Here is a 65,986-nt window from a genome sequence, read left to right as displayed (position 1 = left end):
TCAGTGCCCTTGATTCAGAGCCTGTTGTCTGTCCCACAACCCCTTATGTCACATGCCCACCAAGCAGCAAATGAATAGAGTGCTGCAGGAATCAGTCCTAAAACCAGGAAATGAGTCAGCATTTTTGCCCCTCCGGTTCTCTCGTCTCAAAGTCAATGTGTTTTCTGAATGTGTTTTTGGTTAGATGTCTGAAATAAGGTCTGTGGTTAACATAAGCTGAAGAGATTTTAATGTTTTTTTCAACATTATTGAATATGTCAGTAAATACTCTGGTAAATTTAGAAGCTTTTACGTGTCTTAAAAAAGCTAACAAGTGTCTAAATGAGACGAGTAAACGTCATCACGCTGACTAGTCCGTCTTTACAACCTGGTTGTGTATTCATGCTCATGTGACCATTGTGTAGTTCCTTCATAGCCTGACGTTAGCTTTTTACGTCTGGTGATTGTATTCACGCTTTAAAAATCATAAAAGTGGTGTTCATTTGTGAAGATTATCTTGATGAAGAAAACCTGTAAATATCATAAATGTTTGTTTATGATATAAACATAAAAAGAGCCTATTTTCTGCAATAATACAAAATCACATGGAAGAATCGTTTGTGGAGGGAACCAGGGCGATGCTAACTTTCTGTTGGAATACAAAAGTACATCACTCCTGTACCAATCTGTACACATAGGAAAAAACTGAGTGGGCCTGGAGTTTTGTTTTTTGTTATCAAATGCTAAAGTGATATTTGAACAGACGGAGATGAAGATCAAGACATTTTGAATAGCTGCCCACACAGTGCTGAGTCAGGTCACCTGCTGGTGTGGAGGAGAAAAGGACGGGTCTCAACACTTTCTGCTGTGGTCTCTTGGTATAAATGATGCTCATGAATTCAGCTGAATAAAATGTTGCGGCTCATGTAGAATTAAAAATGTTTCATTTGTAATGCCAAGGACAGTTGCTCAGTGCTTGTTGCCATGGTAATATAACTTCCACACCTTCCTCATAAATGGAGCTGACAGAAAAATAAGACAAAATATTATCACTCATATGACTCATGCCAAAAGACAAACATTATAGATGATCATTTTATGATCATCCATGAGTGGGAGGTCAGAGCTCGATGTGACTCTGCTGAATCATGTCTTCGTCTTTTACTAACTGCATTACTACGATCTGCTTTTTAAACAGCTGTCCAGAATATCCTAACATTGTGCTTGAGATAATAGCATCCAAGACGGGGAGAGCTTCCAACGCTTGTCTCATTTCATCTCTGCTCTCAGTGCAGTGTGAGGTGTGGCTCTTAGCTGACACAGCATTTTCCCTTTATTCACTAGTCCTTCCCACATTATTGATAGGTTCCTGATGCCTCTGCAGTTCAGCAGAGAGCAGTGCAGGGAGTTAACACGGCAAAATGACATCAGTTGGAACACCTCTCAGCTGATGAGCTAGACCATAAAGAACATTTTCAACATGAGGTTGGCTAATCAAGGTTTTATTGTGTGTGCTGGTTTCAGCGCTGGGCGACATGACCATCTTCTATCCAGATATAGGTAATTTCATATATTGATACCATTACATTACAGTCATTTAGCAGACGCTTTTATCCAAAGAGACTTACAATTCAGAGTCTATCACTTTTCTACACCGTAGGCACAGCTACGGGAGCAACTTTGGGGTTAAGTGTCTTGCTCAAGGACACATCGACATGCGACTAGCTGAGCCGGAGTTCGAACCGCCGACCCTCTGATTGAAAGACGGCCCTGCTATCCACCTAGCCACAATACCCCCATTATGTATAACGCTATTTAGCATGTTTTCCTGTACAGCAATAAATAAATAGACTTTATGTAATAACCACATGGTTTGCATACTCTGGTGTGAATGAAATACCTGACAAATGAGTATTTTCTTATTAAATTCAAATTTTAAGTGCAAAATTATCAGCTTTCCTGAAAAGATTGAATTACTATGTGCTCGTCTTTATTAATTTAGACGACGTAAGTGTGTATCATGACATCTCAATATAGGATTTCATCACGATGCAATTCTATTGAAACACAATAAATCATCATATTGAATTATCACCCAGCCAAAAATGTCAGATAGGAAATACAGCAGGAAGTGAAGAAGGTTATAGGAGAAGTCAAGGTGGACAGATGTGGGGATCCTCTCTGAACCGTGAGGGCTGGGCAATATGGTATGATATTATATATGTTATAGAATAATATATCGATATTTTAAACGATATCTCAATATTTTCAAATTTCTCTCTAAAATATATCATATGTTGTTTATGATCATCCCAGCTGGATCATTCTCGTAAACTCATCTGAATTCAGTCTGTATTTGATATTTTAGAGGGCTTGCATTTAGAATACCACACAGAATGTCCCGATGTTGTCTGAGTGACTCTGAGGTGGTCTGCTCAGTGAAACTGGTCTGTGGAAACAGGAAGATTCTCAATCACTCTCAGAAGTGGCTTACTGTCATTTTGAAGTCAGATTGGTCTGAAGCGAGTCTCATCTTGGCACCAAAAAAATGACAATATGTGGTTGATGTTTGCGATATAGTCGTTTACTACATCCCAAGTAGAAGAAGCCACGTGTTTACAATGTAACAAGGCACTCTTGGGTTCAGTTTTATGTCCCATCTTTCATTTCATGATAACGTTTTTTAACTTCAAAATGATATGCAAAAGTATGATCTAAATTACAAATTGCTGAAATTCCAAGCTGAACATTCTGATTTTCACCATAAAAACAAACCCTCACATCACAGGTCAACCTGCGTCCATTTTTTAGTTGCACCTAACATGATGTTGAAGTTGGTTAATCTGTGGCTCCTAGTTCATGTTCATTACAGAAAATGTGTGTTGCTTCAGGTACCAGTGAGAAGATGACCAGTGCGGCTGGTTTGAGTAATAAATCCATGAGGTTGGATACTGCAAAGAGGGTTATTATCCTCAGAGACCGGAGTTTACAGCTATTTAAAGTTATCACGGGGACAATCCTTTATTCTTTGTGTTAATTGTCATGATATAAAGCATATACGTCGTTCAGATTAGAAAGTAGTGAACGTGTACTTGCACGTATTTTATTGGCCAACGCAGAGAGCAGTCAACGCGGCATTGTGTTGCAGCAAATGTTGGTCCAGTTTCATTTTAGATGACCCAGTGTATTTTGTCAAGATATTGCAGTAGAAACACTGAATCTTTGTTTCTACCTTTAGATCGTTTCTACTTAGAGATAGAGCAAAATGGGACTGAAAAGAACATTTCCTGTCTGACTTTCTGGGGATGTTGTTGCTCAAAAGTTCTATGGAGACAAGCTGAATTCAGTGGATGTGGACAAGGTCCTGTACTTAGTTGGGTGTTTGCATACTTGGAACAAGTTCCACACCTGCAGTCGGTGTACTTGAAGCACAGTCAGTGTCTAACTTGAGCTCTGGGTTTTATGAGTCAGATAACAGTGCTCACAATTAAAGTGATACTTTTTTTTAACTGAGCAATTTGTGTCTTGACTTCCCAAGTGTATCAGTAAAGAAAATAAGTACTTTTTCTAAGGCTACATCCACACTGAGATGTTTCTGTTTAAAACCGGGGTTTTAAAACAAAAACGATCTCCGTCCACACAGGAGTTTCAGCATCGTCATACATGTCGGCAGTAGTAGCATTATAAAATGCAGAATTTAACTGAAGAAGTAAAGACAACAAGATCAGCAACGTCTCAGTTATCCATGTTGAATTAACCGCTGGTAGTCGAACGATAATCAATGCTGTTTGTTCTCACGTGATAGGAGCGTGACGAATCAGGGAAAGACACGTCATGACTGCTAAGACCCAATCAAGTAGCCAACGTGGATGACGTTTCTAAACTTCTTCGTTTTCGGTGCTCTAAAACTCCGGGGTAGTGTGGACGCTCGGTGTAAACGTAGCAGAAGATACGAGTTTTAAAATGGAAACATAGTGTGGATGTAGCCTCAGTTGCAAATATCTAGATTACTCTCTGCTGCAAATCAAGTTCAGCTGCAACTGAAAGAGTTGAAGCTCAATGAGTTAATGAGTTGAATGGAAAACCAAAAGGTACTTAATTTACATAACCGTTCAGTAAATGAAGTGGCTTCTGCATGTTGTTGACATCTGTCTGTGAATTGTGTGGGGGCAGGGAGGGTGTGAGACGGTTTGGTTGGTGGTGGGTGTTGAGGGGGTTGGGTGGTTTAACACCGCGGCCATTAACTTCTCCAAGATAAGATAAGTTAAGACAAGATCAGCCTTTATTAGTCCCACAGCGGGCAAATATAAGAACAATCAGATCGGATCAGCACCAAAGAAAAATGGGAGAAAATATAACTTTTGAGATCCCTGATCACATTTATTTGCCACCAATACCAATTATTGATCATTGATGATACATATTGGCAGATATAGATCTCTTTGTTGTTTGATTCTAGCAGCTGGTCTACAAGATTTTTTTTGCCACCGTCCCAAAAATACTTTCAACCGTTCTGAAGTCAGTAAACCATCAAAAAGTTATCCTTTTACTTTGTAATAGTCATCTCTAGTGTTTCTCTATAAAAACACATATTCAAATGATAATGAAATATAAGATTGTATTTTTATCATAATGTAACCGAACGGAACCTCCGTTCGGTGGCCGTTAGCGGTGCTGCTAACGTTACTAGCTCTCCTGTCGATTTAAACACAGATTGGTTGTTTACATTGTAACATTATCAGAGATGGGCAACTAGAAAAGCCTAAATTACTTAATATTTGCGGATAACAGTCGGCTGAACCATGAGGGGGGATCCGTACGGATCACAGACCCCAACGGTCCGTTACACCACGAGATTGAATGGTTGAGTTCACATTATTGCACGTATTGAATTGGAAATATGAAATGGTGATATTGCACGCTGGTATACTAGCTCATTCCTCTTCACTCACAAATCCTGTGTGATGCACAGGGAGCTGAACAGTGCAGCCTGTACATATTGTAATGTCATGAGAGGTCAGTATGGCAGGCTAGGGCGGTGCAAGGTAATTAATAAAAACAGGCAAAAATCAAAGGTTGCCAGAAAAAGGTCAAGTTTTATTCTTCTGTTACTGGCAACACCGGTAATTCTCTTTATCAAACTCAGAAAGACCAAAACAAACAAAAAGCGTCCAAGAGGAGATAAAGCTTCGTTCAACTGAACAGTATTAAAAAAACTCAACTTTGTGTGTCCTCGGTTTCACCGGCTACCGGGTCTTCTTCCTTTCAATCCTCCTCAGTCTGGCTCGGTACTTTTCTTTAAAATGGATATGTTTAGAAACGATGAGGCCCACACTCAAGTTCGCTACTTGATTGGTTCTTAGCAGTCATGACGTGTCCTTCCCTGATTCGTCACACTCATATCACCTGACCCTTACCCGGAAGCTCACAAACAACAACATTGATTACCGATCGACTACCAGGTTAATTTAACATGGACAACTGATTACAGGCGTTGCTGACCTTGTTGTCTTTACGAACAGCTGTTGTTCAGTTAAAGTCTGCATTATTACGGAGGAAGCAGCTGTTATTGGAGCGATTAGCGAGCGGCGTTATCAGACCTACGGATGGACCCATAATCTAGTAAACCTTTGATGAAGTAAGGAAGTAAGTGTTGATTTTAAAGTAAATTTGATGTGAGAGAGAGAAAAAGAGCAAGACCTGCAGCGTTGTAACTAAGTCTAAAAAATAAAATTTCTAAAACTTTCCACGAAATGTGTGTTTGAGTTCATAGAGCAATGTTTTAGAGAAGATCTTAAGTATCAAACACGACCTTTCATTATTAAAGACTACTTTATTACTCTCTCGTATTTTGTTTAACTAAGCAACCAATCTACTTCCTGTTTACATCGACACCCACCATCATGCCCAGTGTACGTGAAGAGTCACGTGATATTTGTTTTCAGGCGTGTTAGTATGGACGGAGATCAATTCGAAAACGATGCTGAAACGCCGTGTGGACGGAGATCGTTTTTGTTTGAAAACTCCGTTTTCGTTTAAAAACGTAGTATGGATGTAGCCTCAGACATGAGCCATGTGGAGGAGGAGTTGGTGATCTGAGGAGGGGTGGGAGGGACAGGATGGGGGAGGGGCTACTCACAGGCCATCAGATGTTGGAGCTGGTAAAGAGGAAGGGAGGAAACAGCACTCATTTAGAAAACCAAAACAATGTTCAGAAGTCTACACTGTCACACATGTCTAAATATTCTCTCTGCAGATATTGTGGACACGTCTTTCCTTCTGTGGACACGTTGAAACACTTTCCCAAAAGGTTTTCTTACACTAACAAAGGCAACATTTGGACCTTGCTGGGTCTTCATCATGTCATTAGAATGACAAAGAGTAAGGTACTTGGGATTCATCTTTAAAGGTATATTTGTGATCTCACAGATGTCTGTCTGCCCAGAACGAAAAAAAGAAATTCTTGTCGACTAATGCTGAGTTCGCACTACCTGACTTAAGCCCTGATCAGAAGCAAATCAACGACGGCTCATTGCAGCTGTACTGTGTTCAGATTAATAATGGCATGTCACAATAGGAATTAATCTATTTTCAACAATAATAGACTACTTAATGGAAATGTTGTATCCTGATAAACATTTGGCTACATGGGGCTGAGAGAAATGGGGCCAAAGGCAGCTACACCTGTACAGATCCCCAGTCTATCTCAGAGCTAGAGGCTGACCCATGAATTGATATCACTGGCCAATATTAAATTATCACAGATATATTGGTATCAGCATGCGTGAGGCAAGATAAGATCACACATGTTCTGTTAATGTTTTGGCCAACAGAATCATTCTTTTCTCTCAAATATAGACATTGGTTTGACAATTCAGGGCTCACACTCTTGTAGACAAACACCTACAGCTAATAAAGAATTAGCAGTCCCTCTGACCGACGTGTCTTTGGACTATGGGATGAAATCCATGCACACAGAAAACATGCAGAGTGCAAGAACAAGTGTATCCATTTGCATTCTGAAAAAATGCTAAATGCATCTCTGATTCATTTATACATCTGTGTGAAGCAGACACAGTACAACCGCCCTGTCAGTACAACCCCTCTGCAGAACCTGTGGGTGCTGTCTGTGGATGTATTGTCCACAGCACAGAAAGGGGAACAGCAGCCTCCTGATGAGTTTATTAGTCAATATGAAGCAGAATTAAATGCTTTTTTAGTTTCTTGTACACGAGAGCCCCCTTTAAAGGGGGCTAGAGGGGGGCGTGGTGTACATGTGTACAATTCACTTTTGCGAAAGGAATAAAATAATAAAAAAATAATACCTGTGTAACAAAGAGATTCTGGGCGAAACAACCATGGGAGCCATTTTACACACTGCAAAACACAATTATACATGAACTAAGATCATATCTCGAAGATATCTAGAAGATTTGCCACAATTTTGGCCAAAAATCGACGAACTGTTTGTATGATCTCTCATCACGAAGCACGGATCGCACATGGCGGATGAGCACATCTAGCAGGCTCGTGATTCGACCCGGAAACGAGCAGCGGCGTCGAAATTACTCTCTTTCAAACCGTTCAAAAGTTATGGGTATACATGCCAACATCAGCCACTGGTCACGAGAAAATAAATTGGGTAAAAAAACTTACGTTTTGACGGTTTTGGCGATGTAAAACGGATTTATTCCAACGGATTTCGGCGCTCATGTGTCCTCCATCCTGTGCTGCATGACTGTGACTGGTATCAATGCGCGGGCGGAATGAATGGCAAAATGGCAGCCGATTCTGTGAGGTGGACCAATCCATGTAGAGAGGGGGGGTTGCCCTGCATTTTGCGATTTTTAGTCAGTAAAGAGACAAGGAGATTCTCAAACACCCCCGCATGGCTCCCGTTGGACTATCCCACATCTAAAATGGTCTCACACTTGTAAATCGGCCGATCACAGGCCTTACTAGTGTCACATAGACACACATTATGAGCCATTTATTGTTATGAATGACAGATATGACACATCATAACTGCTCAACATTATTGAAAATGGTGTCAAACTGCTTTATTAGGATTATTGAACACTCTTAAGATAAGACAAGTGAATATATAGTTAATATTTAGTTATATAGTATATAAAATTAGAATACAGCAATGCAACTGCTGCTTCCAAAAATGAGAATTTTGCATGCCTTTGCTTGGTTTATGCTGGCCTGCTTCACTCAATCGAAGTCAAATCAGTTTTAGAGACTGTAAAACCTGTTGTGCTATGACTTTGGCTATTCCATTAACATTTTTAGGCCTTATTTCAAGTAATATTTTAGACACAAGTGCTTTTTTTCAGGCGAACCTGAAACTTTTTCAATTTGAGCTGTGCCATATGTGTATTTGTTATTAACCAGTAACATATACACAATATTTACACATATCAGCACATCTGACTAGTGTTACCTGTATTATACAATCAAAAAATTATTAAAATAGACCTTGTAGTTGCAGAAATACACTCTCTTTAGTATGAGTATGCAATTTTCGAGCAGAGACCTAAAAATAGGGCTAGTGTTCAATTAATTAACTGCAAGCCAGCTTGGACAGATATGTATTCTTAAAATGTGAAGCTGCATTGCTGAGCTCAGAATACTTCCTCACTGTTGAATAATTCATAAGTTCTCAAAATATGCACACACCCCAAGAAAAGCATGGCTGCAGAATCCGATCTGAAACATGACGGTATGTGATACAATGTGAGAACACCGGACACATCAAACACCAGTAATCACTTCATTCATGTGTGTTGGATGCCAGCACGCTTTGTGTTGTCTGGGTGAAGAGGATTGTCTTCAGTAAGCTGGGGCTGTTTGCTATTATCACTTGTTTCCAGGCAGGCAGGAAGGAAAGCCATTGTTCAGCAGAGAGTTTGGAAGCATTTCCTTAGAGAGTGACCGAAACACACTGCCCTCTCCAGGAACTCGCTCTGTCTTTCTGTCAGATGTCTCTGTTCATTGTTTTATATGAAGGTCTTTGTTGTAATGAACAAAGCACCACACCATCTGTTTCTCACTCTGTCTGGCTACTTTGATGTGGAAACGTGGAGGTAGTTGGTACGAGGAAATGAATGGTTTAAAAGTCCAGTAGGCGGTCAGGAATCGAACTCTCGGTCTGCCTAAACAAGTGGCACTTTGGACTCTAAGCTAAGTTGGCTGGCAAAGAAGTTCTGGACAAAAAAGATGAATATGAAGAAGAAATCCGATGTTTGCTGTGTGTTGTCAAGAGATGTATTTATTACGTTTGAACCTCACATGCTACAAAAGGAAAGCTGTCGTAAACATTGGTTTAAGCTATTTGCTTCGGGCCCTGTCCCGGTAGCTACTGAAGGGAGCGGAGGAGAGATAGACAGAACACATCACTTCAGTTCTTTTTCCTTTGTAGCAATTGTGGCCTACAGCACAGGGTTTCTGCCAGTGTATTACAAGCCTGGCAGTGGGAGGTCAGTATGAAGTTAGCAGTAACGGTATATAGCTGTGAACTTAGCAGCTCACTTAAAGTGGCCTTATTTAAGGTGGACAAGTTATTCTATTAACCTTGTGTTTTATTCTATATACTTTCTATTCTATTATTAACTAAAGGACCGGTTCGAATTTTTTTTTATTTTTATTTTTTATTTAACCTTTATTTAACCAGATGAGTCCCATTGAGATTAAAAATCTCTTTTTCAAGGGAGACCTGACCAAGACAGGCAGCAACACAAGAAACACATAGTTACAGACAGGAAACACAGAACAAGACAAGTTAAAAGAAATTAAAAGTTAAGAGACAGTGACTTAACCTAGTTAATTTAAAAAACATTGACGTTTTTGGGAACCTGCCTCTATTTCTTTCATTTTAGATTTAAAAGCAGTAAGTGGTATCAGTTCTTTTAGTTTTAAGTCATTCTGCAACATATTCCAGGATGAGGGTGCAGAGTACACAAAAGCCCTTTTTCATTTTAGAATGAATGTGGAATAGAAGTAATAGAATATAAAAAGAAAGTCTGAGTCCACTGTGGAAGTCAGAAAATCTTAATGAATGTCAGAATATAGAACAAAAGTTTCAGAATAATGTTTGGAAGTCTGAGAATGTGGAAATGAAGTCATAGAACATAGAAAGTAAGTCAGAGGATATGGACCTGGCAGAACTCCACAGACACACATGATAAATGGACTGCATTCGTATCATGCTTTTGTCAGTCTTAGTGACACTCAGAGCGCTTTACAACACCAGCCATCATTCACTCATTCACACACTAGTGGTAGAGGCTGCCATACAAGGTGCCATGGTTCACCCGCACACTGATGGCACAGCCAAGGACACATGCAGACTGGAGGAGCAGGGGACTGCCAGGCTTCCAATTAGTGGACGACCCGCTCCAACTCCTGAGCCACAGCCGCCCCAATAGATAGAATGTTTGCCATTGTCAGCCATTATGAGGATGTCATTTGTCACTCGTGGCAGTGTTTCTGTGAAAAGGAAAAGCTCGGCGTGTGATGTGTGCGCAGTGAGTGTGTGGTCGTGTGATGGTGGATGGCTTAGAGCAGACTGGTGTTTGTGATCGGAGCAGAGGATAAATTAGTAATGAAGGTGTCTAGTAGTAGTAAATGTTCAATGTAACCCTGAATGAGCATCGACGTCTGCCCTGGAGGTAAAACCAATTCATGTCATATAAAAGATATGATCAAATTCAATAAGTAAAAATAGGTTAAAAAGAGGGCGAGCCATCAGAGATTTGGAAATATTTATGATACAATACCACTATAAAAACGCACTATAGTCCCTATAGTCTGTGGTAACGGATGTCCTCCCCTTTCCGCAGTGACTCCATGACTTTAGTGTGGTTTGGTTGTGGAGATGGATGTTGTATCTCAGTTCCAAAGTCTGCAACACAGGTTCTCAATGACTGAGTAGGGGCGCATCCTTGGCAAAAAAAGTTGCAATCCACTCTGTGATTTGCTTCACCCTTTCGGAGTTTGGCGGAAGAAGAAGAAGCGAAATGCTTCCGTGCGTTACTTAGAACGTAAACAAGACGCACGTGTGTTACGTCTGTCAGGGGCAGCGGTAAGGAACAAACAGCTCGGTGTCACAGAAATGTTTCAGGCAATCATAACGTTGAGAAATGAGTTTTCTGCATCGAGTCACAATCCCCCTCATAACAGGTATCTGGCCAGAGAAATCTGAATTATTAAAGCTGCCTCTGCCAGCCCTAAGAGGCTGCTAACCTAATCTAAAACAAATTAATTCGTATGGCACAGTAGTATCAGTTGGAGTTTGAATATCTACGTGTATTTCAGAGGCTTTATCCACCATGACAACGATAAAGTCTAGGGTCAAAATGATTAGATATAAGGTATTGAGAATCTAAAAGCTCTGAGCAGCTTCATTCTAACAATATGTTACATGTGGATGTGTGTGTGTGTGTGTGTGTGTGTGTAGTGGCTGCAGCTGTTGTCAGGCTGTTTCTCTGCACTGTGTGTCTGGGCTGATGGCCAAGTGGATGCAGTCAGCCGGGGAGAGAGGAGTATGGGGGTGTGAATGAATGGGACCTCACATGGGAAGAAGAAACAGCACATTCTCTCCACAAACTCATTTTGCGGTCGCCCCTCATGAATGTGGCTCTTTGATAGTCAGTTTTGTTGTGTTCGTGCCTGTCAGTGTGCTGCAGTGAATTTAATGAGGCTCCTCCTCTGTTAAGGTAGGGAACAATAAACTGTGTTTCATCACAGTCTTAGACACCACTGTCCTCTGAAACAAGACCTCCAGAGATTCTCTGTAGCTTTATTAACATGTTTATGAACATTTGACATATTTAAACTAGATTCAGCTTGAATTGTTGCACTTGTAAGCGGTCAGGCTTTGGGCCAAAATTCAGAGTCAGTACAACAAGTCTTCCACAAAAATGAGTTATACATTCAGGCAAAATAATCCTAATGTACGAGGGATTTTTATAGTTAACGGTTCAACTGTTAACTGACGATACGAATAATGGTGTCAGTTTAAAAAAAATACTTTTTTGAATGTTGAAATTGCAGTCCAGAGTACAAGATGAATGTACTGTATATTACTCAATGCCAGTGGCGGGCCGTGCACTTTATACCTGGGCCTTCAGTGCTGTCCTACTACAGTTGAACCTCCTCACAGCTACGGTTATTATTTGTTTTGTGTAAAAATGAAGCTCAACACCTATAAATACACTAACTGCAGAGTGCAGATAACGTTACATGAATACGAGCTGCGTAATGAACGGACAATGCATTAAGAAACCTGCGGAGCTAAAACACGTATTCATCCGCACACTGAAGAGCACGGGCTATTCAAATATTATTCACTTCAGAGGGAACAATATTAAATAGACAAATCAACACAGTAGTAACGCTACGATCACACCTCCAGAAAATACACGACACCTTAATTCTTGTTTCTGACGGATTTATTCGTCTGTCAACACCAAGAGGGAAAATGAGTCCACCTGAAAACACATGCATCTTCAAAGATGATCACTTAAACACTTTAACTTAAACTTAACTTTAACACTTTAACTTAAACACTTTAACTTAAACTTAACTTTAACACTTTAACTTAAACACTTTAACTTAAACTTAACTTTAACACTTTAACTTAAACACTTTAACTTAAACTTAACTTTAACACTTTAACTTTGAGACTTTGCGCGGAGTATATAGACTTCTGCTGCTTCACGTGTCTTCTTGTTGCTGTGCACCGACTAAATATGTCCCCAGAGCAACATTGGACGTAACAATGGTTCCTATCACATATTAAACCAAACAAAAATCCATCTTCATAAAACCAAGTTGTACAAATAATAATATATAAACAAGCATATTAAAGCTACTGCAGATGTAAGAACAAAAGCATTTAACTTACCAGAGCTGCTGTTCACTATTTAAAGACAAAGTCCTCCTTTCTTTGATAATAAAGAGTTTAATCTCACGGTTGTTCAGTACATCCGTGTGTTTTAGTTCCAGTAAGAAGTCCTTCTCGATTCATGGACTCAAGTGAAGACAGTCGAGCCTCCCCAGTTGTATTTCTTGAATACGTTTTAATGCGTTTAAGGGCTGAAAATGTCCGCTTGGCAGAGGCAGCCGATATTGGGATTGTCACCGCCCAACATGTCAGGCTAGCCCACTGACCAATCACGTACTTGTAGGCATTACTTTACATTACAGTCATTTAGCAGACGCTTTTTATCCAAAGCGACTTACAATTCAGAGTCTATCACATTTCTACACCGTAGGCACAACTACAGGAGCAATTTTGGGGTTAAGTGTCTTGCTCAAGGACACATCGACATGCGACTAGCGGAGCAGGAGCCGGGGATCGAACCGCCGACCCTCTGATTGAAGGACAGCCCTGCTATCCACTTAGCCACAGTCGCCCCAGGCCAGCTAGCAGGCTGTGACACGTCAAAGAATACGCCCAACATGTCAAACTAAAGATCTGATTGGTTGAACACTATGACAATCAACAATATCGTCCCCATTCACTTAAACTGCACATGGATTCGCTTGTGAGTCTGCAGGCCTCTGCCTCTGTTCTTACCTAGAGACACAGAGGTGAAATCTGATTGGATAAAAGCTCTACTTAAAACAAGCTGCACTGGAAGCAGAGCAACTGAGGAAGACAGTAGCTGTGCAATGAGAAAATAAGATAATGGGAAAAATATTTTTATAAATTATAATACATGTAGTGTGTTTAAGAAAAATTATTAGATTATAAAATAGCTATAACTTTGTGATTATGTCTCGGCCAGCAGAGAAGGCCTTGCAGGCCCTGACGGCCCACCACTGCTCAATGCTCTAAATTCAGCTGAAGAAGAACCTTATTTGAAGTCTTATTTTAAGATCAGTTACTTAGTAGGGGTCTCATTTCTAAAACAGTGTGTAGGGTAGGATCCACAAAAGTGTGAGTGAGCTATTTCCTTTAGTCCCAAATCAACCTGTAAATGTGCGCAGCTGGTTCAGCCTCACTTCCCGCCTAAAATTAGTGAATAATCGTAAAATATAATTATAATCTCAATATTGATCAGAATAATCGTGAATATAATTTTGGCCATACTCGTTCACGTCTTCTAACAATTCAACAGGTTGCATTATTTCAGGGATGGTCATGTGACCCTTAAACATACCGTGGATTGACAGTAAAGAACTGTCCATGATTTGAATCAAGGGAAGCCCATTTTGCCTTTCGGATTACTGCACTTTTTTCCTTGAGCTGCATAATTGTACACACAAAATGACAGTATAACAGCATGGCAGGTTTTGAAATTGTAGGTGTTGTCTCCAAATGATCAAACTACAAAACTAAGAACACAGAAGTACGCTGTGAAGTACACCGCGTTTTAACCTCCTCCCCTGCTGGCCAGTGATGGGCTGACAGATAACTCTTATAACTTATATAACTATGACCAGGACGCATATTTTAACTATTGTGACTTTGTGAAAACCCAATGTTTTCACATCACCGACAATGAATAAAGGCATTGAAGCTTCAGTCTTCCCGCTAAAACTGACTCACAGTAGCTGTTGTACCACTTCATGGGCGAAGGAGGGAATCCTATAGTTCCCACAATCACAGGTAAGCTGTACTGAACATTAAACAGTAGTAATATTGAGGCATTACAAAAATGAAAAATGTTTCTAGAGTTAAGAAAAGTAGCAACCTCAACATGACAAAGTGAAATACTGAACCTTTCTACCGGCCACCTAGTGGGAGGCTTTATTGTGAAACAGTTATAGGACATTGAAAAAAATATTCTGCCCAGATTTATTAGCAGTGCTAATTTCAAATATATATTGGTCTACACAGCAAGATGTGGACATATTTCTGACGACACCCGCTGACATTTTGTAAATATATCTTAAAACGTACAGACACTGTAGTCGGATTAGATGTTGAGAGGTGTAGAGTTGGCTTTCTGTCATCAAGTGTAGAATGCTTTTGACCAGACGGCTGTCGGGGGGGGTCATGGTTACTGAAGAGTTGCTGCTGACATACCTTCTCCCTTGAGAGCAGGCTAAAAGCATGTATTGGATTAGCTGCTCTTTTCATCAGGCAGACCCTCGGTGACATTGACCTTAGTCCACAACAACGTCATCAGAAAATTGAAGACTGCCCTTCGTTATTGATGTGAGCCTTTTAAACTCCAAGGAACCTGTTTTCAGTTGTACTTCGACTGATCGATTCTTTTAGTCAAGTGTCTGATCATTTTACTGACATTCTCTCGCGGCTCGGGCCTCTGAGTAGCAGTCGTTTGGGGAATAGATGGAATGGAAGGCCAACAGGAAGCCACCACTCCTACTGAGACGAGAGAAATACGAGTCTTCACATCCTTTATCAGCTGCACAGTCAGTGCTGCAATGACTACGTGAGTTCAGCAGGCATTCAAAGGAATACACCATGTCCTGTTTCATCTGAGTGATGCCTCTCCACTGTTCTTCAGCCCATCAGGACCCTGGATGCCCTCATTGATTATCTGTTTAGGATTAGCCCAGCTATTATATTTAAGACATATTTGGCAGAGACCTGAGAAGAAGCACTGGGAGATAGAATAGTGTTCAATAAAGATCACAGCCTGGAATTGAACCAGGGACCAGTTGTGGTTATTTGGCATCTTGGAACATTACATCTGTCTTGTAATACATTTTTTAAGTTTTTGAGTGACACACACAAGCGGTGGTAGTGCTCTCGGTACTGTACTTGTGTTTGTTTGTGTTATTTTACTCGTTGGACTCACCAGACTCTGTGAACGTGGGACTTCCTGATCCTGCAAGCACTCCTCGCTCCTCGCTTCAGCACGAGGAAATCCAACAGCATGAGCTCCTTCTGCACCGGCACTGCTCTCTGACACGTAGCGCTCACAGAGGCTCCACCTCCTCCAGTCTGTCAAAATGATGGACAGCTTTTAGATTTTTCCGTAGTTGCTTAGTCAGCAAATCAATGGGTGACGTTACGATGACTAGGTGCACTTCTTACTTACAATTCTAATTTTCTTTGAACAAGTGACTACACGCTATTGATTGGTATGTCTTCATCGCTAGTTTTCCACTTTTTTTATTGGATTAAAAGTATAATTGAAACAGCCAAGGTTGCAAATACAGTTGCCATTCACAATACAAAGCTGCCTGTTTAGAAGCTCCTTATTGCATGGAGGGGGACTAACTGAGCTAGCACAATAAAAAGAAGGCCTCAGTCAAACCTTAGTGAAGCAGCACTTGAGATATTAATTACTACAAGAGCAATCGCTTTACTTCTCTAATCATGATTTGATTTTTATGGCAATTGTTGGGAATAAAACCTCAAGGTTGTAAAGGTGGCTTTGAGAGTGGGCTGCTGGGGGCGCCGAGAGACGGGCTGCATGGAGTCTAGCCACAGGTGGTCTGTAATTCTGCACCGTAATTGCCTGGCAAAGTGTATTACGGGTCTTCAGACCACTCATCCACTCCGTAGGGGTGGACTAGAAAAAAGGGTGAACGAGGCGGAAAAATAGGATGGATGACATGATGTCCCGTCGTGAGACAATTCTGCCAGACACTTACAATACATCGAGGGAGTATTATTATTGTGTGCCTTCAAAGAACACTTTCTGTGAAGGCTATTTAGCCAGACTAATGAAAATGATGATAGCAAATGGGGAGACAATCTCCAATTCCATTGAAATGTCATTGTGTTTTAAAGACATTCTGTGCTGTTTGAAGGGAGTTGATGTTGTCAGTCTGCAGCTCTGCACCAGAAAAGGAGCCATCTTTTCACTCGCCGGGCATTTACAGTCTCTGGGCAGAGCTCAGGCTCAGCAGCGGGGCAGAGCCCCCTCAGTTACCAGTAACTCAGTTACCATGACTATTTGATCGTGAAGTCACTCCTGCCAGCTGCAGGGATCAAAACAAGAGCAAAGCCACCGGACCAATCAGCCGATCTAGTAAGGGAGGTTTTAGTATTGTGCTCAAAGTCTTGAGCTGATTTCAATCACTGTTTAGGGCAAAATGTCACTGGTAGGCAGTGCTGCAAGGCAGTATAACACGCACACACACACACGCACACGCACACACACACACTCTCTTGTCCCTGATAACTGAGCAAACTCCATCCACTAATACGCTAATAAATGAACATTTTCTCGAAGGTCGAGACTGAACTTAAGCACTCACATCCCACAAGCTTTTTTACACAGCGTACTTAAATACAGATGTATGGTGTTCACATCTGCCAGCTGGCAGGTCCTCATGTCTTAAAGTTGTGTGATACACACAACACTGTAAAAGATGAGTTACAGTTTTGCATTCATATAAACCAGCTGCACGTGAGTCCATGAGGCCCTGACGGGTGAAATATGAACAAAACCAAATAAAAATACAACTCAGTGACCTCTCAGTTATAGTTAACAATGAAAACACCAAATATGTCTGATATATACGAGGTCTCTGACTTTAGAACAATCATTTCCTCTGACAGTTCCCATCATCACACCATTGTAGGACACCGTTTCACCGTTTGGCAGGTGGTTCAGTCTTCAGTAAAGACCTCGAGAGACACTTTCAGCTCATTTCACTTTTCAGGAAGTGTTTTTGCTCCGCGAGGCATAGTGCTTTAGGGTCGTCCATTCTCATGAACAGCATATCTCAGGAGAGCCTGGGGTCAATCGCTTCAGATTTGGCACAAGGATGAACGGATAAGCATCTAGAGGTCAAAGGTCACGGTGACCTGACAACACACATCTTGGCCATAACTCAAAAATTCCTATGCTAATTATGACAACATTACACAAATGTCTAAAAGGATAAAATGATGAAGTGATGACATTTTGGACAGACTTGGATGTCAACTGTAACTTGACTGGTTGTATGGAGTCATACAATTACCTACTTCTAGTTTCCTTAGCAGCAGCAGAATCTGTCCCACGAGCTGTCAGAGAGCCGCTGACCTCGACACATTCAGGTCCCAAACACTGTAGGAGCTGCTGCTACGCTGGTGCTCTCCATTCACAAAGTACTTTGACTTTGGGAGCACGTTATTGACTAGTCATCAATATAATATGACCCACACTTTTTCAAACATCATTTACAGAAAATGTATTGTCTCATATTCAGGCCAGTATGTAGTTTAGCACAAGTATGTAAATGAAAGGTTCAGTGTGTGACTCTGACATGAATATCTGTGTGTCTTCCTCTACAGATGCGATGGCTAATCCTTCTCCAGCAAAGAGCATGGGTGACCCTGGAATCACCCCACTGTCTCCTTCACATATTCAGGTGGCCCAACTCTCTTCTTCACCTCTTGATACTTTGTACCTGTGATGCTTCCTTTGTATTTCATAAACTATATTACATAACAGTACACATACGTCAGCTGTCGTACCACCAGACTTCCACCTTCCAGTAGTTTTCCTTTTTCTGTAACAAAATGAGACTAAAAACTACATTCCGTTACGCAACCCTGTGTTGTACAATGACAATAAATGAACCTTAGATTTTTACAGTGAAAGAAATAGATTAGCATCTGATTCTTTTCATGTATTTTGAACAGAAAGTAATGCAGCCCTCCTGCTGAGGAGTGAAAGTAAAAGCAGTTTAGGATGCCAACCCACTTTTCAGGGGTATCCAGTAAGATCGAGTGAGCCACAGTGTCAAAGGCAGTGCTCAAATCCAGATATCAAATCCACAATTCAAATTGAGCAATCACCAGCATCAGCTGCAAGTGAAAGGTTGTTTAGGTTCCTTTGATGAGAGCAGATTCAGTGCTATCACGTGCACAAAAACCTGGAATTTGTAAAACATATTCATAAAAGAAATCAACTCCAAGTACGCAGTCTTCTCTAAAAGTTTTGTTGAAAATGGTCATTTAGAAATGAGTCATACAGTTTTAAAAACATACGGGTCGAGGTTTGTTTATGTGCTTAATGCAGGACGGAGCACAGCCAGCAGACAGAGAGCTATATGCAATCGATAACAAAGTGGGACCATCACTGTTAAGGAATCTGGCAGGCGAAAAATCTTTGATGATGTCATTATGTCCCTATGCAGGGCACGGTACAAGGGGCTGAAGGGTATTGAGTAAGGCACAGGGATAGCTGTGGAGAAGAAGGGCCACCGGTGGCATGATGACTCTGGTGTTTTAATTCACCTGTTTTTGTAGGTAAAGGATGAAAATTGCTCACAGATCAAAGGAGTGGCTTCAGTTTGTTGGCTAGGAGGGGGGTTGATTACAGATTTGATAAAGTGATATGAGAGAACTCGCAGGACTTGGCTTGTTTGACAGCTTTGTGATAGGTAGGTGTTCGTCCATCAGGCTTCTTCTACTTCAAGTCTGCATCTTGTTTTTATTTCTCTAGTCTTGTTATTTAGTTTAGAGATAATGTGACTTGACTGGTGCTATGGAGTCAAGTGCTGCTTTACAAGTATTGTTGAAGTTTGTTAGCAATTCGTCTGTAGACATATTTGGTTTATGCTTATTATTATGTGTAGCTGCAGTGTTAAAGGCCTTGTGAAATCTATCAATGGAGTTTACATATAGACGAATAAGTAATCACTGTGGAAGTTGGAGGTGGAAAGAGGAACTGAATTGAGATTGACAATAAAACCAGACGACAGAACAATAAGCAGGGCGTGTCCCTTATTGTGGGCAGGGTAAGAATAAAAGAATGAACAGTGTCATGTAAATGCTTTATAAAGGAGGTAAAAGAGGGGCAGCATATACTGTATGTATGTTAAAGTCACCTAAAATCAAGACTCTGTCGAAACGAGACATTAAGAAAGCAAAAAGATCAGAGAACTCCTGAATAATACCAGAGTTAGATTTTGGGAAGTAAAGCAGCCTTACCATTTACCATAAACTAAGTTTCCAAGTGAGTACAGGGAATATTTCATCTAATGTGACCTCCGTACTTTGACCCCATACCTTGATCCCCGTACCTTAACTCACGTACCTCGACCCTATGACCCCGTACTGTAAAGTGTTGCTGTGGATGGCTGTGAATGTGAATGCATTTATTACAGCCTAAAGTGCTTGTTTGTATGTGTGTTGGTCTCATGTCCTAACCCCATAACTCTGTATATGCTCTCTGTACAGCAGAACGACACAGACCAGGTGCCGTCGGGGCCGTCCTTCGTGGTGGTGGTTGCCATTGATTTTGGCACCACGTCGAGCGGTTATGCTTATGCCTTCGCTAAGGAGCCAGAGTGCATTCACACTATGAGGTAGGCCAGCACTGCAATGCAGTCACTCACAGCTGAAAAGTGTGGGGCGGAGCTACATTAGCATGAACTTTGCTGATCGTGGTCTATCTTCTTCAAACACTGTAAAATATGTAATTTGCAACAGAAATTACTTTTTTACATTGCTATGTTTTGAATGAATTGGTCTATTCAAAAGACCAACGGCTTTGTTTTTGATAGGCCCATAAATGTAATATCTCAATCAGCTTCTTACTGTGAGAGATGCTCCAACATCAACACATTTTCTGCCAAAGTCAGAACAGTCTTTTTTTCACATTGAGAGCTATCTGTATTCTTTTTTTTCTCTGTCATTTTCTAACGGGTTTGAGAAATTTCTCAGGATTTAGCAACATTTGAATCAAAAACTGATGGCAGACAGTTGGTGAGTTTGGTCTCTGTCTGATCAAACCACAACCACACATTCCTGATGAAGCAGACTGTAAATTTATACTGCAAGATGTTTTTTAACATAACTTGTAGCTTATTTAGTCATTAATATAAAGTATTTAATAAGACTTGAGGGAGGAGAAGCTTTAAGTGGGATTCAATAAAAAAAACAAAAAAAAACACAAATGCATGTTTTTTACAAAAACAGTTTTTATACTACTGCCATGGCCCATAATTACCGCAAAATTTGAGCAATAAATTACCTGAAACTCTGTCCCATTGCTCTATACAGAGCGCCCTAGTGACACAGCCTGGTACTACAGGAGGAGGCTTCAAAGCTGTAGCTGTAGTTCAAAGCTGTAAACCAATCAGGGAATACGTCCACTTATTATATACAGTCGATGTACTACACCCAAACCTCAGTATATTTTCTGTGTACACCGCACATTCTCTGTCTTCTACATTTCAAGTTCATTTTTAATCGAGTTACCAAATTATTTATTGCAATTAACTGATAATCAACATACTTTTGACATGTTTACATCATCTGATGTCTGACTGCAGGACTTAAAGCTCAGTTGTGTGACTTTCTTCTATTTCCATTGCATGACATTTTGCCCACAAATGGAGCAATTAATTATTAAATTATTAAAAGCTTTACTTTAGTAGAATGGCGTAGCCGTAGCGGGCGGCTACTTTATGTGATTCCCCATCAAAAAAGCTGATGTAACTCAGCTGGACTTGGTCCCAAACTTCTCATGCTTGATAACACTCATGGCCTGAGGATACCTACAAGCTAATTTTCACTAATACTCACAGCGCCACCTGCTGGCCAAAGGAAATCTGCGTTTTTGTGACAAACAGCATCTGATTTACATGACTTTTATACAATGTGGTTTACGCTTCATATAGAGCAACATAATGTGTTCTGTAGTGCCACACAGTGGATACAGGAAGTGGTGAAGTACAGTCCCTGACAAAAGTCTTGTCACTTATCCATTTTGTAGAAACAACAGCTTATAACCTGACTTTTAATTAATCCATTGGTTTTAGAAATGGCTCATATGAAAGCTAAAACCCTCCCAAATTATGTTTAATATACTAAAATAAATTTGCTTCACTGAAGAAAGATTGATCATTTAATGAACACAGAAAGGTCCGATTTTGGCAAGACAAAAGTTTTGTCGCCTACAGAGAGTAATGTGAAAATTGAACAAATAATTTACTTCAAATACAAAAATATGTTCACATCAGTGAATTAAGTAGTGGTGCTGTGAGATCCATATTTAATATCTTGTATGACTTCCATGAGCTTGAAGGACTGCATCCATGCGGTACGACAATGATTCATACAATTTATTGATGAAGTCATCAGGAATAGCAAAGAAAGCAGTCTTACATGCCTCCCAGAGTTCATCAAGATTCTTTGGTTTCGTCTTCCATGCTTCCTCTTTCATTCTACCCCAGACATGCTCAATGATGTTCATGTCTGGTGACTGGGCTGGCCAGTCCTGGAGCACCTTGATCTTCTTCGCCTTGAGGAACTTTGATGTAGAGATGGAAGTATGCGATGGAGCACCATCCTGCTGCAAAATTTGACCCCTTTTATGGTTGGGAATGTAAGAGGTAGCTAATACTTCTTGATATTTTAGGCTATTGATATTGCCTTCCACCCTGCAAATCTCTCGCACACCCCCATACTGGATGTAACCCCAGACCATGATTTTTCCACCACCAAACTGTTTTCTGGGTGAATCTCGGATCCATGCGGGCTCCAGTAGGTCTCCTGCAATATTTGCGGCGGCTGTGATGTAATTCAACCGAAGATTCATCTGAGAAATCCACCTTCTGCCACTTTTCCAGCGTCCATCCTTTTAGCAGGCTGTGGGCCTTGGCAAATGCCACACGTTTTTTTAATTGCCTTTTGTTTAGTGCTGGTTTCTGGGCACTGATTCGACCATGGAGGCCATTTTGAGACAGAATTCTACAAACTGTCCTGGTTGACACGGGGACTTGAGGTGACCAGGCCTGGTGGAGCTCTGCTGCAGTGGAAAAGGGGCTGGCATTGGATTTTCGAGCCAACAAACGGTCCTCCCTAGCAGTTGTCTTGCGGGGTCTGCCGGAACTGGGCTTGTCAAAAACATCTCCAGTCTCTTCAAATCTTTTTCTTATTCTTTGTACTTGATGCTGAGACACATTGAAGGTGTCAGCCACCTCAGCAGTGGATCTGGTCTTCAGCCTCTTGATAATCAACGCTTTGGTCTCAGGGTGAATCTTAGGCATGTTGTCAGAGGTCAAGTTGCAGTTGATGTGAAGGTCTGGTGTGCTGGGGTTCTTTTTATACACACCCACTAATTGATTGATCAATTATTGATCACAGGTGAGGCTGTAATCTAGGATTGGGTGCATCATATGACAAGGCGACAAGACTTTTGTCTTTGCAAAAACTGACTCAGTGGGCTTTACCAAGCTGTGAACGTTAGAATGCTTTTCAGCAGTTTCATTTGGCACCAAAACATTATTTCAAAAGCTGTTGGGATTGAAATTAGCCATTTCTTGTAAAAAAAAAAATTGATTACAAATATATTTGAGGGGCACTTAAGGTCAACTTGTACCCAAGCGACAAGACTTTTGTCAGGGACTGTATTTGCAAAGCATCATTTCCAGCGCAACGCGGGAAAAAAACATCGGACTCGTGGCCGCGTTGTCCAACGGTCGCAGGCGTTCTCAGCCGCATAAGTCGGAGTCTCGCCAGCACCCTCAACGTGCGGGAGGATGCGAGGGCCCGTTCATCGCTGCCCACAGCTTTAATTATTGATTATATTTTTGCCAATCATAAATTCTTGTACAGTTTCTTATGACTAGACAAAAGTTAACATTGACAACTTTGGCTTTCTCTAATTTAAATTATTAAGAGGTGTGAGACACGTTTTTCATGCCTTAAAATAAGGCTTTGAAAAAAGGTATCAGGTATCGTATGACCAAAAGATAGCCCAGTCATGTATTCCTTCCTATTATTTTGCTGGCTGCAGTCATGGTACTACTTAAAAATAATGTTGTTTATTTTTTAAACTTTTGCCAAGAATGTGTCTTCATCAAACTTGTATTTACTCTGCTACTTGAGTTACAACATCTAAGTCACACATTTGATAGAACCATATGAAATGATTTTAGATTTAGATTTAGTCTTGAAGAAGAGGGTGCAGTGGATCTAAAGTGATAAAAACATCTCTCAGTCTTAAATCACAGGCTTTGGGGTGCATTTTTAGTATGTTACATTGTAATGAAATGAAAGCAGTGAGCTTAGGTCCTCCATCTCTATGTGTCTACAGAGTTGTATGAAGTGAAAGAAGCCAAACACCACTACTAACAGTATTTATGTGGGAGAGTCATTTATGTGTGAATCACAAAATACTTTTTTGAATCCTTCTGTGTGCATTCATTAATATTGAGACTGATCTGACCCCATATGAGAGTCCCATGACCTCTCAGGTCAGCTCTGCTGCCCTCAGTGCCGGGCACCGCAGGGGTGATCAGCTTCCATCCCACCACCGGCTGACAGCTGTTTAGTTGACAGCCTCATGTGCGATTCTTCACATTCTTGCCGTTGCTCTCGAGAAATGCATTGCTGGTATTCGTAGTGTTGCAATCAATGTGTCCCAGCCAGCAAATACAGTCATCAAGGGAAGAACCCAAATGCAGAAAATAGAGGCAGAGTGATAGAGTTCAGGGATTTCCTTTAAAAACTGGAGGTGCATAAGTTTACAGAGTGATGATGCAAGCACAACTTAGAAAGAGCCAGACGAGTCAGACGAGTCAGCGTTTTGTAGTCTCATTTAGCCACTTGTTAAGACACTTAAAAAGATTCAACATTCTTTGGTGGGATGTTCACTGACCTATTTAATGTTTTAAAACAAAACGTCAAAATCATATTTCAGGCATCTTGTCACAATCAGGCTTTGCCTTATGTGTTGTGTGCGTGTGTGTGTGTGTGTGTGTGTGTGTGTATTTCTGTAGCTCCTCACTCTTCTACTCAGCCACTCCCTCAGCACCAGTCTAACTCCCTTCACCTGTCCCTTATCAGTAATCACGCACTCCCTCATCAGCACAACTCTCCTCACCTGTTCTAGTCACTATTTAAACCCCTGTCTCTCACTCACTCACTGCCAGGTCATTGTTTGTTCTACCCGCCCGTTTGTCTCGTCCTGTTCCCGGTTTCCCCGTCTGCCTGCCTCGTTTTCCCTCTGGATTTCCCCCCTCGTCTCTTGTGCTTGGACTCCCTGTTGTGTGTTAATTATTTCCTTTTGGTGTGGAATAAAATGCCTTTTTCACTCATCTACTGTCTGCGCTTGAGTCCTTATCATGCCTCGTGACGCATCTAACCAAAAACACGTTAACATCGAGTCGAGGGAACCATACCTGCACACTTCACACTGACTCACTTCTGGGTTTTAGGACTCATTGCTGCAGCAATTTAATGGCAACTTTGACAAATTGGTAAGGAGTGTGTGAAAAAGGGCCAGTTATTAACTGGAGGGCTAATGAGGAACATGTGTGTGGATGGGTGAAGCAGTGCTGGGGAAAGGAGAGCGCCTGAGGGCTTCTGGTGGATGGATGGAAAATGGGACTTTGGGAAGACTTGTTAAAGCTTCTGCTAGAGAAACCAGATTTTTATTATTTATATAAAACCAGCTTTATAATATTTTTTTCAAAAGTGCATGTGCAACACTTGTAGACAGTGAAAGATTCATATTAATAATTTATTTCAAAGTCCAAATAAAATGAAACTATCCATACATTGGTTTTCACAACTGATCAGTTTACTATTTGTGAACTTCACACACATTACCAGTGTTGGAGCTGTGAACATGCAGGCTTTCAGACCGCCTCTCCCCCTAAAACCCCCAGGAGGCAGCGTCTCAAATTACAATTTGTTGAAATTTTGTGAAAACAATTGTATTATAGTCTCTGGAAAAGCTTTAAGGAGACAGAGATCCAGGTCTCAGATCAGGTCATTACCTGTAGTCAGCAGATACAATGAATCAGCTACTTTTACTCAGCGCTACTAGCTTTAAAGTGAAAACTGCTCCAGAGCCCCCTGCTTATTTAGTTTGGGTGAGTCCCTCCTCTGCTGGAACCCCTCCCCAAACAAAGCCTGGACAGTGTGTGGAGCAGTGAGCAGGGTTTGAGTTTCTAGCACAGCATTCTTGAAGAGCTGTATCAGAGGGGTGGAGAGTGGACTGCTGTGCTAGTACAAACATTAGCATCCATCAGCTGTCCTCATTTTGTTGTGAGGGCAACAAATGGAGCAGGAAGCTGATTGGTGGCACAACAACTCCCCGAAAACAGAAAGCAATCCGGTGTGCTGACAGCTTTTTAGAGATGGAAGCTAGATCCTCATCACTTCAAATCTTCACAAAGAGGCAGCTTCCAAAATATTATTTGCAAGCAATAGATTATTTGAGTATTGTTCCTACCTGGGCTGGCCGTCTCACAGCAGAATCCCTTCATTACGGTTTGTCCAGCACAGCTCAGTGCATGCTTCAGGGTGATGTGAGGCCAGGTGTTAGTGATGCATGCTGCCTGGTCTGTTGTTGGTGTTCTGACTTAAAACCAAAAGCTACAAATCCGTCTCACAGAACATCCAACTGTACACCGCCTGTTGCACAAACTCATTTAATAATCTTCAAAATTAAACACAAATTACTCAAATGCAGGAAAGAAAATCGTGTATTTGTTGTGGACTATTTTCAGCAGCAGATGAATACGCGTGTGCTCTGTGACGTCTGCTGCTCTACCTACCACTTTGTTTCCGGTTTGGTTAATTAATAATGTAGTTTATTGCATTCATGTGTCACTCTGAAAGAGATGTTCAAGCTGCCAACCTGTCACTGTCCACTGTCTCTCACCCACACACTAGCGACACACATTACATAAGCATTACACTGTAACACTGTTAGCTCTGTCTGCACTGTTGCCGTTGTTTGCACTGTTAGAACCGTTATCTGCCTCCATGTTGAGAGCTATGTGGAGGCAATCCCTCAATCTTAGATATGCTCTGAATTTGGAGTTTAGTGCCTTTATTATCATAAATATACTGTATAGTGCAGTGGTTCTCAAACTTTTTCTGTCACGCCCCACTTTGGAGGAAGAAAAATGTTCATGCCCCACCGCCCACAAAAAATAGCTTATTGTGGCTGCAATTCACCTGTTTTGCACTGAATATCTTTCTAAGATAACAATAAACTGCAACCTGTGAAAAACTAAACAAAACAAGTTCAAATATTTGGCAATAAAGAGTTTTACTGAGTTTTACACTGCATATCTTTTCAAAACAATAACGTGCAACCTGTGAAAAACTAAACAAAATGCTCCAGATATGTGTCACACATATCTGGAGCATTTTATTTTAAATATGAGCTTTAAAATGTAGCATTCTAAAAGTAAAATAGCTGTGATTTAACAGCACGTGGGACTGTTGGGACTGTTAGTACACTGGCTGTGGTCATCACAGTGAACAGTGTGTACAGTGTGATGAGAGGACATATGAGCCCTTGTTGCTGTACTTTATCTCCTTGGAGCAGAGGCTGCATTTAGCATACCCTGCCTTATCAATGTATTTAAAATACTGTGACAGCGGGAAGCTGTACTCACGTCTGTTTAGACCTCCACCTTTATCCAGGCCCAGCTCCACCTTTATCCAGGCCCAGCTCCACCTTTATCCAGGCCCAGCTCCACCTTTATCCAGACCCAGCTCCACCTTTATCCAGGCCCAGCTCCATCTCTATCCAGACCCAGCTCCACCTTTATCCAGGCCCACCTCCACCTTTATCCAGGCCCAGCTCCACCTTTATCCAGACCCAGCTCCACCTTTATCCAGGCCCAGCTCCACCTTTATCCAGGCCCAGCTCCACCTTTATCCAGACCCAGCTCCACCTTTATCCAGGCCCAGCTCCATCTCTATCCAGACCCAGCTCCACCTTTATCCAGGCCCACCTCCACCTTTATCCAGGCCCAGCTCCACCTTTATCCAGGCCCAGCTCCACCTTTATCCAGGCCCAGCTCCATCTCTATCCAGACCCAGCTCCACCTTTATCCAGGCCCACCTCCACCTTTATCCAGGCCCAGCTCCACCTTTATCCAGACCCAGCTCCACCTTTATCCAGGCCCAGCTCCATCTCTATCCAGACCCAGCTCCACCTTTATCCAGGCCCACCTCCACCTTTATCCAGGCCCAGCTCCACCTTTATCCAGGCCCAGCTCCACCTTTATCCAGACCCAGCTCCACCTTTATCCAGGCCCAGCTCCACCTTTATCCAGACCCAGCTCCACCTTTATCCAGACCCAGCTCCACCTTTATCCAGGCCCAGCTCCACCTTTATCCAGGCCCAGCTCCACCTTTATCCAGGCCCAGCTCCACCTTTATCCAGACCCAGCTCCACCTTTATCCAGACCCAGCTCCACCTTTATCCAGACCCAGCTCCACCTTTATCCAGGCCCAGCTCCACCTTTATCCAGGCCCAGCTCCACCTTTATCCAGGCCCAGCTCCTTCACAGCTCAGCCCTGCATCAAGCTGCGCTACACAACCAGCCTCCTCTCCCTGAAGCTCTTTGACCTCATCATCTCATCAGTATCTGGGCCTTTCATTCTACTTTGAGTTAAAACAAACAACCTGCAACCAGATGCGCCGGTGTTCTGGTTTAACGTTAACGAGTGACCGCGTGAACTGAACCGGAACACGGGGGGGCTGCATGTTTCATCACGTTACGTTTTTTCCTCCTAAATCGTGATAATGACGAATGTTAACAGTCCACTAAGTTCCGCATGCAGTGGATGTTAACTTAACCCAGCAAGTCTGAACGGTAACGGGACATAACGTAACTTAAACTGTAACGGAGGGAAAGACGGTGTATACATCTTAACGCTGATTAGCCAAGACTCGACACGTCACATCAGAGATGTTTTATTGTGAAGATCATGACATCACCTTTTCTCCTCGTCTCACTCCAATCTGAGAAACGCTGGCTGGCCAGTTGACGCCGAATCTACACGATTCACGTGGATGATATATATAAAAAATTCTGCATTTCCCCCTGCGCCCCACCTGCAATACCGCCGCGCCCCACTAGAGGGGCGCGCCCCACAGTTTGAGAACCACTCCTATAATGTAAAAGACAGTTTGCAGTGATAGTCACATTTACTGATCGGCCTAAAGAACAGTGGGACATGCAGAAACACACACTGCATCAACAGGAAACTGAAGGCAGATTGCTCTCACCAAACAGCACAGTGAAGAACACAACGCTCAGGACAACACCAGCAAAATAATTGTTCAAAATGTAGCGATAGCCCGATTGCAGTTTTCTTGGCTTTCCGATCTTTTTAAGTCTGACCTGCAGTGTTTGTGTCGCTGTGATGTTACTGTCTGCGGCTCATGTGTGTAAATGTGATTGGAAAAATGATACTTATCTGCTGGTCATGGCCGATCAACTGAAAACCATCTGGTTTCGACCGGTGCATTTCTAAATGTAAGAGATATCCTACCAACCTCATATTTCTTTTCAGCTAGAAGCTGTTCCATCCAGTTTTTCCCAGATCTCCCAAATGAGTTCCTCTGCACATCAGGTGCTCTTAGTGAGATGGCCTCCATAATCCCATCACACACCTCCCAAGGAACAGAGATAACACTAATAATATCTGACCTCCATTTGTCCAGAAATACTGTGGTAGCTCAGTTAGCTTACGAGAGAAGTTAACACGGCTTTTCTGACGGAATTTAACGGTTGACTTGAACCTCACACAAACATTACAAGAACTGAACTGAAAGGTGCTGACTTTTCACTATGCATACAGCTTGAAATAGATGCATAACTGTGTGTGCCATTGATGGAAAGTCTGAAAAGTGGAGTGGTTAAACAGTGGCTCCATTAGACTATATTTGATTAATACAAAAGCAGAAATACAGATGCATGTATTGATAACTGACTTCCTTCCAGGCGATGGGAAGGCGGGGACCCTGGGGTGTCCAATCAGAAGACTCCAACCACGATCCTGCTGACTCCAGACAGGAAGTTCCACAGTTTTGGCTACGCGGCACGTGACTTCTACCATGACCTGGACCCCAGCGAGTCCAAACAATGGCTCTATCTGGAAAAATTCAAAATGAAGCTCCACACTACTGCAGTGAGGACACAAACACCCTGTACACACACTGTGAATATATGTATAGCAGTTCTCCAGGTTGTCTCTTCAGCAGTACGAGCACACTCCATCCTCATCACAGAGACTCACCCTGTCCACCGTTCTGTACTGTGATGCAGTTTGGTGAGCCTGAGCTGAGACTGCAGCACACTGCTGACTTTTTCTATTTCTTTACTACCAATAATTCTCTGCAGGTGATAATGATTGTTACCATCAGCAGTGTGCATATGTGTCTGCTGTGGAGTTTTAATAGATACATAGATACTCTATTGATTCCCCTGGGGGGGAATTCACAAGTCACAGCAGCAGTATACGAACGAAGCACACGGTGCAGAGAATCGTCATCAAGTACGAGCATCAGAGTTAAAAAGTAGAGAAAACAGTTTTACACTCATCACAACCCGAATGAATATTAATATTTTACATACAGATTTTTAACTTTAACTTTACAGATATTTTCATTTTCGCCTTGGAAAAGCTTCCCGTGTATGCAAACGTCTAAAGTATTTGTGAGATCCTAAGAGTGACGGGCGGTTGAAGAGCGAGTTGAGGACTGTGGTTGTTGGTGGGGCGGTGGGGCCTCGTGTGTTTAACACGTTGAAAATGATGTTCAGCTCACTTTTTAATCAGACCACAATCAACATTTCATAGTGGTAATACTTGATGTTGTAAATGCTGCTCCATTCTGACAAGAACTGAGCAGTCAGAATATAAGAAAATGACAGCTACTAATCTAAAGCTACATGCTGCCGTGTTTATCACAAACCTAGAATAAAGACATGTTGGAAGGAATCAACTGTTAATGATATTTCATGTTAATAAGAAATAAATAGAACGCGAGACTTAAGCTTACTGATGGAGGTAAAGGAAAAGGTCACTGGGTCACCAGAACCATCAGGAATCATCCTCTGGTGACCATGAATATTTTATGGCAGTCTGGCTGCTGGCTGTTGAGATACAACCAAGGCCCTGCCACTAGGACAGAGAATATATACTGTTATATTAAATATATTATGTTTGATCAACACAGAAGATAGCTGAAAGACTGCAGAGCCCATATCCCCTCTTCATCTGATGATTCTATGTCCTTCATTCAACTCTTTGTTGTCTTCTACTGTCTATCAGAATCTGTCCATCGATACAGACCTCCACGCAGCCAATGGGAAGCGAGTGAAAGCTCTGGATATCTTTGCATATTCATTGGCCTTCTTCAAGGAGCAGGCACTAAAGGTAACATACGTCTGGCAGCACTTGTGTATGTTCTGGTGTATTACACATACAATGCATCGTTCATTTCACATTCTGTAGAATCCCAGCATGAACCCTGAAGCCAATGTTCAGTTTGGTCCAATGACTTATTTTCAATATGCTAGAATCAGAAACTATCTAATGTGAATGGTGCAGGTGCTCTGGTGTGTTTTCGGCATAAGGAATAAACATGACCCAGTACTTCTTGTTTATGAACTTTAAAACATTGTACAGCAATGGTCTGAGCCCACAGTGGGACACTAACCCTGCCATGAGTTAGCTCACCTGTTGGTCGGGTTTCTCTTACTTGTCCTCCTGCAGGAGCTGAGCGATCAGACAGGCGCTGAGTTTGACAACAATGATGTGAGATGGGTGATCACTGTTCCTGCTATCTGGAAAATGCCTGCAAAGCAGTTCATGAGGGAAGCTGCCTATAAGGTAGGCAGAAAGGCCTCATCCACATCTGTTTACTTCCAGACTCCGGTTTGCATCTCTAGTCTGAACACAACTGGTTTGCAAATGACTGATTCCAAATCTTGAATGAGATTGTAACCATAGAAAAACAATATTAAACCCTCCACCAATACTGCAGTTAACCTCATTATCAACAAGGTAACACATCTAACACATTTCACATAATGTGAAAGAGGTCGGCGTGTGAAGGGTAAGTAGAATCTTAAAATGTGTCCTGAATCAAACTGGAGGCCAGTGCAGGAACATAAGAACAGAAAAGAGGAGATATCTCAATGCATTCTATCCAATGAATTCTGTTCTCTAGTTATGTTCCTTCGATTCAGCCTGGGCTATAATGTGCTGAGATAGTCTAATACGTTGTAGGCAGTAGGCATGGGTATCCCCTCAATCAGCAGTAGTCATTGCAGACACATCCGGCGGTATTTAGTTTTCCTCTCTGAGACTGAATACATATGATGATATAAGATTCAAATACATTAGATAACCTTTGTACGTCACTACTGCACATGAATGAATATGAAGACCACCTGTTCATGAGGATGTACTCATTTTCATTGCTGAAACCGGCCATTTCAAACGAGTCGTGGCCTGTGTCCTTCATGAAAAAGGCCTCCAAGAGTGTGACTGAGATTAGTGCTGCAAATAGAAGCGAGATAAACAGGAGAACATCGTATACATGTATAACACCAGTGCTGTCATCATAGTAAAGCTGACTTTTGTTGCTTAAGTTGTAGAATTTTTGGAGTATTTTTATACTTGCACACAGAGATTGACCACATTTCTTTGCTAGTTGTAATGACAAACATGCGTTTCACATATCCAGCTACCTTAGAGTGTCTCCCTCGTTTCAGAGATGTGAGTGGATCATTTATTAACTCAGCCACAAATGACTGAGAGGAAGGCCTAGCGGACCACGTGAAATGTGCTTAAATGACGCTGCTAAATTGTCATAGTTGCCAGACTTTCACATTTGGGTAAGAGACTTAAAGGCAGTAACACAATGCCTGGTTAGGTTTTAACTGCTGGTGGTGGAACGACATAAAAAGCTGTGTAAAGCTATGGGGAGCTGCAGAGCTGGTGATACTTCTCTGTGGGAACCTTTAACATTAAACATTGTTATATGATCCATTGATTATGTCAAAATGCTGATTAGAGATTGATATCAAACCTCCTATCATACTCTCGGAAAGAGAGCAGATAAGTGTATTTTCCAAAATGTTGATCAACATCAAAAATCTTACTGTAGTAAGTTTAAAAAAACGTTTGGCACTTGTTTTGGGCTGATTCAGATTCCCGTCTTCCCCAATGACATCATCCCTTTGTCCTGATTACATCCCTGGTGTCGAGCTAAAAGAGGAGGAAGAGAGGAGGGGGGTGTATGAATGACGAGGGCAGAAACAGGGAAGAGGAGGAGAGCTTCTAACTGTGGGATGGAGGGATGAGCTGACAGAGGGAGGATGTGAGTAAATCACAGAGGTAGAGAGAAAGGGAGTGTCTACAGTGACTCAGCATCAGGCGGTGTGGATTGTTTGATTGGCTGCTCATGGAGGACAGAGGGAGGGAGAAAGCCAGCGAACAGCAGCCCACTGCAACCACGTCTCCTCTGATCTCATCATCCGTTAGTAGTCCGGGAGCCATGATGCAACCCATTCTTTTGATCTGTGCCAACACCAAGCACCGTTTCTCCTCTGGCTCCTCTGTCGCTCTCAAACAGTAAAAGCAGTGCAGCTTCATTGGACGTTAAAATTGAGCCTACCAATGAACTAAGTAAGAGGGAATGCATCAAAACAAAGCAGCCAGCAGTTCTGAAACAAGCCAAGCATAATGCAACTCAATGCACCCTCCATCAACGTTAGCTGTTAGCTCTGTTATTTAGCCAAGCAGGACTGTGCTGCTAACAGCTGCTAACAGCTGGTAACTAGCTCTCCTCCTGCTGATTTAAAAACAGAGTTGTTGTTTACAATGTAGCATTATCAGAGACATTTTCTATTGACGGGACGTCGTTGATCTTAAACCCTGTTCACTACAGTTCCTACGCTTATGTGTAGAAAAACACGTACTGTCATGATTGATATGAATATTGTATATCAGTTCCTAAACAATTTTTTTTGAATTCCAACTGAATGAATTTAACAAGAAATATGCATAGATATGAGACTGATTCCAGATAAGATTACACGTGAAAACAGTCTACAGTAACTATTTCACAGAACTAGTGACACAGACATTTTAAGCACGTCACTATTATGAATCGTTTGTTGGAAAGAAGTTGAAAACAGCAGAAGTTCATGTTGTCTGTATTCTTCTCGTGTGTAGTCTGGTCTGGTGTCCCGTGAAAGCCCAGAGCAGCTGATCATCGCCTTAGAACCAGAGGCAGCATCGATCTACTGCCGCAAGCTCCGCCTCCACCAGATGGTGGACCTGGGCAGCCATACCACCCAGAACGGCTGCAGCCCCACCGACAACGTGGGCAGTGGAATGACCCAAGGTACGCTCCATCGCCACTGACACCACGTGGTGCTTTCATACAGCATTCATCCTCTCTGACTCCACCCCTCGTCATTACTCATGCACCCTGAGGAGATTTTGCTGACTGTGTGTATTTGCAGTTCCTCTGTAGACTGTAGTACTGACATTGTAACATACAGTTGTTTTCTCCTGTTGAATGTCGTTTCTTCCATAGTTCCTCCAGGTCATGGTAAACATGCTTTCTTTTTAAATCCGGACAGAAATGCATGGCTTTTTATTTCTTTCCAACCATCACTTGCTTTTGCTTCTTTTTCAAGATTTTATTGATATTATTAACAAGCTCATGATGGTTTTAAAGTCTTCCCAGCTCACGTTGATGTTTTGAGTTTAAGTTATCGCTTGTAAGCTGGGAGGAAATCAGTTGTCAGCTATCACAACTACATATTATAGTAGTATACACTTGTTTTAATAAATATATATACATATAATATGAAAGAATAATAAGATGTGTAATAAACATCATACAGTTGGCATTTGTTTGATACAAGATGAGTGTTTACAGTTAGAATGAACTGTTTGTAAATTTCAGAAACTGACCTACATTGAAACTTAATAATGCAATAATTACTATTGTATTATTATTATTACGGTATATCAGTGAGGATTTACCAGATTCCCTTTAGTCCAACATCTTATCGTCACATTCATCACAATATATCATCATCATAAGAATTAGCCAGGTTCAATAGGTCCGTTTGGGTTATCCAGAGTAAACATTTCGAATATGAATCTTCTTTAATGTTTGCATTTCTATTCATTTCTATTATTTATCAGTTTTTTTCTATTCCATAGACAAGCAAATGTACACGGTATAATAATAGTCCATTTGAATCCCTCTTACCCTAAATCAGGGGTCTCAAACTCGAGTCTCAACCTCGATTCCGGCCCACCACATCATTGTATGTGGCCCGCGAATCTGCCAGCAAAAAAAAACAAATTAAATAAATAATCAAGTTAGACTTGATGATAAAAATATCCCCGTAGTACCCTTGAAAGGATTTTAAGCTTTGAACAAAGTTATTATAATAACTTGTCTTTGATATTTTCTTTAATAGTTTGATCTTTGATAGAGTAATGTGGGTTTCTTAACCCTAAATTAAAAGGATTTAAGTTGTAACAACAGAAATGTGCTTAAATATCATTTTACATTTATATAACTGCATGTACAATATTTTTACACTTGAATAAACAATAATCAAATGCAGAGAGAGTTATTTAACAATATGTTAGGAGAAGTTACATTTACAACCGGCTCTTTGTGGGCGACCATGATGCTGATGTGGCCCAGAGTGAAAATGAGTTTGAGACCCCTGCCCTAAATACTTCAAAATCATATTTTCAATTGATTTTGTCATTCATCTGATGAATAGAAACTACAGGTCAGGGAACAATGAAGAAACACAGCAAAGAGTTGAATTTAGCCGGGGGGGGGGGGGGGGGGGTGTGAAACGTTGACCACATGTCTGATGGAGAGCAGATCTCTTCACCAAAGAGCAGCTTTATTCTCTGATACTCTGATGCTGGAATAGAACAAACACTTCACTGGGTTTCTCTTCTTCCAACTTCATAGGACCTTCGGTTTTGCAACTCACCGTAGAATTCAGAATGAATCAAATAAATAATGTATTCAACATGTCCCTTTGCGTCTGGAACAACATAATGGAAACATTCAAATTAGTGTCAGAAATATGCTCCCTTCATGACCAAATACTGGTCACTATGGAACTAAATCAGGAACTCAAATTCTCTTTTGCACATTTCTGATTTTATTTCCGCCTCAGCTGAAGAGCCGTGAAAATTAGGCAGAATACTGGAATGAAAAAATGACAGCGATGGTAGATGAGTCTGCATAACTTTAATGTTAATAAACATTACGAGAGATGTAATGTCACAAGAAGATAAGATAAGCAGAACAAATGGGATTGCTAGTAGATTACGAGGCATGTCACACTCTCATCCTAATATTGAGACAAGCTGTGGTTCTGTGAATTAAGCTTTACAGCAGCACCGAGGTTTGACTTTGACCCACCAGAGAGAGTTCGTGGCACATTAGGAAGTACTTCCCCAGAGCAGGGACGTGTTGGCACCTGGAACTATGGCGAAAGGACTTCATTTAAACCCCAGAAGCCTAAAGTTCTTTCACGTTCCAGACATTTCTCTACTGGAGAACCGACATGTGGGTTCTATTGTATGTTACATCTTCTTCTAGTCTCTTCAGACCCATGTTCACTCACAATGGACATCCTCAGGTCTCTCTGCTCTCTGACTTGTGATTCATTAGCTGTTGGTGTCTTCATTGGTCTGACTTTGTTACTGTTGTTTTCTTGGTTGTATTTCAAATGAAAACGTCACCATTTTGGAGAGCAGAGCTTCAGTAAAATCAACGTAACATTTCTGCTGTAATCGCAATTCCCTGTATCGAAGAGAAGTGAACTAAGTCTGTATTCTATATTCAGAAAGAACGCATCAATATCTCCTCCAACATGAGCTTAGAACCAGTTCTCCTCTCAGAACCCTGTGGTTCTTTACTGTAGCGGTATGTTAATGTCACACGGTTAAAATGCACTTATTCACTTTAAAGAACAGCTTCCATTATGCGTTGCAATAGCCTGTTTAAATGCGGATAAAGGAGTCTTTCTTTGAGTCCCTCAGATAAAGGTGTGCTCTAAGCAGACCAACGGCATGCAGCAGATGATACAAGCTCATTACAAGCAGAAGAGACTGGAGACTTGTGAGCTCTTAGATTTCCCCATCACGAGCAATGTCTGACAATGATCTCCTGGCTGATATAGCTTTCTACTGTGTAGCGATACATTTCTAGTGACATACTTTATTATTGGCATATTCTGGCCAGTATCACTGCAGGTCGTCAAATAGTCATGGAACGCAATCTACTGGTTGTGTCACTCAAGAAGAAGACTTACCTTTGAGTCAATTAGGATCATGCATCTGTGGTGGACACTCACATCAAATACATCCATGTGACAATGCAACTGTCCGAGCTGTTGCTGTAGTATTAAATATCAACAAAGACCTCTTCTGGTGGGTTGGGAGGGTCACTGGATGGGCCCAACAAACACAGGCCGCTGTTGGACACCGCGTGTCCCAAAGTGTTGGTGCTTTTGTTGCTTAACCGTACTTTCTTTTGTTAACGTAATGTCGTTCTGAAAAAAAGAACTCCTCCTGAGCAACAAAAAAATACAAAACAAATTCCTTTCCTTGTACAAGAAACCAATAGATTGCATTTCGTGACTATTTTACAAACTGCTCCGAGACAGAGTTGGAATATTACCAAATTCCTCCTGTCCAAAATTGAAAAGGTTTTCTTTTTGTACTCTGTCCAGGGCTCTCTACAAACACTGGAGCCCAGCCCTCTAATTGCTATTTTCAGGGCGCCGAGAGAGTGGGTGGTCTCACAGGGAGGGAGAGAGATAGTATTGCGTTTGCCAAGAAGGAAGCTCTTCCAATGGAACTCCATTTAGTAGTTTGTTAATAAAGATCTCCATGTCATTTTTAGTTTCATGAACTATGATATGGATGATATATGTGTATTTATGGATATGGATATGTCGTCTCTATGAAGGTATGTGTGTGTGTATGGACACTTCTGTGGATGTATTTCTTTATTTTTTATTAGTTTTTCACAATTGCTTTTGCAAGATTTTGAAAACAGGGCTCATTTTGTAATATCACACAACTACACACACAAGTAGCAGAACACCTCAGATCTGTTGAAAATGAAATACTTACTGAACTATGCAATAATCTACTGGTCAGCGTAAACACATGGTTCATACCCTCTGATTCAGATTGATCCGTTACACGCTGCTCTGCTCAATCTAAAACATGTCTACCTTTCTCATGATATAGTCTGGGTTTGATTTTTCAGCAACATTGTTCAAGTGAAGTACATGAATATATTGTCCAAACACACAAACAAGACCAGTACTTACTGCACACTGATGAAATATCCATTTCTGTCCACATTGTTAAATCATTCAATATAATGCATTTCCAAAGGTTCGTTTTAATGAAAATCAGAACAAAGCATATTGTAAATAGAATATAGTACATGAACACAATGAAAACAATTATCGAGCCCAAAAAAACAATATTACAGTTAAATTAAAATGCTAATACAGGTCTTTGTAAACAGGCCTCTAGGTTGGTTTCCTCTGCTGTAAACAGGTCAGCTGGGGTCTTCTTCGTCGTGCTTATTCCTGGTTGATGAGTTGACAATGGAGCAGTCAGCTGTTTGGCCAGGTGACACTTGTATCGGCCAGCTGGTCCATGGGTGTGGCATTTTGAATGACAGCATTTTCAAATGTGAAAAAATAAGTGACTTTATTATTATTATTATTAATTGGGTGTGTGTGTGTGTGTGTGTGTGTGTGTGTGTGTGTGTGTGTGTGTGTGTGTGTGTGGAGGGGGGGAGCAGGCATTATGTGACCGTTGGCAATACAAATGTTATTTAAAACAATGTAAGGAAAATGAATAAATCAACCCCAATCCTAACTAGAATATTACCAAATTCAACAGAACATTTTGTAATAGAGCACCGTCTTTGAGAGGGAGGTTATGGTGTTGTTGTAGTGTGAACTCTAGACCTCTCTCATGCTCTCTGCAGAGCTAATGAGAGTTGGACAGTTGTCCTCCATTCTCTCTGTATTGTTTCCTGTGTGTAAGAGAAAATGTCCCTCTTTACTTCTGCCAGGTCTTCCTGCTCCTCCCACCCAGCCTCAGCTCACATGGCTTTCCTGAGCAGCCTGTGCTCCTCTACTGGGGATGTTGGATATGTGAAAACAAGTTTTGTTGGTTTTAGAAAATGTTCTTTAAATCCAAACGACCTTTGCAGAAACAAGTTGACCTGTTAAACTAAAAACTGATCTACTGCCGAATGCCTTCTTACATTAGATCACCTGCAGAGTAGAATGTTTTATTTAGCTTTTATCTCTTTTTCATGGGCGGGGGGGGGGGGGGGGGTCACGTGTCACTTTTACTGCATGTCAACACTGTGAGCTACATGATTGGTGTGACATACAGGCCATCGCTATACTCTACACATATACAGGCAAATTATCCATATGTCATTTAAATGAAAATATACATCATAGATTGAATAATGTATTATTATTACTATATCATACTATGTATAATTCTTGCTCACAATGTGCATCTCAGCTTGCTGCTTGCTTCACTCACACACCTCTGTATATGAGCCACACAGCATAGCTTCATCACTCTCACCACAACCTCCTCTCTCTGTTAACAACCAGCAAAGGAGCTTGTTCGGCGCAACCGGCAGAGCCGCACCTTTTTGGTGGAAAATGTCGTAGGGGAGCTTTGGTCGGAGCTGGAAGAAGGTAGAGTCTTTCCCTTTTACTCATCTGATGTGATTTCCTTTCCCTCCTCCTTTAGGGTCAATGCTCTTGCTGTTTCTTATGCTACCATATTAGCTACTAGCTTCAGAGGTTAGACTTTGGGAGCATGTTGTTTTTTTTTGGAAACTGCTACTATCTGGAGGTATTCTGTTTCATTGTGGTTGTACCAAAAGTAGTTCCACTCAGCCAAAATTCAATGTACAGAGGCCATGTGTGTCTCTGCTGTACATCCCACTCCTTCAGTTCAGTTTTAAAGTCCTGGAAGCAAAACTACAGTTTATTACAACTTGGCTTATATTTTCTTAGAGCTTGTTATTGGTCGTTGGCAGATGATCAGACAGGTTGAAAACAAACTCCCAGGTTAGTCAAACCTATTTGGTAGAGTAAACAAAGATAAATAGTAAAGTTATAATGCAAACTGTCTGTTAACATCCATCACAGTTTACAGACTTACTGTACTTACTATAGTTGTGCACAAACAGTTTTCACGTGCAGTGGAGGATCTCACATTTACATGATCTGGATAAATGTTGATGTCTGATCATCTGACTGCTTGTCTGTTGCCATGTGGGACTTCATTGTGCTGATCTCAGCAATTACGTTGTACAGCGTACAATGTTATCAATACTCGTAGAAATGATGGCCAGATGACAGAAGCAAGAAATCAAAATGAGCAGTTAGATAAATGAGACTTGGATTATACAGCAGCGCCATTTAATTCACCGTGGAGGCTTGAAAAGAACCAAAGTGTTCTTCAAGACTTTACGGATTTGTGGATGAAGAATACTTCTAACATGTATCGATCATATGTAGTATGACTATAAGTCATTTTTTTTAAAGATTAAATTATATGACATACAGCATTCATATATTTTTAAAGAGCTTTGCAAATCATAGAAAAGAAAATGTTTTCCAGAAGGGAAGAATTTATAGTTTATATTTTGGGATTTCAAGATTGCACTGAGAAAATTCACTGCTAACATCAGTTGGCTGGACCGCTGTAGCTCAGTGAACAGCTTCAATTTTTACCTGCGACAGCTGACGTTAGTCTGCTAGATGGACTTGTAAGCACAGTTACTGTACTGTCTCACTTTGTCTCTCCATGACACAGCCTGTTGGCTCTCAGCTGGCTCTCAGCTGTCAGTCAAACAATCAAACAATGCTTAAAATGTGTGTGAATCATCTAATGTCCAGACTGTCAGCTCCTGTCCACCATCTTCTCTTTGCTAAAGCTACTCCTGAGTCCCACTCTTTCCGTCAGCAGATTTCTCTTCTTTCATCACCTCATCACTGGGCTGCTTACACCGAAGTGTGGCCTAGTTCAAGAAGCTGACGTGTCATAAAGAGTCACGTCCAGCCTCCCCTGAGAATGTTCCTAATAACAGCAAACAGAGTAGTGGTAGATAAGAGGCAGCTACATGTCAGAGCAATGAGTCCTGTCAGGCAGGATGCGGTTAGATAACAAGCATTTTAGATACTGACTGCAGACCGGGTTCCATTATTCTCTGTGCAGGTGACCGTTATGTGGTGGTGGACTGTGGTGGAGGAACAGTGGACCTGACTGTTCATCAGATCCGCCTTCCAGAGGGACATCTAAAAGAGCTCTACAAGGCCTCAGGTAAAGGGGCATAACATACCATCATGTATCTCTGCTTTATGCAGCTATGGTCTTATCTCATTTGATTTGATTCACAATCACAATCCCTTTTCTTCCCAGGTGGTCCCTACGGCTCCCTCGGCATTGACTATGAATTTGAGAAGCTACTGTGTAAGATCTTTGGCCAGGATTTCATTGACCAATTTAAGATCAAGAGGCCGGCCGCCTGGGTGGACCTGATGATTGCCTTTGAGTCTCGGAAGAGGGCAGCAGCCCCTGACAGAACCAACCCCCTCAATATTAACCTTCCCTTCTCCTTTATTGACTACTACAAGAAGTTCCGGGGCCACAGTGTGGAACACGCCCTGCGCAAAAGCAAGTGAGTACATACAGAACAACCAGGGACCAACCCTGACATATTGGAATGAGTGTCTGTATCACCCTGAACAGGAATACATGGTATAAGATAAGATGAAGCCTGAATTATCTTTCAAAGCTGCTTGATTTTTATTGACAACATACAGCTGTTTTGTCTGTGATGTCATAGCTCGACACTCGTAGGTCCCTACCTTTGCCTGCCACCTGGCTCACAATGCACCGGACCCCGAATACCAATCCCTGCTTCTGTTGTGATCCCTGCTGTGCCTGGCCGATGTGCATGGCCTGGCCACAGGACGCTCGCCAACGAGCTCCCCTTTCAGGTCTGGCTTCATAAGGGGGCAATGTTCTCCCTTTTCTGGGCCACGTTGCGACAACTCTTTTCTGGCCGATTTGTATAGGGTCAGTGAATCCCTCTTAGTCTGGCCCATACCCTCGGACCACTTTGCCTTGGGAGACCCAACCAGGAGCTATTGCCCTGACAAAACAGCTCCCAGGGTCACTGGGGCACACAAACCCTTAAGGTTAAGGTGCCCTGCCCTAAACGAGGGCGTTCAAGTATCTCGGCGTCTTGTTCACGAGTGAGTAGAGCAGGTGCTCCTTGCGTCGAAGGGGGCCAGCTCAGGTGGTTTGGGCAGCTATTCAGGATGCCTCCTGGATGCCTCCCTTTATAGGTTTTGTCCAACTGGTAAGAGGCCACGGGGTAGACCCAGAACACGCTGGAGGCACTATATATCTCATCTGGCCTGGGACGCCTCGGATTCCCTAGGAAGAGCTGGAAAGCATTTCTGGGGCAAGGAACGTCTGCGCCTCTGCGACCTGGCCATAAGTGGAAGATGATAGATGGATAGATGGATGTTTTTTCTGGATCATAAAGAGCTTGTATATTAATTAAGCCCTATAAAAGATGGGACGCCATTATCAGCTGTAAGCCTTGAGCTAACCAGTAGGTCACACTCTTAGCAGTAACATAGCAGAGAGAAGCTCTGATAACAACACACACAGAGGGAGAGGCACTTCCTTCTCTGCTCAGGTAGACATTACTCCCCTATATCTTTACATAGATAATAATAGTTTAATCCTGTGAATAGAACATTATCTCAAATATTTTTGAAGAATAACATGTGGTCAATATTCACTGATCTACTCCAGAGGAGTTTAGTGTACATAGTTAGTCGAGTCATTGCTGAGCTTTTTTCACAATGACATCTGTATTTTCACTCAATCTTCCATCAAACACAGTTCCAAAGCATTTGTAGGTCTGGACAACTTCAACACTTGCAAGCAAATGATTGTCGGTTCCATCCCCGGCTCCTCTAGTCCACGTCGATGTGTCCTTGGGCAAGACACTTAACCCCGAAATGCTCCAGCAGGCTGTGTCTGCGGTGCATGAATGGGTGTCTGATGACATGCTAACATATTACTTTCACCCTCCATCCTTTCACCACATTATGGTATCTTATATAGTTGTATTGAATGATGGTAGTAATACAGGTGTGAACAACACTTTGTCTACAAACACGGTTTCTGCTTTAGAAGAATGGGTTGTGCTGATCGGACTTTTCAGAAGCCATTACCAGTGGTTGTCTGATGACAGATGTTTTGTCTACAAGGTGTGGCAACATTATGTTTATGCATATGTACAAAGCAGAGTCGACAGGCAGCTTGTAAAAACTCGCTACTGACTTGATGATAGAAGAGTATCAGAACCCAGTGTTAGACAGAGAAGATACAACTTTTCACTTCCAGCCATTAGAGTACCATCATCTCTGAGACCACCATGGAGTCTAGATTTTAATGGCCGTGTCTCATGTCTGTGTATGTTTTCATAATCCCCCAGTGAGGGACATTAAAAGATACTTATATGGCTGAAACTGGAGCCCTCACTGCCCCCTAGGCTCCTCTGACGCCTAACTGGAAGTACTCAGTCTGTCTCATTGTGAGGGAAAGTCGTGAACACTATCACACACTTACATCTGCACACACTGTGCATGAATCACACACATGGGATCCCAGCAGATGGATCCTATGGATTCTTTCAGGATCAATGGTTCCACAGTCAGACTGCATCAGGCATGGAGACATGCACTCGTAGGCCTCAAGAGACAGGACTGAGGGAAATAGTCCATGAAAGCACCGCGCCGACACACACGACAGGGCTATCCGTCTGAATATAACTCGTAAGAATTTATATTAATGCATAACGAATAATGTGGGATTACTATTCCTTATTTCATGGGCTATTTTTGATTTTTTTGGGGGTAATGCAAATATTTATAAAACAACGACAAAAGAAAAAGAATGCATTTGAATACTGATTGGGAGGGTGGAAGTCAGCTCTAGCTGGTGTCACCTTGTATTGCAGCCTCTGCCATCAGTGTGTTAGCGGGTGAATGACATGACTCGCTTTGAGAGGTCAGCAGATGAGAAAGGAGCTTCACAAATGCAGGTCCATGTATCTCTGGCCCCCGTGAACTACCTGTGCCCATGCAGGACAGACTTCTGTGAGCATGTTAGCATGTTGATGTTAGCATGTAGCTCAAAGCACTGTTGTGCCTACGTACAGCCTCACAAAGCCGCTAGCTGTTATGGCAGTAGACTCTTTGTCTTGTTGTTTGGCTCATGTGGCCAGATCCCATCAGGTGAATGAACAAAGGTCACAATTTAAAATGTTAGATCAAATGTTCCAACATTGTTTGTTGATTCCACTGCACTTCAGTTAGCTCAGGTCATAAGATCTGGATCCCCAGCTGGTTCAGTCTTCGATTTCCATTTCTGAATCAAAAATAATCAATACTTGTTATCCGAGTTAAACGGTTGATTCAGCAGCTCATTATCTCGTTTGTAGAAAACATTGTTGGGCTAGAATACTGTTGCAGATAACACTGAACCACAATTCAACAGTATGGTTTGGTGACTTTCACTGGAACAGTATCACATGACCAGTGCGCTACTTTTGTACAAGATTCTAAGCAGATTTTAACTGAAGACTGTGTGAAGAGAATTGTAAGAGTGTGTGATTTTTTTCTTCTTCTGTAAAATATTGTAGTATTGCTTTTGATCATATCACCCAACTGCAGATGAAGTCATTCATACTCATTCTTATATTCATATCCTCTCACATTCTCTCCTAGTGTGGATTTCGTGAAATGGTCGTCTCAGGGGATGCTGAGGATGAGTCCAGAAGCTATGAATTCCCTCTTCAAGTCCACCATAGACCACATCATCCAGCACCTCAGTAAGCTGCCTTGTAACACCTCGACACACACGCACGCACGCACGTGAGTGATTCATTTACAGCCTAGCATTTCTAGCGTAACCCTGCAGTGAGGACCAACATCCAAGTGTGCTGCAGAAGTGACACACTTTGCTTCATGTAGAGAAAAAGCAGACAAAGCAACGTCTTAAGCCTTAGTCGTCTTCGACAACAAGGGACTGTCAGTGACATTCCAGATGGCAGTCACCAACAAATGAAGTGGTTTAAGTCGTTTACCAACTGTTTAATAATCTCACTGCCTGCATTTCTCGCTGTACTGACAATATGATCCACGCGGGGACAAGTAACTTCACCCAGGCTCATGATCTGAGCCCTGCCAGCTGGTGCTGACAGCATGCCTTTTCTCCTCCTGACACACCATGCTGTGAGGTTGCTGTGTCAGAGGCTCAACAGACTTAGAGGCCCGTGCAGCTACGTTTTACTGCTTCTAAAGTCTGGTGTGGACTTTCAATTGGAGATCTATTCACGAGAATCTGCTAATTCAAACCAAGACAGTATCAACATCCCACAGTGACTGTTACACATGAAATGTGCATCAGGGCACATCCATGGACAACAACAACTGAAATACATCACTAATAGACACTCATATTGCATGTACTCCTTCCTGTAACAGTCCGTTGTTGTCTTCATTGAGATTCTGTTTTTCTCCTGCAGCTGAGCTGTTTGAGAAGCCGGAGGTGAGCAACATCAAGTTCCTGTTCTTAGTGGGAGGTTTTGCTGAGTCTTCCCTACTGCAGCTAGCTGTCCAGGACATGCTCCAGGGCCGCAGCCGCATCATCATTCCCCATGACGTCGGCCTCACCATTCTGAAAGGTGCTGTGCTGTTCGGCCTGGACCCCAGCATCATTAACGTCCGCCGCTCGCCTCTAACATACGGGGTGGGCGTCCTCAATCGCTTCGTGGAGGGCAAGCACCCGCCGGAGAAGCTGCTGGTGAAGGACGGCACTCGCTGGTGCACCGATGTCTTCGACACCTTCATTGCTGCCGACCAGTCTGTGGCGCTGGGTGAGATGGTGAAGCGAAGCTACACCCCGGCCAAGCCCGCTCAGCAGGTCATCGTCATTCACGTCTACTGCTCTGAGAAGGAGAAAGCAGGGTTCATCAGCGAGCCCGGCGTCAGGAAGTGTGGGACACTTCGCCTGGATGTGAGCGGAACGGAAAGCACGGCGCCGCGCCGCGAGATCCAGACGCTCATGCAGTTTGGTGACACAGAGATTCGGGCCATGGCAGTGGACGTGTCCACCGGACGCACCGTTAAAGCTAGCATTGACTTCCTAAGCCATTAAGAAGGGAACGAAAGAGCTAATGTTGTAATTGTTGGAACAAAGGGAGATGGAAAGATAAGGCTTGCAACACACACACACACACGCACACACACACACACACACACACACACACACACACACACACACACACAGGCTCGTGATATTTACTGGAAAGCGGTTATTGATGATGAATCTCAAGGCTCAGTCACTCTCAGTTTAAAGTGTTTTGAACGGCTTGAATGTAGAATCCATGTTAGGACAAGGTAAAGATGAGTTCATTGTGTTCTAGGTCCCACCTTGTAGTCTAGCTGCCGAGGAGCTCCATAGTGTTCACACACTCATATCCAACCCATAGGCTGAGGCTACAGCTACAGGTGGGAGAGCTCCAGACAGGAAAGATAAAGGCTTATTCACGTCTCAGCCATAATGTATTACAGGACAGCTTTCAGATCTTCTCTCTGAGCATTCTCAAAGCCAGAAAAAAAGACATAAAGTCAAATACTAATATGTTGGCTCCACATTCAGAATGCATCTCTATATGCCTCACTTTCTGTCAGATTACAGCCGATCATTGCATATCTGTGCACTACAAAACGTTTTGTGTATAAATAGGTCGTACTAACATGTCATCAGGTTGGGTGGAAGGTGTTAACGCTCTTCATGTGCTTCAAAGATCAGCTCCCCTTCACTAGAGTCCTGAAGGCCATACCAGTGGTTTTGCATGATTCAACCCTTTAAACCGTTGATGCGTCACACTGATGCCAGCCCTTTTCCAAAATGTTATTTCCATAGATTTGCTTTATTCCAGAAAGCCTTTAGTAATACTAGTGATCCACTGCAGTGAACATGTGGTCAGCTTCATTTCTTCAGAGTTATGTTATCATTGCATGGTGGTGCATTAGGGAAGCTGGACATGTATCGGTGGTAGAGGGGGGGTGAGGTCAGTTTGTCTCAGCCTCAAAGCCGACAGCAGTTTACCAAATCCTAAAGATACACGACCAATAACGCTAAAGACTTGTTCGTAATAAGGAACTACTAGCCTAACAAGCTCTGCATGCCTGTGGATGAAGATGGGAACAAGCTGTAAATAACTAAAGTGGACATATGGTTAACGTGTTCACATCCAGGCAGACAATAGCAGAACCGACCGTAACAATGTGGCTTTTTACCCATTTCGAGTCTCCATTCACAGCCAGGTTTAGCTGGGCATCCTTACTTGACCTACTTACAGTCAGATGCGATTACGATATTGATACGTTTCTAAATGACAGTCCAGTTTCACTCTGTGAATAATGTCAAGTACATGTGATTGTTAATAAATAGGCCAAATCATGCAAAACTACCAGTATGTTCCTTAAAGGTCATCCACAGTTAAAGCTGAATCCAAGAATGTGAAACGTCTTGCAAGCTCAAATGCGCTTAATTGTTGCCTTTATTTGTTTATGCTTCTGACTATTAGATTAGTGGACAGAAAGCCACTTGAGTATTTAGAATCCAGGTGTGATTCTGCACAAAGGTGCAGGCCGGTTGATAGACAAACAATGAAGTATGTTTGTTTCTGTAAATACAGTATTTAAATATTGTACAGATTTTTTTAGCATCGTTTCTGCAGCTTTAGAACCAATAGAGTGTGTGTGTGTGTGCGTGTGTCCATCGGGTTGTGTTTGTGTGCTTTCACATGAACATCTCTCGAAAGAATATTTCTTACCAGCCATAGCACGAGAGGCCGAGGCAGGTTTGGATGCTCCGTTCTTTCACAGTGAGACATTGTGTGTCGCCTGTTCATGTCTTTTTCGCAGTCACAAAAGAAACTTGAATACCTCCGTCCTTAAAAGAGCTTTTCAATTTTGACATGACAACAGTATCTAAATGTGTCTGGTCTCCTTTTCCATCCCACCTGCATCGCTGCAGGAGAGTACGTTCTGTCAGAAATTCATAATGATTTATTACATAATCAGTGGATAAATATTAAGACAATATGTTTCCACCCTACTGCGAAGAGACATTTTATTCTGAAATTGTTGCTTTGTTAAAGACTGAGGCATAGTCAGCATTAAAGCCACATTACCATGTGATTATGACGTTTTAAAGACTTAAAAAGAAAGAGTAAAAAGAGTGCCTATATGAATAAAATGTGATGTCGACCCTATCAGAGCTTTATAATGCGTGATGCAAACACTGATGTGAATTCATCAAAGGCCTTTGCCACGTGTACATGTTCAACGTGTTAGCCGAACATCCTCGTGGTAGAATTAAAGGGGCATTGCTGTGTCTGTATCCATCTCTGCTGGCCACCAGCAGAAGCAACAGTAGTGATGATGTACAGAAGTGACCACATCAAGCAGTGGCTACATCTGGTCGTGGCTAGTTTAATCCATGGCTACATGCTCTGGAGGGCTGGGTATCAATGCCCGTACCAAACCCAGTACCCTTAAGGTGATACCGATACCAGTAGAGTACTACATTCTATACCCGTCATGTGACTGGAAGCTGTGGGAGTGTACCTCTGGTCACACTGCACAGTGTGTAATGCTGACAGCGCCGTCCCACGATCGACGGCAGCGGCACCGCGTGGTGATGGAAGACAGTCCCACCCGATCTATCCTGTAAGCAAAACCATGCAAACAGTCCCCTTTCTCTAGATCTGGGAACAAAGAGGATCGAAGTTCCGATACTACTTGGTACTGGGTCATTTCGGTCGATACCGTAGAGGAATCCAGTACTGATACCCAGCCTTAATGCTCATTCCACAGCAGGGAACGTAAGGTAATATGATAGCTTCCTCCATTTTGATCAACACAGTCAAAACAGTTATCTATTGTCAAACGTTCAAATGTATGTGTGAGGGTCAAAGTGTGCTTCAAAGTAACTACAGTCGGCCACATCCTCCTCCAGCTGGCCTCTGTAGTCTCAATGCAGGAGCCAGTGTTGGCTGACTCTCTCCCTAAAGTCCTTTATGGTGGAACTGAAGTAGCAATGCAACTAATTGCTGCATCAAGGTGGCGTTAGGGTCGGATTGTCTGTTCAGGAAAGTGATATAATTGCTTTTTGACTGAATGAAAAGTACTTAGTTTGAAGCATACTAAGACCATCAGAGTTCAGGTTGAACTTGACACGAAAGCGCTGCGCAAATGTTCTTTGCCATGAGTGAACCCACTGATTGGTCCAGTGTGACAGGGGGCTTACACCTGCTACAGCGCGTTAGCGAGCAAAGTTTCATTCACTTGGTACAGAATGCTGCCTGCTGTGGGCACAGTTGAGTGCTTCCAGTTCAATGCTGAAGAGCGTGAGTGTCACCATAGCCAAACACAGTTCAAGGAGGCAGATGTTGTTCACAAGACTCCGAGCTAGCTGATTAGCGTGGAGCTAGACACAAAACATCCCGTAAAGAGGCAACACATCGCTGTGATGAGTACTGGAGAACAATAAACCTGTCGATGGTTTGATCGTTTGGCTCAAGAAAAACGCCACGTCATGTTTTGAGTCACTGGCATCGACCAGCAGCCTCCACGGGTGTATTAATGCTTTTGAGCTATATGTTTCCAGGATGGCGATATCGTGATGATACCATCTAATAGCAAAGTTTTCAAGCCATTTTCTTGGATTCTCTATTTGAACTGTAAATCAAGGCTCGTCTCACTTTTCAGTGTCAATGTACAAAGTCGCACACGATGCTGTCTTCAGCACTCTTTCTGTAATGCATGGTTTGCATGCGTCACATAGGAATGACTAAACTACAACAGACAATTAGTTGATTGCTATTACTAATGCACACACTCAAGGTTAACCACTGATGATGATGGTGATGGTGTTTCTGCCTGTGTGCTGCTCAGCCTCTCACAGTGCTGGAGTCCGCTGGGCTGTGTGTGGTTCCTTGCTGCTTGCTGAGCTGATGTTGATGTTAATGCTCATAACTTCCATAGCAGAGCAGCGCTTCACATACTTTACTGATAACTAACCTAATAATCTTTTATTCCTTCTACACATCTCTGTAGTCACAGAGGATGGATATCAAGAGTTTCATTCTGTGGTCAGATAATTACAATGTAATGCAGCCTTGAGTACTATGTGGTGCACAGGACACTGTTATGTAGCAGCTTTATGCGTATGATAAAATGGTATGAAGACTTGTTGAGCTGACATTAGTCTACTATTCTCAGCGTGTAAGACATTTCGGCTTAGATGTCAAAGTTTGGGTCAATCAGTCAGAAAGGAAGTGGTTGAGTGGTCGAGCCAGCTTGCATCATGTACAAGTATCTGCTTAACACTATATAAAATATACAATCATTCAGAATATGTTACTGCTGGAATGATTGAGCTTATAGTTAGGATCATCTCAGCCACTCTGAAATGCAACACATCTACACGTTGTTCTTTTACTTCTTTATTGATGATGCAAAGGATGTTTTTTCTTTATCTTGAGTTACTTAAATGTCTTGTTCTCTTGCATTTTCACACAGTTATGGGTGTATATCGATCAATTCACTGTCAAGACTGTCAACAATAAAATGTAAGTGTATTTCAAAGAACATTCATCTTGTGTAGCGTCTGCTCATTTAATCTGGGTTCTTTACTGTAATTGCAATGCGGAGGCCCAAACCCAAGTCTACACAAAGTTAGGCAAGGAAGAACATTTAGTGATGCTGTCCTGCCCCGCCATAGCCAGGACTCTACAAATACTGCAGTCATGAATCTCAAATTAACTTCAATAAACTGACAACACACTGAAAGCGGACCACTCCCAGACTAGAAAACACAGTGGTGGAGACCTGTCAATCACCGTGTAGCCCCGCCCTAAAGCATCCCCTGCTTTATGGTCTGTTTGACTCTAAATGGACCATAATGTACTAAATGAACATCATGCTGTATTGAAGAAGACTTGAAACTAGAGATTGAGACCATAAACTCATGTTTACAATGTTTACTGAGGTAATAAATCAAGAGAGAAGTAGAGTCATTTTCTCATAGACTTCTATACAACCAGAGGAGTCGCCCCCTGGTGGACAGTAGAGAGAATGCAGCTTTAAGACACTTCAGCATCTGCCTCACTTTTCAGACCTGGAGGTTGCCGCCCGGAGAGGACATCTAAACGTCAGTCTTTAGGATTTATCTGACAACCCATTGGCAAAATAAAACACACAAGAGAACAGGTCGAACGAGTACAATACAATTGATGCCAGTATTTTCATCAAAGAACACAGAAACAACATGAAAGAAATTGCGTATATGTATATTTCAGTCCGTCCTTACCATATAGACGGCTCTGGAACCAAATTCAGACGGCAGCTAAATTTGGGACTGTAATCTGAAACTTCTTTTGTTTTGTCTTGCAAGAGAGTATTCCATTTTCTCTTGTTTTTTCTCTCAAACATGTAACACTTTAATCTCATAGAATATCAACTCCGATTTTTTTTTCTTGTACATTTAAGACTTTAATCTCTTTTTCTATAAAGATTACCCCCATCCCCCCGGCTCTATCATTTTGTTGTTATTTTAGTTGTTTTTTTACCTACAAAAGCCCTAATTTACCTTTCATAAAATCCTCCCTCCCCAGAAAAATCTGACTTGAAACAATGAAGTTTTAAAATGTATAAATGATTCTATATATATATAATTCATTTATTTGAGTTCAGTTAACTTCTCAGTTAAAACGTATACATTTTATTTGAAGACCGTGCATCTGCAACCATTTTCATGAGCAAAACAGTCCTGACAATCCGTTTAGTTTGTAAACGGTTATTTTGATCCAAGAAAAAGAATTTTCTCGACCAATAAACAAAACAAATCCCCAAATACATGTTTTCATTGGACAGCAACTCTGCACACTGGGGAGGAAATAATGAATGCTTTATTTTGTTTGTTGGCCAAAAGAATTACGCAAATACTGAATGAAAATATACATTTTCATTCAGTATTTGTGTAATTTTTGGATAGAATGTACATCTAATGCTCCCTCTAGGTATCTAAAGCCTGCAACCCCAGAAAAGACATGACCTCAGTTTCATCTGTGGAAGTTACAGAACTTCTTACATGAAGGATTGTAACAAATCTAGAAATGATGGCGGTCCAATTTTGTTGAAATGGTTGGTCATTAACAAATATGCAAAAAAAACAAAGAAAGAATCCTGGATTACACAATAATTCAACTGTGATTTATGGACTGAAGTCATATGAGGCAACACTGACACCAAGTGGATTCAGGGAGGAATGAAATTCAGAGATGAGGTCAATTACTTGTATCAGTCTAAGAGTGGGCCTCAGTGGAGAGAAGTGATAGTCTACCCAATCTTTTATGACTTTTATGAGAAATTAGGCACACCTATATCTAACAAAGGGTCAAAATAATTGATCCATTATGTATTTATCAGAAGTCCTTTTATTGCTCCTTTTTAAAATAGAAGAAGAGATGCGGTAGCCTGTTAGCAAGACATTTTAAATGTTTACATTCTTGCCATTAAAACATTTTTATAGTAGACAATGCCTGTGATTCAATTGTAATGAATTTCCGGAGTCCGTTATCACTTCATTACATTTAAGGAGATCTTCTTTGACGTCCCATTGGCAGCCATATTGGAAACTCTTGGACCCTTTTGGACAACAGCTGCATGAATGAGTGTCTCACTGCTAAACTGTACAACATCTCAACAGAGCTTAATAAAGCAGTTTGCCTCTTTGTTCGTTAGCAAAAAACACTTCCTAAATAACGGCAGTCGTGTTAACAACTCTTTACATAGCCGGCATTAGTAGTGGCTAGCAGCGTGTTAGCATTAGCTACAGTCCATCATGTTACGAGCTAAATTAAACTGGAAACCTACTGTTTGTTGAGATTAATGGTCAAGCTAAATCTGACACTTATTTTGAAATAGAAGAACATTTTCAATGAAGGATTACAGGTACTCTGGTCCTCTGTTTTTCCTACCTGGTAATTAAATTAGACACCATTTACACACAGCCAGTTCTCTATTGGATCAGTTACTAAGGATGGTGCCAGACATGGCTCCAAGTAGAGTTGTGACTTCACTGCAAAGCTTCTAAGTAATTCAAAAAAAAAAGTAACTCCTTTTGTTGTTTTCTACAAAAACTCCCATACAGGAACACTTTTCCATTAAACCCAGTGCTTTTTCTCTTAGGTCCCCTCAAACACCCCACCAGTGATTCAGCCGGTGGAATATGAAACTAAACATAGGCACTTATTCAGCAACCAGAATACATTTACGCAGTGAGTGTATTATTCTTACAGAAGTGGGACTAGAGAGCCACTCAACCCTTTAACAGGGCAAGGTTGTTTTTAGCTTGGATGTGGTGTGTGTGTGTGTGTGTGTGTGTGTGTGTGTGTGAGAGAGTGTGTGTGAGAGAGTGTGTGTGTGTGTGTGTGTGTGTGTGTGTGTGTGTGTGTGTGTGTGTGTGTGTGAGTGAGTGAGTGAGTGAATGAGTGAGTGAGTGAGAGGGTTAGGGGAAGGGGACTGTGAGACAGGGTGAGAGGGTTGAATAGGTGTGGCCGATTTCCCTCAAATAGCTATGAAGTAGTCGTTGCTACGGCAATCTGAAGGGACCCAAACTCTCCAAGTGGCCCTTTAGTCGCCGGCTCGGCTGCCCTCCCACATGCACGCTCTCTTCCAGTTAATGGCAGGGTTCAGAGCTACATGACTAGCCAATGAAATCATGGGACGATAACAGGGGGCTTGACACACTTTGTGCTTGTTAAAGCTTCACTTGGTGGAAAACAGACAGAATGTAAGTTCATTAGAATTTGTTTGTTTGAATTGAATATTTGTGTAACCTTCTTAAGTGTTCAGGTGTAAAGGTACGCCTGAACACTTAACATGCACACACACCCACACCCTCACCCACCCACACACATTGAGGCTGGTGTTGACTAAATGAGGCAGACTGAGGGCAGCAGTACACTCCAAACTAACTTTGGTGTGTTCTCAGACTGAGTATGGTGAAAGCCCACTGCAGCTCCACCTCTATTTAATGGTGTTCACCTTGTCAGAGAAGCTTGCCCGTCACAGGCCTGACTTCCAGGTTCACCAAAACAATAAGTGAACATACATCACTCCACTATGTCTTCACATCGCTAATAGTCGCCTAGTTATTTGATTCTATATCAATGCTCTGAATATCGAATTTAGTACCTTTAAAGGTGTAAGATACAGAATTGGGAGCATTTCAATTGCCTCTCAACATGGCAACGTGGAGCCAGCGGCTCATAGCTAACGGTGCTAACAGCTCTAACAGTGCCAACGAGGGCGAACGTGCTGACAGAGCTACCAGTGGTTACCTGAGGGGGAACTGGAGGGTGGGCGCTACGCTTACGTGGTGACGCAGATGGTCAGGAAGGCGTTATTAGCTGTAACCGCCGTATGAGAGCAGTGCAGAGCTGCAGCCGTGACCTAACCAAGAGAACAAAGAACAAAGAGAAGCTCTACACACACAGACGGAGAGAGACTTCATTCTCTGCTCAGCTAGTCATTACTCCTCTGTATCTAGTTGTGTCTTAGTTGCCCTGACCTCACCCTGTAGTTTCCACAAATAGATATTGTAGAAAAAAACATTTTACTTTAGTTTAGTGTTATTTATTCCTGCTTTTATTTTGTAGGATCACTCACCCCTTTGTTTGTTTTCCTGCCTTTGTCTGCTGCGCCCTGATTAGTTTCACCTGTCTCCCGTCACCAGACCTCCTTGTCCCCTGTTCCCACTTCCCCAGTAGTGACGACATAATCCATCCTAGTTCCTTTGTTCTTTGTGGGTCTGTCTTCCTTTATGTTTGGAGTTCTGTACTCGTTTGCCAATGTTCCGTTTGGGTCCATCCCCTGCTGCCTGCTCTCCAGACCGTGACACAGAGATAGGACCTGGGCAGCCGGAGTGAGCAGCTGTTCTACCTTCCTGTTCACCATAATAAATTCCTTTGTACACTCTCACATTTCTGCTGAATCAATTTATTATGAAGGTCAAACAATATTGTGGTATTCAAAATAGTTTTACTATGGAGATCAAATAGACTTAACCTTTCTTCATGTGGCAGCTTCTGGAAGATGCTGAACAACTGAAATGGCCAAAACTCTTTGGTAGCTTACTGTTTCTCTCTGGTCCTCTCAGCATTGTCTCTCATATTATAATACTGTAACATTCCTGTTACGTCCTTGTTATTGGACATTTATTTATTACTTTTCCTCAATGTAGCAACGTGTATGTGAATTCTTTACCTCCCTGCTCATGCACAATTGTTCTTGGCAACAATACAATGCAGCTAACGGCCAGGGGTTAAGTTTGTTGTGCAAGCTTTCCCCAGGGGAGCTATTTTTCTCTTGCCACCTACATCTATACCTCACTAATTCATGACCTGTCTATAAATGCTTTGTTAGTAACAATGCCACCCCCGAAGCTACTGGCTTAAAGATCAGAGAAAGAAGCGCTGTCATTCGCAAATTTCTTTTGACAAACACACATAATTACAGGAATTAGCCTGCTATTTTGTCATTAGCCTTCACTTTCAATGAGCCAATAATGAAAAGAGAAACAAGAGTCAGAGACAAAGACGGATGTCTTCGGAGGATTTCAAGACACTTTCTCCCCCCACCTCTTAGCCCACACATTCAATTTGCTGTTTTATTAATATTATTAATGTAGTCAATCTTGAAGCTTTGAAGCCGAGAGTTTTTTCTTCTGATTGGTATTGTGTGAGCACTGATGGCTCAGCTCAGGGGAAGTCAGAGCCATTTCAAATGCACTTTGTTAGTGCCGTGATGAAAATGGCAGCTCGTCTTTTTAAAGCCGTATATTTGCGAGCGTGATTACGGGGTGTGTGTTCAAATAAATGAAGCCAAAACAATGAACACAATCAGGACTTCATAAGCCAGCGAAAGGCCATGGACAGATTAATAAGTGCTTTGCAGACACACACACACACACACACACACACACACACACACACACACACACACACACACACACTCCCCAGCACATACACAGGACCATGTAGAGGCCTTTTGGAATTACAGATATATGTGACACATTAGACAAGATTTTGTCCGGGACCATTCTGTATCCAAATGAGCAGGAGAAAGCAGTGATCTCACCATGTAATTTACTGTTGATTTGTGTTTGCACAAATGGAGCCTGATGTCTTTCAACATCAATAAGGGTAATATTTACCCTCTCCTTGTCCTGACAGGCCGCAGCAGTGAGGAACAGTTAGCTTTGTGAGGAGAGAGAAAGACAAGGGACGCTAACAGTTGGACATGTGAAGTATCCCTCGTACTGCGGCTCTTGTTGAGCCTGTTGAAGTGACAGTAATAACACTGCAGTAATGGGGCACTATAAATAGCAATGAAGTTGTCAGTGATGGTTTTTATGTGAATTTATGTGAATTCTCAGTCTACTACAAAGACAGATAAATAATGAATAGAGATTGTGAGCTTACATTTAAAGATGCACTCCCTGATTTAGTCCCAGCTCACAGATCTTTTGAGAATCAACAGTGTTTGCACATCGATAAGAAAACTTAAGTAAATGAGTAGGGTATATTATGCATTACCAGTGTTTGTCTTTATGTCTAATTCCTACTTTGCAGGGACTTGCTGTGTGTTTGTGTGGGCACATGAACGGCTTATGAGACAATGGGCAAAGACATGTAAAAGGTCCCCCACCCCTCCTACACTGGAGCAAGACTCTTGTCTCTTTGTGGTCATTTTGAACCCCTTCCAGGAAGATTTGTATGTCTTTGAGTTTTTCATCTCTTTGTTGGTTTTTCATCTCTGTGGTGGTTTTTGTATCTCCTTCTGGTGTTTTTTCATCTATTTGTGGTACTTTTGCATCTCATAATGGTGGTTATGTATCTATTTGTGGTAGTTTTGTCTCTGTTTGTGGTGGTTTTGCATCTCTTTGTAGTAGTTTTGCATCTGTTTGTGGTAGTTTTGCATCTGTTTGTGGTGGTGTTGTCTTTCTTTGTGGTAGTTTCGCAGTATTCAGTATATTTACCATTTCTGCATTCAGGCCAGAATTTGTGGTTTTAAATATTTCCTTCTGTTAAAGAAGCCCAGTCCGTTGGCTGTAAGCTCCTGAGGTGTTGTTCCCTCTGGAGTAAACTGGTTGACGCGCTCGTTGTAGGCTATGCTAAACTATCTGTGAGGTGTGGTGCATTCAATACATCACAGAGACGTTTGTTTAAATATATATATCCCATTTATTCTCCTGGTTGTGGAACAACGTATAAAAAACCCATTATTTCCACCAACAGTAAATGCACCACACTAGCGTATCGCGGTCAAAACCTTTTGCCCTTCCGGGGTCAAACACCTGACAAACACAGCGATTTCAGGACCTATATACCTGAGCCCAGGACAGGTATACAGCGCCACCCAATGTACACACAAAGAAATACAGTTGTATTTATAATACCATTTTTGGCTCTAACACACCGGCCCCTAATTGTTAACCCAGACAGACATAACAATTCAAACAAAATACAACAAAGGAGCCAAAATGTTAAGTTATGACCAAGTGCATTACAGACAAATCAATTTACACTCCCTGTAGCAAAGAGAGTTTTGTGACTGGCCTTTCAAGAATGTTAGATTTGGTCTGTAATCTCACAGAACGCACTAGTCCCTTTTTGTCCGTAAAAACTTCCAGAACCTTGCCAAGTGGCCATGAACCACGAGGAGCTGAAGGATCCATGATTACCACGATATCTCCAGCGACCAAACTCCTTTTCCTCTGGTTCCATTTTTGTCTTTCTTGGAGCAAGGGTAAGTACTCCCTCACCCATCTCTTCCAGAAAAGATCTGAGAGGTACTGCACCTGCCTCCATCGTCTTCTTCCATATTGGTCATGAGGCTCGAACACTCCAGGTGGCAAAGCTGGTTTACCCTTCAGGAGAAGTAGATGGTTAGGCGTAAGCGGTTCCAGGTCATTGAGATCATCAGAGAGCTTGGTAATTGGACGATCATTCAAAATAGCCTCCGCTTCACAGAACACTGTATGAAGCCCATCATCATCCAAGCTCTGCTGACGTATAACGGAGCTGAGAACCCTTCTCACCAGGCGGATCAACCGTTCCCACACCCCACCATGGTGTGAACCTGCTGGTGGATTAAATGTTATGGGGTAGTGTAGTTGGTGGACCCAAACGCACGCACACACAGCAGTTTTACTCCAGCCAAGACTTTATTTAAAAGTGCAGGAGGAGTCAAAGAAGGAACAAACAAAAAAGAAAGACTAACTGTCCAGCAAATTAAAGTCACTCGTCTTTCTCCACCGGAGTCGGGAGGGAAGCTCAACCGAGGCCGGGACAGATAGGCTCCGGAGTCGGGAGGGAAACTCGACCGCACTCAAATACTGAAGGAACAGAAAAACAAACAGATTACGATCTTCACTGAATCAGTGTTCAGACTTACGTGTCCAGACTGGTAACCGGACGGACTGACGACGCGCCGGTGAAACGCCGAGGTATTTAAGTCAGCCAGCGGCGATCACAGGAATGAGCCACAGCTGAGCCTAAGGAGAGAGGCGTGAAGTGGGCGGAAACTGTAGGCTGACACAAAAACAAAACATAAGCACATGGCCCACAAAAACAAAACAGACAGGGGGAAAAAACAGAGGAGCACAAACTAGGCGCAGACAGGGATCCTAACAGTACCCCCCCCTTAACGGGAGCCTCTTGGCGAACCGCCTGGTTTACCGGGGTTCTGTCGGTGGTAGTCTCGTATGAGCCCCGGGTCAAAGATCCGGGATCGCGGCACCCAGCACCGCTCCTCTGGTCCATAACCCTCCCAGTCCACCAGGTACTGAAACCCCCTACCTCGATGGCGGACATCCAGGAGGCGATTGACTGTGTAGACGGGGCCCCCCTCGAAGAGTCGGGGGGGTGGAGGGGGTTCTGGCGGAGGATTTAGGGGACTGGAGACAACAGGCTTGAGGAGGGAGACATGGAAGACCGGGTGAATCCTCATGGAGCGAGGCAACTGCAGTTTGACCGCTACTGGATTGATGATGGAGATGATGGGAAAGGGGCCGACATATCTGGGAGAGAGCTTCCTAGACTCTGTGCGCAGGGGGATGTCCCTGGTCGAAAGCCAAACCGATTGTCCGATACGGTAGGCCGGAGCTGGAACACGACGGCGATCCACTTGAGATGAGAACTGCGGGCCACGGTCCGAGACTATGTCCGCAGGAATGCCATGAAGCCTAATGACGTGTTGGACTAGTAGGTCAGCGGTCTCACGGGCCGATGGAAGCTTGGGCAGGGGAATGAAGTGAGCCGCCTTTGAGAACCGGTCTACCACAGTCAGAATGACGGTGTTACTGTTTGACGGGGAGAGACCAGTTACGAAATCCACTGCGATGTGGGACCACGGACGTTGTGGAACAGGGAGTGGACGTAGTAACCCCATGGGGGGTCGGTGCGAGGCCTTGTTCCGGGCGCACGTAGTGCAGGCCCGCACATACGTACGGGTCTCCTCTTCGAGGGACGGCCACCAAAAGGTGCGGCGGAGCCAGTCTATAGTCCGCCGGATGCCGGGGTGACCAGAGAGACGGGAGTCGTGGGCCCACCGCAGGACTTGGGAGCGGACGGACGGAGGGACAAACAGACGATTCGGAGGACCCCCTCCGGGGTCAGGTTGGGTGTGCTGGGCCTCATGTACCACCCTCTCGATCTCCCAGGTGACAGCACCGAGCATGTACGAGGCAGGCAGGATGGTGTCGGGAGTAGAGTCTCCCTCTTCCGGGGCAAACTGACGGGAGAGTGCGTCCGGCTTGGTGTTCTTGTGGCCGGGCCGATAGGTGATGGTGAAATTGAAACGGGCGAAGAACAAGGCCCAGCGGGCCTGGCGAGAATTGAGGCGTCTCGCTGTGTGGATATACTCCAGATTACGGTGGTCGGTCCATACGATGAAGGGGAGCACCGATCCCTCCAGCCAGTGCCTCCACTCCTCCAAGGCTAACTTGACAGCCAACAGCTCTCGGTTGCCTACATCGTAGTTTCTCTCCGCAGGGGAAAGTCTACGGGAGAAGAAAGCACAAGGATGGAGTTTAGAGTCGGAAACTGACCGCTGAGACAGTATGGCTCCGACTCCGGTGTCGGAGGCGTCCACCTCGACGACAAACTGCCGTGTCTCGTCTGGGTGGACCAGGATTGGAGCCGAGGCGAACCGCTCCTTGAGAGCACAAAAAGCCTTGTCGGCCTCTGGGGTCCATGAAAACAACACCTTGGAGGAGGAGAGTCGCGTCAGTGGTTCTGCCGTTCGGCTGTAGTCCCAGATGAACCGTCTGTAGAAATTAGCGAACCCCAGAAACTGCTGGAGCTTCTTTCGTGAGGCGGGCACCGGCCACTCCGTTACAGCTTTAACCTTCTCGGGGTCCTTTCTCACCTGACCCTCCTCAATGAAGATGCCCAGGAACTGCACAGAGGAGATGTGGAATTCGCACTTCTCAGCCTTAACGAAGAGCTGATTCTCCAACAGTCGTTGCAGAACCTGGCGAACATGGTTAGTGTGCTCCTGGGGATTCGGGGAGAAGATGAGAATGTCGTCAATATACACAAACACGAAACGGTTGAGGAAGTCTCGGAGGACGTCATTAACCAGTGCTTGGAAAACGGCAGGGGCATTGGTCAATCCAAACGGCATCACCAGGTATTCAAAGTGTCCCAAGGGTGTGTTAAAGGCCGTCTTCCACTCGTCTCCCTCGCGAACTCGGACCAGATGATGCGCGTTGCGGAGGTCCAGCTTGGTGAATATCTTAGCTCCAGCTAAGGATTCGAAAACAGAAGAGATCAGCGGTAATGGATATTTATTTTTGATAGTGATTTGATTCAAACCTCTGAAATCGATGCAGGGACGAAGGCTCTTGTCCTTCTTGGAGACGAAGAAGAAACCCGCTCCCACAGGTGAAGATGAGGGACGTATGATTCCTGCGGCGACCGACTCCGTTATATATTTCTCCATAGAATCGCGTTCTGGGCGGGAGAGATTATATAGCCGACTCGTGGGAAGTGGGGCGCCTGGGAGCAGGTCAATAGCACTGTCGTAGGGGCGATGAGGGGGGAGTGAAAGGGCCCGCTCCTTGCTGAATGCCTCTCCTAAATCCAAATATTCCCGGGGCACGGCAGAGAGGCTAGGACCGGTATCAGGTCTGTGGGGGGGAGGAGCTTGCCGGGGAACCGCAGATCTGAGGCAGCGAGAGTGACAGGCGGAGCTCCAGCCGGTGATTCTACCCCCAGCCCAATCGATCTGTGGATTATGATCCTTAAGCCAGGGAAGTCCCAGGACCAGGGGTGTCTGAGGGGTAGGAAACACGTAGAACCGGGTCTTCTGGCTGTGATTACCGGACACGAGCAGGGAAATTGGCTGAGTCTGGTGTGTTATTTCAGCCAGTGAACTGCCATCCAGTGTGCTCACTAGCTGAGCGCACTCTAACGCTTCTACGGGAATCCCATTAATTCTAATAAACTCAGTGTCCAAAAAGTTCTCTTCAGCCCCTGAATCAATGAGTGCCGACAGGTGCACAGGCCCAGATGACAAACTCAGGGTGGCAGGAAACAGTGCACGAGGCTTAGAATGGGGAATTCTCTCTGAATCGCTCGCCAGCACCCCCACTCTTACTGGCGAGCTCTCTCTTTTGGTCGAACAGAGCAAACGGCCATGCGGTGTCCCGACTCACCACAGTAAAGACAGCTTCCTGAGAGGATGCGTCGCTCTCTCTCCTCCGGAGAGAGATGAGTCCGCCCGAGCTGCATCGGCTCCTCTGGCTCCAAAGGGGGAGGTGCCGAGGTAGGAGAACGGGAGCGCGCAGAGCTGTACCGTCGGGATGGGCTCGGAAACTGAAGGCTGGGGCTGGAAGCAAACTGACGCACCGGATTGGAAGGCCGATAGTTCCTCTCCCGACAGCGTTCCCGGATGCGGTTATCCATGTTGATCGAAAGCGTGAAGAGCTCCTCTAACGACTCCGGCTCTTCCCGGACCGCGAGCTCATCTTTCAAAAAATCCGAAAGACTGTTGCGATATATTCCCTTCAACGCCTCCTTGTCCCAACCGGACTCCGTGGCCAGAATTTGGAAGCCCACAGAGTACTCCGCTGCGCTGGTGGAACCCTGGCGAAGACTGAGCAGGCGCTGAACAACGTCTCTGGTGTAAACCGGGTGGTCGAACACCCTCTTGAATGCCTCTAAAAAGTGTTCGTAGGTGACCCGGTCTGAGCTGCGTCTCTTGAGCCAAGCTTCCGCCCAGACCAGCGCCTTGCCGCGCAGCAACCCCACCGTAAAGGCCACCTTGGCATTGTCCGAAGCAAATGTGCGGGGTTGCTGGTTAAAAGCAAATCCACACTGGAGCATGAAACCTCTACATTCCCTGGACGCTCCATCAAAGGGCACAGGTGAGGGGACGAAAGACTCACAGGTGCTGGATGAGTCCTCAGGGACTGGCTCCGGGGGAGGAGAATGGCGCAGCGTGAAGTCCTGCAGCAGACTTCCTATCTCCGCTACCTGGGACCCGATAGAACGCTGCGAGTCCACTAGGTCCTTCAGAACCTGATGGTGTTGCCCGAGAAGAGCGCCTTGGGTGGAGATCTCCCTCTGCAGATGATCCGCAGGAAGAGATGCTGCTGCGGCGGCTGGGTCCGTCATGGTCAGTCCGTTCTGTTATGGGGTAGTGTAGTTGGTGGACCCAAACGCACGCACACACAGCAGTTTTACTCCAGCCAAGACTTTATTTAAAAGTGCAGGAGGAGTCAAAGAAGGAACAAACAAAAAACAAAGACTAACTGTCCAGCAAATTAAAGTCACTCGTCTTTCTCCACCGGAGTCGGGAGGGAAGCTCAACCGAGGCCGGGACAGATAGGCTCCGGAGTCGGGAGGGAAACTCGACCGCACTCAAATACTGAAGGAACAGAAAAACAAACAGATTACGATCTTCACTGAATCAGTGTTCAGACTTACGTGTCCAGACTGGTAACCGGACGGACTGACGACGCGCCGGTGAAACGCCGAGGTATTTAAGTCAGCCAGCGGCGATCACAGGAATGAGCCACAGCTGAGCCTAAGGAGAGAGGCGTGAAGTGGGCGGAAACTGTAGGCTGACACAAAAACAAAACATAAGCACATGGCCCACAAAAACAAAACAGACAGGGAGAAAAAACAGAGGAGCACAAACTAGGTGCAGACAGGGATCCTAACATTAAAACTCCAACGAATTCCAACTTGTGACAGGACTCCCTGAATCCGATCATGATTCAAAGCAGTGAGTGACTCCTTTAGCTCTCTTTCTGCCCCAATGAAGTTGGTACCATTGTCTGACCTCAAGCTCACCACTTGTCCTCTCCTGCTGATAAAACGCCGTAAAGCATTGATGCATGCGTCTGTTTCCAGTGAAACGGCTACCTCCAAATGAATGGCCCTGCTCGCCATACAGGTAAATATAACACCATATCGCTTACAGGTTGACCTTCCCCTCTTTACTTCAATTGGTCCAAAGTAATCTACCCCCGTGTTGGTGAATGGTGGTAGATCGGGAAAAATTCTCACTGTAGGAAGATCTGCCATCTTTTGTTCCACTGCTCTTCCATTGTAGCATTTACAAAAGCTGCATTCAGCAATGATCTTTCTGACAGCGGAATTGGCCTTGGTGATCCAAAACCTCTTCCTCACCGCAGACAGTGTATGAGTCCGTCCACCATGGCCCAGATTCTGGTGTACATGCTTGAGAATGAGCATGGATACATGTTGGTCCTTGCAAAGGATTAGTGGATGTTTGGCTTCTTCAGGCATTGCTCCTCTGCTCAACCTCCCTCCAACTCTCAGGAGTCCATCCTCCAAAATTGGATCCAACTTATACATGGGACTCAGTCGACTCACGGTTGCTTTCCTGGATGACAGTGCAGAAATCTCCTCACTAAACCTCTCTCGCTGACAGTAACAAATGATGGCAATCTCTGCTCCCATTAGATCATCCAGTGTCAAGATGCAAATCTTTGGTTTCTTTATGACACCTTGTCGTTTAGCCTGCATCGACCTATCCTGACTGGTGTTCTCCGGATGATTAGCCACAGACGCTTCCAACTGCTTTCTCAAGCGACTCTGTGCCAACAATATGGCCTTTAACCTGAGAAACCAGGCAACTGCTTTCTTGAGCCTCCTCCAGTCAGAAAAGTATGCAATGAGTTGATCAGTAGGACTAGACAAGTCAAACACACCGATGACATTTGCTGTGGCCTCCTTTCTCACCTCTTGGTCATCCGAGTCCACGGACACTTCCAACACAATTTTAGGCCAGTCTTCCTCCTGCTTCCAAAGAAATGCAGGACCTTCAAGCCACCTGCTATTCTTCAGAAAGTCTGAGACCTTCATTCCCCTCGACGCATCGTCAGCTGGATTGTCCTTGGAACTGACATGTCTCCACTGTGAGGGCTCAGACGCTTCTCTGATGGTCGAGATTCTGTTGGCCACAAACGTGTGAAAGCGCCTGTCCTCATTGTTAAGGTACTTCAACACTGCAGTGCTGTCAGTCCAAAACACTGAATCCTCCAACTGGAAATTCAACTCTGCCTTTAACATCAAGTCCACTCTGACAGCAAGGACGGCTGCTGACAACTCGAGTCGAGGAATAGTTACAGCCTTCAGTGGTGTCACTCTGGCTTTGCCGAGCAAAAAGGTGACCTGGATGCGGTTTTCCTGATTTAATATCCGGATGTATGTTACAGTTCCGTACCCATCTGTGCTGGCATCAGCAAAGTGATGTAGTTGGGCTTGTCTGACCTCTCCAAAATCCACTGACTTAACGCACCTGTCCACGTTGAATGCAGCCAGCAGATCCAAATCCTCCAACCAGTTTTTCCATGGGTGTAAGATGTCTTGTGGTAAAGCATCATCCCAGCCACATCCTCTCCTACAGAGTTCTTGCTGCATAATTTTGGCCAGCAAAGTGACTGGTGCCAGGAACCCCAGAGGATCATACACTGAGCTGGTAACTGACAGCATACCACGTCTGGTGTGAGACTGTTGTTTTAACTCCATCTTGAATCTGAAAGAGTCAGTCTCCACACACCACTGCAGACCCAGAGCTCTTTCCACTGGAAGTTTGTCTCGGTCCAAATCCAACTCCCTTAAGTCCTTGGCCCTTTGATCCTCTGCAATGGCTTGCAAAACAACACGACTACTGCTGATCCATTTTTCCAAGTTAAAGCCCCCCTTTCGACACAGAGCAATGAGATCTCTTATCATCCGGATAGCTTCTCCTTCAGTAGCTGAGCTCTTCAAACAGTCATCCACGTAGAAATTCTGCTTGACAGATTGTGATACTTCAGTCGCAAACACAGACTGGTTATCCTCAGCAGTTTTTCTCAATGCATAGCTTGCACAACTGGGTGATGACACAGCCCCAAAGAGGTGTACAGTCATTCTATATTCAACCAGGTCCTTCGTGACATCTCCATCTGGCCACCAGAGAAAACGAAGAAAATCTGTCCTCTTCAGCCACCTTCACCTGGTGGAACATGGCTTGAATGTCACCCATGAATGCAACAGGTTCCCGTCTGAAACGAGTAAGAACGCCAAGGAGTGAGCTTGTGAGGTTAGGACCCTGCAAGAGTTCGCTATTCAATGATGCTCCTTGGAACGTGGCTCCACAGTCGAACACCACTCGGAGGGATCCCTTCTTTGGATGGTGGACGCCACGATGGGGAATGTACCACACCTTCCCTTTCCCGCAATTCAGTTCTTGCGGAGGCACTTGCTCTGCATAGGCCTTACTGATGAGCGTATTCATGTACCCTGCATACTCCTGGTGTAAATACTTATTGTTAAGAAATCTTTTTCTCAAACCCTGAATCCTTAGCCACAGCAAAGTTATTGGGCAGATAGACCTCTTGGTTCCTGAAGGGCAACTTCAAACAATATTTCCCATCCTGAAGTACTGATGAGCACTCCATGGTTTCCAGAAACTTGAGGTCTTCTCTGGACATTTCCTTTTCCTCAGCCTTTTCATTGAATTCGTGATTGTACTGATTGGTCAGCAT

General features: G+C 43.2%; 1 protein-coding gene across 3 annotated transcripts; it reads left to right on the top strand.

Annotated features, from left to right (window-relative positions):
* Positions 1-18,193: 18,193 nt before the first annotated feature.
* Positions 18,194-46,230, top strand: hspa12a (heat shock protein 12A). Of its 3 annotated transcripts, none has more exons than XM_076077113.1 (11): positions 18,194-18,270; positions 20,087-20,214; positions 29,617-29,803; positions 30,947-31,051; positions 31,391-31,507; positions 33,860-34,031; positions 39,349-39,435; positions 40,967-41,071; positions 41,171-41,429; positions 44,563-44,666; positions 45,363-46,230. In XM_076077113.1, the coding sequence occupies exons 1-11, from the start codon at positions 18,199-18,201 to the stop codon at positions 45,992-45,994; spliced, it is 1,968 nt and encodes a 655-aa protein (XP_075933228.1). In that variant the 5' UTR covers positions 18,194-18,198; the 3' UTR covers positions 45,995-46,230. The 3 variants fall into 3 exon arrangements, with proteins under 3 accessions (XP_075933228.1, XP_075933230.1, XP_075933229.1); XM_076077114.1 differs by having other exon boundaries at positions 18,199-18,270; positions 20,090-20,214; XM_076077115.1 differs by lacking the exon at positions 39,349-39,435 and having other exon boundaries at positions 18,196-18,270.
* The last annotated feature ends 19,756 nt before the right edge of the window (positions 46,231-65,986 follow it).

Source organism: Anarhichas minor, unplaced genomic scaffold (assembly GCF_050575085.1).
Source record: "Anarhichas minor isolate MPS153535 unplaced genomic scaffold, ASM5057508v1 ptg000058l, whole genome shotgun sequence".
Lineage (NCBI taxonomy): Eukaryota > Metazoa > Chordata > Actinopteri > Perciformes > Anarhichadidae > Anarhichas > Anarhichas minor.
This window is presented reverse-complemented; position numbering and strand designations above follow the sequence as displayed.

Bases quoted from the DNA above. Each gene is read 5' to 3' on its own strand.
- hspa12a (XM_076077113.1), top strand. From the start codon at position 18,199: ATGGCTAATCCTTCTCCAGCAAAGAGCATGGGTGACCCTGGAATCACC. The intron at 20,215-29,616 runs GTAGGCCAGCAC...ACTTCCTTCCAG, and splicing joins GAGTGCATTCACACTATGAG to GCGATGGGAAGGCGGGGACC. The intron at 41,430-44,562 runs GTGAGTACATAC...ATTCTCTCCTAG, and splicing joins CACGCCCTGCGCAAAAGCAA to TGTGGATTTCGTGAAATGGT.